General features: G+C 35.6%; 1 protein-coding gene across 1 annotated transcript; it reads right to left on the reverse strand.

Annotated features, from left to right (window-relative positions):
- Positions 1-220: 220 nt before the first annotated feature.
- Positions 221-38,460, reverse strand: LOC149800244 (transmembrane protein 184C-like). Its single transcript, XM_089959820.1, has 9 exons — positions 38,079-38,460; positions 35,087-35,123; positions 34,214-34,419; positions 29,771-29,845; positions 27,560-27,659; positions 18,269-18,381; positions 12,797-12,908; positions 7,410-7,584; positions 221-3,443 (listed from the first exon to the last, which is right to left on the reverse strand). The coding sequence occupies exons 1-9, from the start codon at positions 38,321-38,323 to the stop codon at positions 2,845-2,847; spliced, it is 1,662 nt and encodes a 553-aa protein (XP_089815946.1). The 5' UTR covers positions 38,324-38,460; the 3' UTR covers positions 221-2,844.
- Between the last annotated feature and the right edge of the window lie 33,629 nt (positions 38,461-72,089).

Below are 72,089 nucleotides of genomic sequence, written 5' to 3' on the forward strand. Positions count from 1 at the left end.
CACTCAAAATAGTTGCCCAGCATCATTTCTTTGTTCTCATGCGCAATTAGTTTTATCTACCCTCGCTCATATATTAGAACATGTAGATTGACTCTGACCCTGCTACCTCACTGCTATCTTCTGCCTTATCCCTCAAATTATCTTATGAATATATATATATATATATATATATATATATATATATATATATATATATATATCTGGAAATTTAGTTTAATACAGTTATTTAGCTGATCACACTTTACACGTGTTTTTAATTGACCACAGAATATCAACAGATCTGGCAACATGGTTTTACAATACATTTATTCTACATCAATTTAAATGGGGAAAAATGTTTCTGATTTGAACAAAGTAAAAAACAAAACTAAAAAAATAATATCCCTTCATGTACTTTGAGCCTAGGATTCAGTATTTAGTTTTTCAAATGATCAGAGTTTCATTACATATAGAAATATGCATCCCATTATGACAATCAGTTGCTCAATAATGATTTCCAATGGTTATTTTTGTGATGAAAATACTGTTTCAATTGGTCCAAAGATCCCTCACCTGGATTATATCACAATAACGATTTCCAATGATTCTTTTTTATGATCAAAATACTGTTTTGATTGGTCTTAGATCCCTCACCTGGATGACATCACAATAATGATTTCCAAAGATTTTTTTTATGATCAAAATACTGTTTTGATTGGTCCCTAGATCCCTCAATTGGTTGACATCAGTATAATATCAAAGTGTAGGAGGAGCCTGCAAAGAAATCTGGGTCACTGGGATGGCTTTCTGTTGAAATTACTTACTTAAGTTCTGTTGATTCCATATGTTATCAAAACAAATGTTTCAAGGTTTCTCTAATTTTGAATCTTCATTCAAATTTGATTGCGCATCAGCATCATTTGTTCAATATTGGAAAGCTGCTACACCAGGATACTTTGCACCATAGTTATATTCTATTCAACATTTTTTGAAATACAGTTGTGTAAGCATTTTAACACTTTTAATAATGGCGCCATAAATTGGATGGTGGAACCTCATTTTTTGAATATATTTGAAAAGCATGCAAGCTAAGATACTTTCTATCTAATTTATATCAAATTCTGTCAAGCAGTCTTTTTGGAAGAAGTTATTTATGGGTTTTCTATTTCTAGTAACAGCAGCCATATCTGATGTTAGATTGGTATACTCTGTATATACTTCAAAAGTCTTCATAGCAAGGTTGGCATACTTTTTGAATATACTTCAAGTCTTGATAACAAGGTTGGCATACTTTGTATATACTTCAAGTCTTGATAACAAGGTTGGCATACTTTGTATATACTTCAAAAGTCTTCATAGCAATATTGGCATACTTTGTATATACTTCAAAAGTCTTCATAGCAATATTGGCATACTTTGAATATACTTCAAGTCTTGATAACAAGGTTGGCATACTTTGTATATACTTCAAAAGTCTTCATAGCAATATTGGCATACTTTGTATATACTTCAAAAGTCTTCATAGCAATATTGGCATAGTTTGTATATACTTCAAAAATCTTCATAGTAATACTGGCATACTTTGCATATACTTCATAAGTCTTCATAGCAATAAGCAATACTGACATACTTTGTATATACTTCATAAGTCTTCATAGCAAGGTTGGCATACTTTTGTATATACTTCAAAAGTCTTGATGGCAATATTGGCATACTTTGTATATACTTCATAAGTCTTCATAGCAAGGTTCGCATACTTTGTACATACTTCATAAGGCTTCATAGCAAGGTTGGCATACTTTGTACATACTTCATAAGTCTTCTTAGCAAGAGGCTTTCTATCAAGTTTGGTCAAATTTAATTTAGTGAGTTTTAGAAAAGTTCTTTTAAAGGCTTTTTGGCAACAGCAGTCACATTTTATTGTGTATTGACATCATTGGTAAAAAAAAGTGAAATGTCTTCAATCCAGTATGCTTTCTGTTACATTTTAGTTAAATTCTACCCAGTTGTTTTAAAGAAGCTTTTGAAGTTTTTTCTATTTATTGTAACAGTGTCCAAATTTGATGGAGGACCAGCATCATTTGTACCAACTTAAATGGTCCTCATCCCAGAATACTTTCTGCTAAGTTTGGTTAGATTTTATTCAGTGGTTTTAGAGAAGTCATTTAAAGGCTTTTAATATTTTTTGTAATTGCAGTTTTATTTTGATAACCGATTTGCATTTTGTATAAATCTTAATCATCTTCATGCCATTACGTTTCCTAAAAATGATGTTTTGCAGTTTCTTTAGAAGAAATTGTTTAAAGATTGTTCTATTTTTAGTAACAACAGCAGTATTTGATGTAGGATCAACATTTGTTTGGAATAAATTTTAAAGGCCTTCATGTCAAATTTGGTAAATTTCTGTTTAATGGTTTAGAAGATATGATTTAAAGGCTTTTATTTTGTAATGGTGACCATATTTTATGGTAGATCAGCATCATTTGTCAAACTTGAAAGGCCCTTGAGTTGGGATGCTCCATTTCAATTTTGGTTTGAACTTGTCCTAAGATTTCTTAAAAGAAGTTAAATAGCAACTGATAACATATGATGGACTGGTATGTTATTTTTGGTAATGGCAGTTGCAATTAATGGTGGATCAGTGTTATTTGTATAAAATTGAAAGATCTTTATGCCAGAATTTTCTCTGTCAAAAACTTAATCAAAATATGTTTACTGGTTCTGGATAAGATGTTGTTTAAAGGTTATTTTAATTTCATTTATAGAATCCGTATTTAATGTGGACAGAGGAAGATGTCTTGCAACAATGAAGGATCATTCAAAAGGCTAACTTCTACTTAAAGCACTTCCAATCATAAAAATTAATTAGCAAATCACATCCTTGATTGGATTTTGATGACATATCTCTGCTTGCTGATCTCCATTCTCAGATGACCTCACCGACTGGACAACATTTACCTCTGCATTATGTGAATTCTCATCTGGTTTAACTTCCATATTTGTGACCGCTGAATGGTCCCCCAATTCATCTGGGAGAATGAAGTTTAGCTTGGTGGGACTTTGCGCCATGTTTTCCTCTGAAATCTCAGATATACTTCCTCTATCCAGACCATGCTCTGGAAAAAGCCTTTTTTTTTCAGAATGTCTTTGCACATGATCCTCTTCTAGTTCGCTGACAAATGTGTCAACACTGGATGAACCATCAAAATAATTATTCATACTGATAGAACGACCCTGATATGAGGTTACACAATCTATGGAGCTACTGTCCCAGTCTGCCGAAAGACTTCCTGTATCCATCTGCGGGTCATAATGAACATCGGCAGTGATAAACTTTTCAGACAAAGGGGTAAAGGTTTTCCCTGAGGTACTGGTAGTGTCTTGCAAAAGTGGTGTTTTTTCTGTATTGTTACCCTTAAATCGTCCTTTCAATGGGGCAGTCACTGTCTTCTTCACAGTTGTACCTGTAAAAAAAATATATATGATCTGTTAAAGAGTACACATTTCAAATGAAATTTACGAAACAAGTCAAAGGATTTCAATTTTTGTGATCCTTGGCATATGATTGAAATTGTTTGACAAATTTGATAAATTTTCATTTGCAATGAGCACAGATATAAAATACTATTTGTCATATGACAGAAAAACTTTATTTTACAAAAACCACAGAACAGTGTGAAATGATTTTTAAATAGATTATGATGCCTTTACTTTGTATGATTTTATGATATCATTTGTAATGTCATGAGATGTCAATAAAAATGCTGCATAATGAGATAGATAAATTAACTTAATCAACAAAAATCATGTGATATGGGTATATTAAGCTAAATAACATATGAGTCATGTGATATGGGTATATTAAGCTAAATAACACATAAGTCATGTGATATGAGTATATTAAGGTAAATAACAAGAGTTAATGATATGGGTATATTAAGCTAAATAACACAAGTGATGTGATATAGGTATATATAGCTTAATAACACATGAGTCATGTGATCTGGGTATATTAAGCTAAATAACACACAAGTCATGTGATCTGGGCATATTAACCTAAAAAAACCCACTAGCCATGTGGAAAAAGGTCTTTATTTTCATTTGTTTGTAGTAGCATTAAGAAAACTGTCCTGAACTTTAATAATCATTTACTAAATTATTTCTAGTTTATATCTAAAACTTTGACATTAAATGTATAACTATGTAACAATCCTGCCAACAAATAGTGCCAGTGTATCAAAACCAGCTGAATATCAGGCTCAAAATCCCAAGATCACAGGTTTAAAACCTACCCTGGCCATCCTGAGTTATCTGCCCCTGTGTATTTTTGGAAAAGTATTTAGCTCCTGTTCTTCTCACCATGAAAAGTCAACCTAAAGTACTATTAAAACTAACCAAACAACCTACAAACATTTTTATAGCCTCTTTAGTCATAACAATGTGTGATTTTCTGAATAAATAATATCAAATGCAATAGTAAAATAATCTGACACATATCCTCTATCATATGAGCTAAATTCTAGAATTGTTATCTTTACTTGCCAGAGACCAGAAAATGGGATGGCCATTTTGTACATTGTCCATCTATCTGTTAACATAACTTTGTTATCACTACTCCTCTTAAACTACTTGGAGGCTTGCCTTGCCATTTTATGCAGAGGTCCAGTTGGTCCAATATGCAAATATGGTGATGCTATTCATCTCCAGCATGTCAACATGGGATTTTCACTAAAAGATTTCTTATGACGCCTAATTAATCTGAAATGACAATAGTGCTGATCTGATAACCAGTATGGTCACCAAAGCAGACATCTTATAAATCTTGTTACTTATACTCCTCTCACAGTGGTGATTATACTGAGATGGGGCTTTTACCAAAAGACTTATGATGTCAAGTTGATCTTCAATGCAAATGGTGATTATACTGAGATGGGGTTTTTACCAAAAGACTTATGATGTCAAGTTGATCTTCAATGCAAATGGTGATTATACTGAGATGGGGCTTTTACCAAAAGACTTATGATGTCAAGTTGATCTTCAGTGCAAATGGTGATTATACTGAGATGGGGCTTTTACCAAAAGAATTATGATGTCAAGTTGATCTTCAATGCAAATGGTGATTATACTGAGATGGGGCTTTTACCAAAAGACTTATGATGTCAAGTTGATCTTCAATGCAAATGGTGATTATACTGAGATGGGGCTTTTACCAAAAGACTTATGATGTCAAGTTGATCTTCAATGCAAATGGTGATTATACTGAGATGGGGCTTTTACCAAAAGACTTATGATGTCAAGTTGATCTTCAATGCAAATGGTGATTATACTGAGATGGGGCTTTTACCAAAAGACTTATGATGTCAAGTTGATCTTCAATGCAAATGGTGATTATACTGAGATGGGGCTTTTACCAAAAGACTTATGATGTCTAGTTGATCTTCAGTGCAAATGGTGATTATACTGAGATGGGGTTTTTACCAAAAGACTTATGATGTCAAGCTGATCTTCAGTGCAAATGGTGATTATACTGAGATGGGGTTTTTACCAAAAGAATTATGATGTCTAGTTATCTTCAATGCAAATGGTGATTATACTGAAATGGGGCTTTTACCAAAAGACTTGTGATGTCTAGTTATCTTGAATGCAAATGGTGATTATACTGAGATGGGATTTTGCCAAAAGTCTTATGATGTCTAATTGATCTTGAATGCAAATGGTGCTGATCTGACTTCCAACATGCCTGCTATAGTAGTTATCTTGAAAATTTTTTTATCATTGCAGTTAAATGGATGGTCATATTTAAACAGGGTTTTCATCAAAAGACTTCTAATGTTGTCTGTCTGGTCCTAAATGACAATGGAGCAAACCTTAGATTCCAACATGGTCATCATGATAGCCAATTTGAAAATCAAGTTATCGCTGAAAAAATACCTGAGATGGTTTCAGCACCATGCAGTTAAAAATATAATCAAATGGTCTCATGGATTTCTGGAAATTCATTTTTGGCAGTAGAGTGCCAGTCACTTTGAGAGTCTCATTTTCAGAGGCATATTCCTTTACTACTCCAGTGTCCTAAATGGCTAGGGCATCTGTTCAGATGTGGGAGGTTGAGGGTTCAAACCCCAGCCAAGTCATACCAAAGACTTATAAAAATGGGACTAATAGCTGCTTTGCTTGGCATGCAGCATTAAGAGATTAGTGCTAGACATCACAATAAACTGCCACACTGCAGACATCATGGTGATATGACTCAAATTATTAAAGCTAAGTAAAAAATCCCAAAACACACATCCCTATATAAGGAACCACTGGGCTTGTCTCACATAATGATCAAAAGAAATATTTCATTGGGATATTAAACAAAGAACCAAACAGCAAGGGTTTAATTTCAAAACATTACACTTATCACAGTAACAGAGAGGGAGGGCTTCTTTTCATAACATTAAACTTGTCAGAGTACCAAGGAAGGAGGGCTTCATTTCTTAACATCATGCTTATCTCAGTAAAAGGAAGGAGGGCTTCATTTCTTAGCATCAAATTTATCACAGTACCAAGGAAAAAGGATTTCATTTTTTAATATCATTCTTATCACAGTACCAAGAAAGGAGGGCTTAATTTCTTAACATCACGCTTTTTGCAGTACCAAAAAGGGAGGGCTTCATTTCTTAACATCAAGCTTATCACAGTACCAAGGAAGGAGGGCTTCATTTCTTAACAACATGCTATCATGCTTATCACAGAACCAATGAGAGTGGACTTCATTTCACAACATTACACTTAGCACAGTACCAAAGAAGAAGGGCTTCATTTCTTAACATCATGCATATCATAGTACCAAGGAGGGAGGGCTTTATTTCTCAACTTCGTCCTTATTGTAGTACCAAATAGGGAGGGTGTAATTTCTTCACATCATGCTTATCACAGTATCAAAGAAGGAGGGCTTAATTTCAAAACATCATGCTTATCACAGTACCAAGCAGAGAGGGTTTTATTTCTTAACTTCACACTTATCACAGTTACTGAAGACTTTACAGTCAAGAAATGAGTTCAATGATTTATATCTTATTTGATGACCTTCATAATGACCTTCATTTGATGACCTTCATAAATTTCATTTATAAACACACAAATGCAAGATCCTTATTAACACTTAACAAAGCACACAGGTTTCAGGAAAAAATCTTTTCAAAAGTATCATCGTTTAACCAGAAATTCAATCAGGCACTGCTTATGCCATGTCTGCCTATTGTGACATATGATACTATGAATAGAATTGTCATTTTTAGATGTTTCATATGACATTTCAAAAACTTAAATGGATAAAAACATTGTATTGATGACATAATGTTATAACACTGAAAATGAGAAATGAAACAATAACACAAGGCTGCTACAGAGAAAGCAATGCAAGTTGATAATGTCTAACATACCTATCACTTTGACATGCTCTACAACATCATCCTTAACATCGGACACATTCCACATAGAAGCAAATGATTTGCAGCATTCTGCCTGGTCAGCATCAGGGTCAATGAATGGCTTGTGTGAAAAGGCAAAATAATGGGCTGCTGCAGCCAGGAACATCTCTATGCAGATACAAAAGTCCTGAAAAATAAAGACAAAAGTCTTAAAATTAGAAATTAAAACATATAAATCAATAAATGTGATTTTTGAGAAAGCAATTTCTTTTTATTGTTTCTCCACAAATACTTGATCACATTAACATTAGGAATATAAGCCCTCTACCTCCTGAATGCAGCCCTATTAGAAGATGGAAAATTTGTCTGGTATATATATGCCTCTGAAAAGCTAAATATCTGAGATAAAAACGTGAGAAGGTTGACTCTGAGAGCCACCCAACAGTTACGTCTGGGACTGACATAGTGTTTGAACATGAGGCTCACAGAGTTCACTCTAATATCATGATGGGACTGACATAGTGTTTGAACATGAGGCTCACAAAGTTCACTCTAATATCATGCCTGGATATCCTCATGAAATCTTAGAGTACACTAAGCATATGACCCACTTAAACCACAAAGAATGGGCTTGACAGGTGATAGCTGCTTTTCTGTCACTGGGAGAAAGTCATTTGCAATTACCACAACTTGTCTCTGTGTGCTTCAAGTAGTGATTGTGGGTACGTACAGAATTTTGCATGGCCGCTTCATTCAGCTTATCTATTAAGAAGAGGGAGACAACTCTTTGACTGCCCACTGATGGTAACTGGTTATGTTACGAGGATCACCAAACCATCCAAGCTGGACTGAAGATAGCTTGGGTCAACTTCAAGGGCATATAACTTGCTCACCCCCCATGCCAAAGCCAGAACTATCAGGATTTTTTTTTTTCTACGATAGCATTTCAGTGAGGTCCAGGTTAATGGCTCAAATTCATTCCATTTTTGAAACAGGGTGTCTTACCTAGAATGTCTCATAGATCTTTATCATGACCATAATCCCTTCTGCCACAATGCCTGAATGTGTCAGATATCATGGAATTATAATCTTTGATAATAACTGTGGCTGTCTTTTTATCCTCATAGAGCAAGAGAAAAGGTCTGCCAATTGACAGATCAAGATGCTGAATTGGACAATGTTATTAATTTGACACCAGTCTCTGAAAACATGCCATTTTCCCTCAGAAGCCTTCAGAATGGAGAACCTTCTTGCTGCAAGATTCTCTTCGCAATGGAAGCTGTAAATTCTTTCTTTTGTAAGGCAGTCCTGATAAGATCCTGGCATGAAGGAGAAGACAGCATGGGCATGGTTGTTTGAGAAGATTGTTTCAAAAGAATTTTATTAGGTAGGTCTATCACTAGATTGAGCAAGACTGTTGACTTAGGGCTTTTACCAATCTGAAAGTGGCTATCAGTATTGTATTGCATTGTCTTCTGCATTTTCTTGGTACTAAGACCTGGGGGTGATGGCCCATAACCCCTTCCAACTGATTTACAGTGCATCCAGAGCCCAAGCTTCTGCAAAAAGGTTGATCATTGGCCCCCCACCAAAGTGTACAAATTTGATGAAAAAATTGTGGATGAAGGGGCAATTCAGCATGAACAACATTACCCATTCTTGAAAGAATGTTGGCCAGGACAAGAAGTCTGCCAGGAAGGTGTCTGACTTGTATGTTGATCTGAAGTTGGAAGCACTAATATAAACACTGCTAAACCAGCATGTAAAGGTCAGGTGGTTTAGTACTATTTATGTTTGACAAGTTAAGTCACCACTAGGGTGTTGTCATAATCTTAACTGATTTCCTGCAAAGGTAGCCCATCCAGAAAAGTGTTTATGATAGCATTGATTTCAAAAAGGCAGTTTCCTGTCCCCCACTTGCCACTGACCATAGTCTAGCAACAAGTGGGCTCCTCTACGATACATGCTTGATGTTTGTACATACTGTCACTTCCTGTTGTGAGCCTACTGTGGCTGCACCACTGGCACAGTAAATACTGTATCTTGTTCATGATAATGAACTTTTGGTCAAGTGGATTGAAAAAGTGGTGCCACTGATCCAGTAACATCATTTGTAATGGTTTATATAAAGACAACCGAGTGGGATCAAATCCTCTGCCTCAAAGGGTAACCCCAGGAGTTGCAAGAACTCTCTCAATGAAATCCATGTCCCGATCGAAACAGACAATTTGAAGATCTGTAGGACTCGGACAAGAGGGAGACATACAAGACTGAGATTGGTTATGAACTCCATACCCAGATGGATAATACACTGGTTCACAATAAAACTGAAATTCTTAAAAAATGAGATTGTTTTGGCCATTGAGAATAGAACTTAACACGCTTTTGGATGATACTGTCCAGATAAACCACTGTTGCTGTAGAGGAAGTCAACTGGAACTGGGTGTTAATGCAATCCATAAACCTGGTAACAACCCTGGGCGTGATGACCAAATGGAAGAACTTAAAATTGGTAAACTTTATCTCCATATGCAAACTGAAGACATTTTCATGACACTGGGTGAATAAGGGCATTAAAGTATGCATTGGTGAAATCAAGACTGATGGTATACTTGTCCCTTTGGAAGGAAAGTTGTATTAATCTTGCCATCTCAATCTTGAACATTGGCAGAAGAATGAATTGGTTGAGGCAATTCATGTCTATGATAAGCCTTAACTTTCTGTTGGCCTTTTGGATAAAGAACAATGCAGGTTGTGGTTTTCATGCAAGATCTACTGAACATTTGTTGATGAGTGACCATATTTCCTGCTGAAGAATACTGTCCTTGTCCTAATCTTAGGAAAAGGGAAGAATGTGGGGTTGGAAAAATGAAATCTAAAGTTCCTCTGAAATGACATGGATCATTCATTTGTTTTGCAGAAATAGGTTGATCCAATGTGATCAAAGCTATAGGAGTCTGATGTCCACCAATAGACTGCATGGTAGGGGTGGTAAGTCTGCATTGGAAGACAGGAGTCTTGGGGGTAGAGAAATGTGGTTTCTTACCTTTTAAACTGGTTCAGCTGATGTCACCTGGCATTCCCATTTCCACTGTGGCAGGAACAGCTGGGTTTTAAATGAAGATGCATATGGGGTGGCAAGTGAATGGGCAATTCTTGAGCTGCCTGTCTCTGAACTTCTGCCAACAAACAGCAATTGAGTCAAATGGAGTATACACCCACTATATATCCTTACCGGCAGCCTTGAAACTAAACTCTGTCCTTTCCATGGTTGGACTGGAGTAGGACTGTTGCTTAGGAATATCTTCACACCACTGTGTGAAGTCTATTGTTCATGGTCTGCTTCCATTTTGGGCTAAACCATTCCCTGAGGCAATGATGACACAGTGCCATCGTCTCTATATAAGCACTGAACATAGGAAAAACCAGCTCCACCTGACAATTTTGTCATACTGGGACTGACAGATGGTTAGCTGGTAGAATGGCCATCAAAGTTGCTGGCAGTGTGGAAGCCAGTCTGGTTGGCTCCAGTACTGGTTGTGCCATGAGCATGACTGGATGGATGGATTTTTCTCTAAAGTCTCCATCATGATGTGCATGTGAAGCAGTTGGCCTGACTGTATGGGTTGATCTGTCACTAAGATCCCCATAATTATAAACAGAAGATGCCATATGCATATCTAGATGGATGGATCTGTCACTAAGATCCCCATAGTTGAGGCTGGGATGGGATGGCTAGGTTGGTTTGACAGTTGGATAGCTCCAGATTACAGTAACAAATTGTATGCAGAATCCACTGAATGCCAAAAATACCCACTGTGCTCAGACTTACAAGCCCAAAGGCCATGTCTGGACATGTGAGGAGATTTGCATCCACTGGGCTGCCTAAAAATGGGGGGACACTCCCACTGTATCCTAAGTACATACAGAAATAAGAGAAGGAACAAGTGGCGGAATTTTGGACAGAAGAAGAAACTGCATCACTGACTACTGTACCAGTCAATGCATGTGTTGTTTGAAAGCTGGTTATCTCATTATGATGGTAACAATATCTGCATTAGGCTCCCAAAATCTGTCAAGGTGATAGTGGCAGAAGATTGGATCCATCTCATTTTCGATGAGCAGGGACCCCAGTAACTTCCTCCACAAGCTCACAAAGGATTCTGTATTTCTGATGGATTCTCAAAACATCATTGCTTGCCTTGCATGATTTTTCCATCCTCTCTTTAGTTGGCTTTTGAAGCACTGCAGACCAGATGGAACATAATGCAGACCAGATGGAACATAATGCACACATGCTGCAAGGGAAAGAAAATGTACATTCAGGCATGACTCATGTGATTCTTCCCTGGCTTTAAACTTCTTGCATTTGTTGCACTTAGTAGACATCTTTTACTGAAATGACAAAATTATAAAAAGAAAACATAAATTAACTCCTCAATGTGTTAATAGTTTGGTAAAACAATACACAGTGAGCAAACAATAGGCAGCATGAAAACTTGAATCACAACATGCATCAATGATAGCATGTTGTACCAGGCAGTCTAAAAAATACCAATCCTGAGAAAGTGACAAAATTCACAAAAATAGCTTGTTTCTGTACAGAAGTTAAGCTTAAATACTGATGATACCAAGTGGTGGCAAGTGAAGGTAATGGGCAAAAGTTATAGTCCTTTATCTATGTGATATAGACAGAAAAGTCAAACTTTTGTCTTTCAGCAAGGCCAGATTCAGGAGGTATAAGGCTTACTTTCCTAATGGTAGTATAACTGGGGAATGCATTCAACAGAGAATACAAAATCATGTACAATTTCATAAAACATACTGCTGATCAGAACTGTTTCTCACTCTGATTTATCTGTATTTCCAGTGGCCACATAAACGATAAATGCTACAATTTACCTGCATTCCAGTAGTCACAGAACTGTTGAACGCTTTAATTTACCTGTATTTCCAAAAGCCGTAGAACACTGCAATTTACAAGTATTTGAGTAGCAACAGAACTGTTTAATATTAATTTATAACTAACCTGTATTTTCCAGTAACCAGAGAACTGTTTAACACTTGTAATTTACCTTTATTCCAGTAGCCATAGAACTGTTTAACACTATAATTTACCTGTATTACAGTTACCACAGAAATCTTTAACACTGGTAACTTACCTGTATTCCAGTAGGCACACGACTGTGTAACACACTTATGCCAAGGTCTAGTTGGTCCTAAATGCAAATATTCCTGTAGCTATAGAAATGTTTAACACTATTATTTACCTGTATTCCTGTAGCCATAGAAATGTTAAAAACACTATTATTTACCTGTATTCCTGTAGCCATAGAACTGTTTAACACTAGTATTTACATGTATTCCTGTAGCTATAGAACTGTTTAACACTGCATTACCTGTATTCCATTAGCAATCTCTGAAGGGTCCTTGTAGAAATCAAAAGGACCATTATCTGGACCACTGGGAATTGCATCTAGTTTGGCCAAAATAGCAATTACAACTGACTGCCTGAAATACAAGTACAACAGAAAAAATTTATCAATATTTGTATATCATGCATATTAAACAAAAGGACATTTTACCAAATACACATGAAAATGTAAATGGTGGGAGAGAAGAAAAAACTGGCTGATCTGATGACCTTTTCTATAAAGCATGTAGCTGCATGTAATAAATGAACAAATAATTTAGTAAGCAACCCTTCCTCTGGTACAATGATGTTGTTCCATTGTTCTGGACAACCTGTTTGTCTTATCTGATCATTTTCACATTGGTCACAAGTGATTCTGCTAATGACTGAACAAGATTTTTAAATAGAGGATAGGTCACTGCAATATCATGATATAAGGCTGTTAAACTGTATGCTGATCATTCATATTTCAATAGGGGATAGGTCACTGCAATATCATGATATAAGGCTGTTAAACTGTATGCTGATCATTCATATTTCATATTTGATTTGTCTTAGTGTAAAATTTATGATCTCTCATAATTATTCACCCAAGGAGATAATTTCTTATATTACAATGGTTCTCCATCTCATGATGCAAAATTCATGTATTCATAAAATACATGTAAGTCACAGAAAGAAGTTTGAAAAAATAAGTCAGACTTGGTGTAAAAGTGATTTACAATAGTCAACACCATGGTGACTAAAAATCTTGCTTGATCTCTGACATTTCCCTAAAGCAATGTCAGCATCCCTGTTCCAGCACATTTTGTAACTACAGTACCATAAGCAGCACATAATATGCTTACCCTCTCTATAACATGTCCATATGTAGAAAACTAAACCTTTTTTGCCATGACCATTTTCCTTCTTTCAAAGCCACTTTGACCATTGATCTCAAATCCAGTAAACTACTTCCTTACCCAAAAATTCATGCCATCCACAAAGTTTGGTCAGGGTAAGTGATGTAGAACTAACATTATGGTGCAGAAACATTTTTCTTCTTTCAGCCACAGTGACATTGACCTTTTGACCCGGAAATTAAGTTGATTCTTCCTTACCACTAGTGCACCCATACACAGTGATTGGTAATTATAGATGGTGGATAACTCAAATTATGAGAAAATCATTTTCTTTCAGTCACAGTGACCTTGACCAATGAGCTTTTGACCACAAATTTGATAGGGTTCTTCTTTAACCCATGTGCAAGCCATTCACAAAGTTCAGTAACTTTTGATGGTGGACAACTCAAGTCAGCGCTGAGGAGATAAAACAGTTGGATGAACATCACAATATAATTTACTCTGCCTTATGGCAGGAATATAAAAAAGGCAGTGATTATGTCAACCTGCCTTCCTATGTCTGTCCATCCATCTATCTGTCTTTCCATAAATAATGTAATGTGTCTTCTACACCATACACAGACTTCAAAATTTGGGGTATCATTTATATGACCACTAGGCTGTGGATAAGGTTAGGGTAATGGTTTTAAACATTCTCAAATAATTTCTCAAGTACTGTTGTTGAAGATCTTAAAGTCAGTGTAGCATTACCAAGGACATGGATATAACTTGTATAAAAGAGGTTTTTGGATTACACCCTCTGGTCTTGCCCCATGGTAGGGAATGTTGTTCCTAAGACAACACTATTGAGATCTCCACTCTATAACTATATATAGGCTTGAAGGACATGTGGAAATGAAATCAGCCATGTATCCAATATGGGCTTCGGGTTATCCCCTATGATAGAGGAGTAATACTAAGGTCATAACTTGAAAGCTATTAATATTCTCCAGCTCCACCATATGTACTCTTAATTGGTATGACAAGATGTACTCTTAATTGGCATGACAAGATGAGTTCAGATTTTCAGAAAAAAATTGGCACCTAGGACCTATTCTGACCCTGGAACTAGACCCAGCGTAACATATTTTGGAAGGTAGGTGGGACAAAGTGGGTAAGAACAGGAATATGTGTTTTACAAAGATTCTACTTTCCTTTGTTCTGCTGTAGTCTACCTTTTTGCTGTTTCAAATTTTTCACTGTGAGTATTCAGGAGTTAGGACAAAATCAACAAGAGTTAGTAATCACTTGACCAACAAGTTTCAAAAGGGTTTCCTAATCCATAAATCCATAAATCCTGATTATCTTGAAGATCCATCTAAAACAACAAGTTATATTTACCTAAACCAAATTAAGAGTTTTAAAAGAAGAATTTTGCTTTTTCTGGAGCCAAACAATAGAATTCGATACCACCTTATATAAAGTCAGGTGACTCATGCCAAGCTTTTAGAAAGCTTCTTTGTCAATATCTACAGAAACAACAATTTGTATGATTTTGTTTAATTCAGTACTAATACTTTTTACAACATTGTTATCATGTATTCACCTGTAATGATTTACACGTTTACTACTACTATGTGTATGAATCCTGTATGTACTCATCCTTGAAGTCTTGTACATATTTTTTTGTAGCAGTAGATCAATTGTAAAGTTTTTAATAGCATTTTTTGTCTAAAAACACCTCAGACTGGTCAGTTGACCAAATGAGCTTCTTTAATTAAAGTCATTATTATTATTATTATTATTATTATTATTATTATTTTCCCTGTGATCATTGAAGAATTAGCGCAAATCAACATGAGACAGTTATCACTTGACCAAATATACCAAGGTTATGTCATCACTCACTTGTGAGAGATGCATAGATGGTATAAATTGACTATAAAAAGTAGCTTGTTGTAGTATTCATAATAATGGTATTCATAATAATGGACCAGTCAGCTTACACGATTAGAATATTACCTATAAAGTATTGTATTTTAATATGTATAAATAAATTCAAGTAATCTAGGCAGTCAAAATACATCTATAATATAGAAATCTTAAAAACATATTTTGCTTATATCCGTAAAGTTGTATGGAATAGTTTGCAGCATGATATTAAATGTTTCAGCTTCTAAGAAATTATACCTCTTCAAATATTTGAATAATTGTTCCTGATTTAATGACTGCATAACATTTGTAAGTGGTAGCTGTGATAACTCTGTGATAACAATATGTTAACCTTGTCGACTTTTGTCTAATTACATATATATTTGTTGTATAACTGTCTAATTGGTGGGCCATAATGTAAACTAGTTACAACAACCTGGACTGAAAATAATTACTGTATTATTATTATTATCTACAGAAGTGCAAAAAGAATGTCAGCTCTCCCTATTTGGAGGTGAATGGTCATCTATGGTATCTGACCTGTTTCATATTTACTGGTACTCCCAGTGGCAAAAGTAAATTTTAATTCTTACCAATTCAGTGCCAACCCCACCCACACCCCTGAGCATATCTTTCCAGTATGACCATACTGGCTTATTTGCACCATTGAGTACTCCTTGAATGGAAAGTATAGAATGATAATATATATATATATATATATATATATATATATATATATATATATATATATATATATATACCACTCCCTCGATAACACATGCCATGATTCCTCACAAACCCACTTATAACATGGGGTCAGGCATGGAGGCATGGATCCCATTTTTTAAACCAGAAAATACCCCAAAAATGATCCCTATTTCTTGAACTTGAAGAACATCATTATCAAAATTGGTGTGTGCGTGATTTGGATTTTTAATGTAGCTTTAAAGATTTCTCAGTCACATCGCTACGACATATGCAGTGTGGTAGTTTATAGTGATGTCTAGCACTGGGGCACCATGCTGCAGGCATGTAGCATGATGTCCCACCCACTCACATTATCATGACACCAGGCCAACCAGTCCTAACACTAACCTCTTAATGCTGAGCGCCAAGTGAGGCATTTGTTGGTACCATTTTTACAAGTCTTTGGTATGACTCGGCCAGGGATCAAACCCATGACCTCCCGTATTTATGAAAATTGGTAACTGAAACATTGATATATTGCTCGTTTTATCGTCAAAAATGGTAGATAGGACCTGGAAATTGTAATCAACATTTTGAAATAATCAACTTTTAATAAGAAGTCATATAATTGGTTACATTTTCTTTCCAAACAACTTTCTTAGTACACCCTAATTGAAGATATTCAAGGGAATTTCGATAATGAAAATGTCACTTATGCCTAGTGTAGGCAGTACATTAATATTTAAATGCCAATTAAATAGTTTGTATTAAGTGAAATTTGTAATTTGATTCTATCTTTTAGTCCTCTGAAGTGTAATCATCATAAATGCAAAGTGTATTTAAATGTAAAATGTGTCAATCTACCGTAACAGCTATCTCTGCAAGTATTTATCTGAGAACGTAATTAAGTGCCATCCATGTTTTGATAAATGACTTGCAGAACTATTTGTTGCACTGAATTAAAAGCTGGCCACCTTTGTACTATCATGTCAGTCTTTTCAACCAAATAAAGGAGGTGGAATAAAAGAAAAATTAAAAGGCATTCAAATGCTACATACTTAAAATCTATCAGCCCCGGTCATATATCAGGTGAACTCACTTCAGTTGATCAATCAAACACTTATAAATGTTATTATGTATGTAACATAAACTACCTTAATTAACCGATTCATTCATAATTGTGACCAAAGAGAACATGGCAACCATGTGAAATGAATACTTAGTAAAATAAAGAGCTTGGTTTCACAAATATGGACCATTATGGGCAAGCGAGTTTCAGAGAATTTCTGAACTGGCACTTAGAGGTATCCTCAAGGATGACAAGAAATTTCACTATTAATTCCAATGAAATCACAACATCAATACTGTACTAACTGAACAATACAAAAATTGGGTTTCAATGTAGACGATTGTCTCACAAAATAATTGTCGCTAGTTTTTTAATAAAAGGAATATTGTTTGGTGGTGTATCAACAGTTAGTCTAGTTCCCTGCTACTTTGACTCTCGACTTGGCACTGTACTATTAAATAACACTCTCAGAACCAGACTAATCAACAAAACAAAAAGCAGTGACATCATACACAGATGTTTCCACGTACATGTGATGGTTGTTGAAATTAGTTGGAACGATCTTTTACATATTGTACATTTACAAAATAAATGTTATTTATACAGAATAATGAACAACTTCACTAGAAAAAGCATGTTATTACCAACTATTGTTGACGTGAGTGTAAAACAAGGATTCAGTCATTAAAAAGACCAGTTTACTACCACACCATGCAGTTTTCTTGATGCCTAAGCAGATTTTTTTATACAATTTTTGGAGGTCTCTCGGTAACTCCCGCCCTCACTTATAGTGCAGTCTATGTTAGTGGACCCTGATGTGCACAAGTTATTGAGGGAGAGGTGTATATAGCTCATAGATCATAAACAGCTGTCAGAGTATGTTCCTTTAGCCCAGCCAAGTTTTGTTATTTAATACAAGTGCAACCATTGGCATACTATCTGTACTTACCAAAATGAGAAGAAAACCACAAATTTGACACAGAGAAATTTTGGCACTGGTTTGACAGGTGTCAGCTCCTCTTTGGTTGCTTTGTAGAAGAGGACTAAACAGTACATGGCCCACTGAAATATAAAGACGAATATTTACCACACAACACATTCATTTAGTATGAAAATATATTTTAAACAATAATGTTGACCAGTTTATTTCACTCCCATCAATCCACTATTTTTCATGGAAGTACCAATTTTCATGGATTTCATGGTAACTACAAAAGCAAATCTAACCCTAACCCTAGCAACCCAATTAACAAAGATGTTCCAGTGGAAAAAGAATGAATTCCTTCAATCCACAAATTTAAGTACCCATGAAAATATCACTTTTGCCACACCATAACAGATATCCACAAAAATAAAAATAACTTACAGTGCTAGAAAGTTGTGTAATTTTTTTTAACCAAAAGACACGGGTTTCTTTTGCAATTTAATTTATTTAAATGACACATTCTATATGGCTTTCATCTTGAGAATGTTGATATGCAACAGACAATCCTGAGTGGACCACACCCAAAGTCATATCTCCTTAGATGGAACCTCATATATGTGGAGACAGTTATAGGATGGTCAAAGTCTTATCTTCCATAAGACAATGGAATTATCTGTAACAGTCAGGTAGTTTGATGTCACCACCATGGAGGTGGTTAGTACATGTGTCATTACTCTGTCTATCAGACATGTGACTGATGTTGAGTCCAAACAGGAGTGCCCTGAACTGGTAAACAGTGTCTTTGTAAGTGAATTGGAGGAACTTCCTGTAAGCTTTGTGAATGAAGATAAGCATCTTGTAAGTCAGAACTGATTGCAAAGTCTACCTCCTAAGGTGATACTCTACAGTTTCATATTTTGCATAGGGTTAGAATTTTAAAGAAAAAGAATTTCTCCGGGTTTCTTCACTGGTTATACTGGTTATTAAAAAAAGACCTTGTATATCTTAGGTATTGTTCAAAGAACTTTTAGTTCCCTTTATTTTGGTATGTGACTGATGGATGACAAATGGGTTATAGAGTATACAGCTTGGCCTTACTCTAGATGAGCACCTTTCAAAAACGTGCTAGCTCCACTTGGTCATTTTCACTTCCTGAACTTCAGAAGTATATTGTATAAAAAAGAGCCAATAACTTTTTTTCACATTTTATATCATTATATATTAATTCATTCATTGCACATTCAGAAGCTGGTATTTTCTATCTGGGAAAAATCCATTTTCCCAATTTTAATAGGTGCTAAAGATAGTGTACTTTCGAATAGTTCAACTAATTCAGGTGATTTTTTTAACACAAGGGAGCAGTCATTTAAGTTAGCAGTGATCTTAGATCATGTACAATTTCCATAAGTACAATATTCAAAGAAATGTCAGCCACATTACATCAAAGTAGCATAGAGGTATGCCAACATTATCTCCACTGTGCATGTTTCAAATGCAAACAACTTAACCTTACATACGTCACTCTCTCAAAAGTACATAATAACTGGTGAGCGCCCCCTAAACAGCAGTTAGAATACATCATGGTGTTTCCATCTCGAACAATGGAATGCAAATGAATTGAATAACGGTGCTTAAGTCTATAACAGGTCAGAGGGTGCCATTGGCCATTGGGAAAAGGAACAGTGTCCAATAAAACTCCAGTGAATTTACATTGTGAATGATTTCGACAGCCCTTTTCTGGAGAAGGTTGTTGATTTCTTGCTGCAAAGTGGTTTCTTTGAATGGGTCATTAGGTCTTTGATAGCTGATTGGGATCTGGACAATGGAAAGGGTGCAATGAAGGTGACACAGAGTCCCCCTGAAACCACCTGCCAGATACATTAATCATCATGGCAAATATATTCCCATTCAGCAGCAAAGAACAGAAGCCTCCTCCACTAGGATGTCTGACAAGGGAAGTGTGAAAAGTCTTTTTTTTTAATCAGGAAACTAGCATGCTGAGAAACACAGGTGAAAACCATCACCTTCTCTATGCATCTTGTTCACATTCATTCCTGAGAACTGTGATCTTCTCCAGTTATAGGGTTGGTAGGACTGTGCTGTGTCCTAAGTCCTTTCCTTTTGCAGATTTCCCTGGAAATCCCTCCACTGTTGCTGAGGCTGTTATTTTCAGGAAATTAATCTCTTTGTTGGTTTGTTTTGGATTTCCTCAAAATGGCCATTGATGAGAAGATTAGACAATAAAGGCAGCACACATAACTTGGTTTTTATGATGATTTTTATGCAAGATGGAGAGGGGGAACACTGCATCTCATTTCACCAGTTGCAAGTAAGTAGCAGCTGTGACAACATGGGCCAGGATGTGTTGGGAAGCTCTGTTCATGATGCAAGCTGTTATAGAAACAGGCTTCCATGCATGTCCTGTGGGATTCAAGTGGGACTGTGCTCAGCTTGTTTAATTAGAGCAATTTATGTCAAGTCCAGCACATAAGCCACTGCCACAACATTCCACTCCTGTTGCTTTGTGTGGTTGAAGGCCTTCCCAGTCCATGTGTAAAGAGTATGGTTCTGTCACCTTCCATGCTGCATTGTATTGGTCAACCACTGGGGTGTCAACAATGTGAAAAACTTGTTTGGGTCTTCTGAATCTAAAGTTTGAGGGAAGGCATCACTGTAAGAAGAAGAGTCAGTTGACACCAAGGTCCTGTAATTGTCAGTGTAGACAGCCCAAAAGGTTAGCAACTCTATCTGACTGTGGAAGCAATCTGAAAAACAGTTTCATCCTTTTTGATCAATAAATCGATACCAGAACTTCTGACCAGGCTATTGAAGGAGCTGGAGGAGGTGGACAATACTCTGATGGTAGCATGTGGAAGACCTCTTCAATTAAAGAATAGATGACAGAATGATGAGATCTAAAAAAGATGAAGGAACTATGTTTTGTCATTTATGTGTGATGGTGGTGATGCTGACATATCCTGCACTATCTGCAAAGGAGCTGGAGAACAATGTCTAGAGAAGCAGCTCACAGAACATCCTGACTGGGATACTGTTACTTATAAATGTAAGTAAATGCTCCCTTTGAGTGGTACAAGCTTCAGAATGAAGTGAACTGACATCCTTTTTGGACTTAGGCACTAAGCTGAGCATCATGTGCATTGAATAACAAGTGGCACTATGCAGGTTAGTCTGATCCATGTGGGAGCAGCAAAATGGACAAAGACCTTCATCTTTTGGTTTACAGTGCATGATCAACTGTGGTGATGACCTGTTGTGATAAGTCATTGGGCAGAGTCTGGTTGTGGCAGAACAGGGCCATCTTAGTTGGCATGACGGTGTCCAGTTAACTAAGCTGAGACAGGATATGGGTCATTTGATCCACATAACTGGTCTGTACATCTGAAGTGTGAGACAGTAACTGGTTATTTGTTTTCAACTTGATCTCACTCAATGGCGAGTGATAAAGGAGACTGGGGTGTTGAACCTAAGTAGTAAGCAGCCTACTGGTTTTGCCAAGAAAGATTTATCATGGAGTGGCAAGGGAGGAATTGGCGCTGCTGCTGGCCATGGTAGCATGGATTGCTTCATGGTTGATCAACCATGTGGAAATGTGTACATCTTGAGAAGCAAGTCAGTTAGTACCATGATGTCAGTGAGTATACTGATTACATCATTGTCCCTAAAGGCATGCTTCTGCCCCTTTTTTTGGTGCTGCCCAGTAATGCAGTCCATTGACTTTTGTTTTACGACGTGCAAAAGTCTGACATGTATTAAAAGATTGGCAAATGGAGCATGCTACACATGTAGCATGCTTGCCAGTCCTGTGTTTTCAATGTTTACAAGGCTTATGTTTGGTCTTGCCCATGGTCAAAAGCTTTAAGACAAAATAGAGCAGACAGGTATAGCCTGGGACATGTCCTGCTGTATTAACTCAAAGAGTATACGAGAAGAGCTACACACTGATAATTTACCTGTTAAAGAGTACATGTGGCAGAGTATTAGAGTGTCACTATTTGCACTTACGAAGTTACCTGTAGGAAAGGCAAACTGAATACCTATACAGGTAAAATCAGATAAGCATAGCTTATAGTAAATACAAAGTGGAAGCTGTGACTATGAATAGAAAACTTACCAGTATGTACCTTACCATGCCGAATCTCTACAGTAATATAATTTTTTATACCACACACAATACCAGCACATAAAAAAATAGCTACAGCAATATGAGGGGATGTAGCAGCAACCCATGCAGGTAGGTACCAAGGGTGCCTAAACGTGTGAGGATAACATAGTTATAATTCTAGTGAAAGATAGAGAAATTGTCATCCAAAGAAATGAAGCAAGAAAAGTTGGAAAATGAGATGGAGTATATTTTTCAAAGAGAACAATCCTCTGACTTGCTTTAAGGTATAAAACTTCCAGGATACTTGAATGTGTAATGAGAGGCCTCTATGTCTGTAGCGAGTGTGCTCCTCAGCACAAATGGAAGTAGTAACTTAAGTATTTATGGGAGTTGGCGCTCATCCCTGTATCAATGGAGATCACCATAACTGTCACATATTACTGGCAAGTAACTTGAAGCTTCTTAACTAAAAAGTATAGTCTGGCAGGGCTGGATTTGCAAAGTAGTTGTAGTTATCTTCAGATATTATGATCATGAAACATATTAAGAGAAATAATCTTGCTCCAGCTTGCAAATCATCTCAGATCTGATTTGTGACATACTGGGTGGTTAAATATCATTCCCAAATTACTATTTAAAAAAAGGAAAGCACCAGCACTACACCTAAAATACAATAAGGATGGGAACTAATTTTAACTTGGACATATAACCAGCATGCAAAAGGATTGAAACAAACTTCAGTATTATTACAGTTGTTGTTGTTGTAGGGTTTAACACCATTTTTCAGCACAAGATAAGCTGTACATGGCAGCCAGTATAAATGGTGGAGGAAGAACCCCGGAAAGAACCACCGACCCACGAGAAGCTACTGGCATGCTTTCTCACATGCCCACATTGGCTGAACCTGAGACTCGAACTCACACAGACAGAGGTGAGATGGCAGTGATCCGTAATGGTGAGTGCTTTAGACCACTCAGCCACTCAAGGCCCCAATATTATTACAGAATAATTATTTTAAGATCAACAACTTCCCAATATTGTAAAAATATTTATTATATTTTTTCTATGTTTGTCCCTACTGTGTACAAAGGAGTTAAATCAGTGTAAAAGTTGTTGAAATCTTAAAAAATCTGCAAATTACATTTTTAAATTATTTTATTTTTACTGGATATTTATCAGTAACATTCACAGAATTAATGAATCATGCATCATTATGTTAATAATGATATTTTGTTAAGATCCAAAGTAGCATGACTAAGATGTGCAAATCATTTATCAAAACAGACTATACTATATCTGGCCACTTGTGCAGATCATTTATCAAAACAGACTACTATATCTGGCCGCTTGTGCAGGTCATTTATCAAAACAGACTATATTATATCTGGCTGTATTTAGGCTGTCGTACATCACTTCATATCAATTTCGATGTAAAATTTATCAAAGAATCGATTGGAGAAGAAATCTGAGATGCTGTGTAAAATGTGCAATATTAACAAAATATCGTTGTGTGTACCTTTTTCCTTGATCTTTGTCTACTAGTAAAAATTCTTGAACACAAGATAACAACAGCTATAGCTCCAATTGAAAGTTCACACTGCGTCACTAACAAATAAAATATTAAAGGAATAAATGTGCTGTTGTTAGATTAACTACATCTTTACATTTTAGGCCATTTGTTATGATCACGTGACAATAAGGCATTGGCATTCGCCTAACTTTGTTTTGCGAAGTGCAACGCAGGGAGCATACAAAGCAGACTAGGCTGTTTGTGCAGGTCATTTGTTGAAACAGACCATACTATATCTAGCCATGTGATTGGGTTATACATCTTGAATAACATGTATGTGTTCTCTATTTTTCAAAGAATAAACATTAAAATTGTTCAGGTAGAATTTTTCCTTTTTTTAGTTTTCACTACATGATGGCAAAATGTGGAAACATAAAAATATAGTGTAAACTTCATTTCTATCATAAATACTAAACAATTTTCTATGTATCTATTTTGAAACATTACGAATCATCACCCGTAAAAGATGCTAATCTACCTCAGCTCATTAATGCTTTAAAGTGTACAAGTTATACATCTTGTGTAAACTCTTTTAAGTGTACAAGTTATGTATGTTGTATACTATTTCAAGTGTACAAAGTTATGCATGTTGTGTACGATTTCAAGTGTACAAGTTATGCATGTTGTGTACTATTTCAAGTGTACAAGTTATGCATGTTGTGTACTATTTCAAGTGTACAAGTTATGCATGTTGAGTACTATTTCAAGTGTACAAGTTATACATCTTGTGTGAACTCTTTTAAGTGTACAAGTTATGTATGTTGTGTACTATTTCAAGTGTACAAGTTATGCATGTTGCGTACTATTTCAAGTGTACAAGTTATGCATGTTGTGTACTATTTCAAGTGTACAAGTTATGTATGTTGTATACTATTTCAAGTGTAAATGTTATGTATGTTGTGTACAATTTCAAGTGTACAAGTTATGCATGTTGTGAACTATTTCAAGTGTACAAGTTATACATCTTGTGTAAACTCTTTTAAGTGTACAAGTTATGTATGTTGTATACTATTTCAAGTGTAAATGTTATGCATGTTGTGTACTGTTTCAAGTGTACAAGTTATGCATGTTGTGTACTATTTCAAGTGTAAAAGTTATGTATGTTGTATACTATTTCAAGTGTAAATGTTATGTATGTTGTGTATGATTTCAAGTGTACAAGTTATGTATGTTGTGTACTATTTCAAGTGTACAAGTTTTGTATGCTGTGTACTATTTCAAGTGTAAATGTTATGTATGTTGTGTATGATTTCAAGTGTACAAGTTATGTATGTTGTGTACGATTTCAAGTGTACAAGTTATGTATGCTGTGTACTATTTCAAGTGTACAAGTTATGCATGTTGTGTACTATTTCAAGTGTACAAGTTATACATCTTGTGTAAACTCTTTTAAGTGTACAAGTTATGTATGTTGTATACTATTTCAAGTGTAAATGTTATGCATGTTGTGTACTGTTTCAAGTGTACAAGTTATGCATGTTGTGTACTATTTCAAGTGTAAAAGTTATGTATGTTGTATACTATTTCAAGTGTAAATGTTATGTATGTTGTGTATGATTTCAAGTGTACAAGTTATGTATGTTGTGTACTATTTCAAGTGTACAAGTTTTGTATGTTGTGTACTATTTCAGGTTATGTATGTTGTGTACTATTTCAAGTGTACAAGTTATGTATGAAGTGTAAACTCTTTCAAATATACAAAGTATGTAAGCTTTTCATCTTCTGGAATACTTGTATTAAGTAAATTCCCACTGTAAGAAAAAATCTTGAAAAAAATCACCTGTTATATCTTACAGTGTGAAGAAAAATCTTAATGAATTTCTAAACATTTCAGTCTCACTCCTTCATTTCATTTCTCACAGAATAAATTTCTTAAGTTAAAATTTCTACTGGCGATATTTGGAACCAAAGGCATACTCCTTGCAAGAATTTTCATAAAACTTAAAGCTGCATGTTCAAGTAAATCTGTAGATAGAAGGTAATAAGAAATTCAGTCATGATTACTTGCATTTTCCTTAATATCATGACTGGCCATTTTCAATGTTATCATGAGTGTATACAATATCAATATTATCATGAGTTTTTACATTATCATGATTGTATACATTATCATGAGCTTCTACATTATCATGAGTGTATACATTATCCACATTATCTTGAGTTTATTCATTATCATGAGTGTATATATTATCATGAGTGTGTACATTATTAAGAGTATACATTATCATGAGTGTATATATTATCATAAGTTTATACATTATCATGAGTCTATGCATTATCATGAGTTTATACATTATCCACATTATCATGAGTTTATACATTATTCACATTATCATGAGTGTATACATTATCATGAGAGTATACATCATCATTAGTGTATACAATATGCACATTATTATGAGTGTATACATTATGCACAGTATCATGAGTGTATACATTATCATTAGTGTATACATTATCATCAGTTTATACATTATCATGAGTTTATACATTATCCACATTATCGTGAGTGTATACATTATCATGAGTGTATACATTATCCACATTATCATGAGTGTATACATTATCATGACTTTATACATTATTGTGAGCTTATACATTATCCACATTAGCACGAGTGTACACATTATCATGAGTTTATACATTATGATGAGTGTATACATTATGCACAATATCATGAGCTTATACAGCATCATGAGTGTATATATTAGCATGATTTTATATATTATCATGAGCTTATACATTATCATGAGCTTATACATTATCCACATTATCATGAGTTTATATATTATCATGTGTATACATTATCATGAGTGTATACATTTATCATGAGCATACATTATCCACATTATGAGTGTATAAATTATCAACATTATGACTTTTTACATTATCCACATTATCATTAGTGTATATATTATCATGAGTGTATACATTATCATGAGTTTATACATTATCCACATTATCATGAGTGTATATATTATCAAAATTGCCTCTATCATTCTATAAGTGTATACAGTATCATGAGTTTATACATTATCATGAGTGTATACATTATCCACATTATCATGAGTGTATACATTATCCACATAATCATGATTGCAAACATTATCAACATTTTCACCAGTGGGTGCATTTTCTACATTATGAGTGCAGAAATTTCCTACATTATCCTGATTGTGTACATTTTCCACATTATCATGACTGTATACATTTTCCACCTTATCATGAGTTTGTGCATTTTCCACAATATCACAAGTTGAAGTGTATGCATTTTCCACATTATGATGTACACATTTCCCACCATATCATGAGTTGGTACATTTTCTATATTATCATGAGGTGTTTCATGAATATAGAATGATGGAGGCAATTTTGAGTTTGATTGCACACTCAAGTTGAGGTGTTCCATGAATATAGAATAATGGAGGCAACTGAGTTGACTGCACACTTAAGCTGATGAGTTTCATGAGTACAGGGTTAAACCTAACTGAATTGACTCAAATCAAATAGAATATTTTTCCAGTCTCACAGCATTGTCCTCTGTAAGTATTACAGGTACCGGGGTATATGCAGCTATGTTGCAGAATTCTAGAAACAGATGTAATAATGAAAATGAACTTACAACTTGAGAAATGTTATTTACAATGACCAGGTATGACCATGCTGACCTGAAGTTGAAATCACCATCTCCATAATGGTCACTTCCACTCAACTCACAGATTCTGAAAATTAGAAAATATATTTTGGATATGGAGCTGGTGAAAATTGTTTGAAACAATTCAATATAATAATAAAAAGTTAACTTTGCGAGAAAAATAATCTATCAACAGATGAGGAATCTTAGTGATGGTCTTTAAGAGAAAAATGTATTAAAATTTTATGAAAGATTATGAGCTGTTACAGTGTGCTCAAAATACCTTGGTGTCAGACAAGTTTAACAGTGAATGAACAATTCTGAAGAAATTTTATAAAATGTTTAGTCTGTGATCTGGTAGAATTTCAAATATGGAAGGATTATCTAACCACTGCAACAAACCAATCATGTTTGTGGATTGATGCAAAGATGGTGATTACACCATTTTAAAAGTTGGCACTCAGTTAACAATGATTGACTATGTATGTATGTATGTATGTATGTATGTATGTATGTATTTATGTCTGTACAGTATGTATATATGTATGTATTGTTACATATACTGGATTTAATTTATATTTAATTTATTTGCTTGTAAGTTTTAAAAAAAATTACTTTCTTTACATGTCAATGTAATGTAATTTTGTTTACAATGAATTTGATATTTTCCAGAAAAATTCAGTTTGACCTGACTCTTTTTGTGGACCCCTAATAATAGAAACACTTGTTTCTATTTTTGATCTAGTTCCTGGCCTTGATTGAGGGTCAAGTAAACAACTTCTTTTTTTAAATTCATTTTGGTATGTAAATGGTGGTGGTGAAATTAAGGCTGTACTGTGCCATGTGCCATTAGACTTGTAGATATTTTCTAAATCTCTCTAGAATGTGATAGCGTGACCCTCATCCAGGAATCTGTTTTGTGTCTCAAGTTACTGTATAATCTTTGTTTAAAGAGATTTTTCAGTTTGGGCTTAAAACACTTGATGTCAAGGTGTTCATTTGTTTATGACCAGTTTGGGAATTACATTTTAATGTTTATTCAAATTATTTGGATTCTAAAGGATAATTCTTTTTCCTGGAACAATTTCAGTGCTCATACAGAATTCTTGGGCAAAAACATTTCATTAATTCAAACACCAGATTACACCGCCACAAAGGATACAGTATACATCGTTGCCTTCCATCCTGGATTTTTTGTCGGGACTCGAACTTGAATTCATTAGAACATTTGATTATTTGGACTTCTAAAATTTAATTCGTGGATTATTTTTGGATTTGATTCTTAAAACTGTAAGTTCTTATTTTTTCATTTTTACAGTATTTTTCCAGGGAAATAAATTATTTGTTAAATTTTTCAAAGCTTGCTATTTTCACTCTTTCTTTTGTTACTGTTAATTCAAGCCTAAACACATAGCATAAGAGTATGGTTGTATGTATCTAAGTATGTATCTATGATTGTATCATTACGTTTTTTAAAGAACATGTGTTTCTTTACTCTTGGTAATTAAATCTGGAGGTGTTTATGGAGAAAAGCACATTGCGGTATTTTGTTAGCTAAAAAGACAAAATGTAAGTTTCAAAAAATGAGAAAGAAATGCCATTTAATAATACACAATACATGTAATAACTTGCAAATACCATTAAATAATGTGCAGTACATGTGATATCATAAAAATGACAAATCTTTCAGCCATTTTAGGGAAGATAATGACTGTTCGGATGTGGAAGCAATCTCTCCCATCTGCTGGGCTGACCTAGTCACACTCTGTCCCTGACCGGTTTCATTACTTTTGTAACTCATCAAAGGGATCACCGCCATCTCACCTCTGTCAGCATGGGTTCAAGTCTTGGATTTGGCCAATGTGGGTATGTGAGAAAGCTTTCCAGTAGCGTCTCATGGTTCGGTGGTTCTTTCTGGGGGTTTCCTGGGTTCTTCCTGCACCATTTATATGTGCCACCATGTATAGCCTATTTTGTGCTGAAAGATGGCATTAAACCCTACAACAACAACAAGAAGATCTTGATCATATGAATGTACACATTCTAAGTCTGATCAAAGTCAGATCATAAATACATCCTATGTATAATACACACAATATCATCACATCTCTGTGATTCGTTTAAGATGAGATATATTCAGTAGTGAAAAAAATAGTTAAAATCACCGTGAAAGACAAGGTGGATTGTTGAAGTACTTACAGAGAAATTACTGTGGTAACTGGTCGTACAACTGTATACTGCAGAACACCATGTTTGCAATTCATAATAAACTTGCTGCAATAAAGAATAAAAACCTGACATGAATCACAACTGTTTGGCAAATGATAATAATGCCATGTATTCAAAACTTGAGGTAAAGAATATGAATTACAAAGACAGACCAGATTAAGAAGGTAGTGTGGTGCCTTTATATACATGTGGAATATTTAAACAATGGTTACTTGTCACTTATTACAATAACAATGGAATATCTGGGTTGCAACAGAAAACAGAACAATCATGCCTACTGGCATATTTACCATTACAATGGAAATTTTAGCTTCAGCCTACAACTACTGCAATTCCAAGTAACAAATGTTCATATCTCCTTCATATATTCTTCTTAATAAGACATCATCGTTCTTTTGGGTCGTCCTATTTGAAAGTTGACACCATGCAGGACCATAATGATGTCATGTTTTGGAGACTTATTCTCATCTTACAGTATCTGATATTGCCATAATGATCTAGTAAATAAAGAATCTTGCTAATATTACCATGTTTACAACTTACTGGGCTATAGAAGTATGCATTTACAACTTACTGGGCTATAGAAGTATGCATTTGCAACTTAATGGGCTATAGAAGTATGCATTTACAACTTACCTGGCTATAGAAGTATGCATTTACAACTTACTGGGCTATAGAAGTATGCATTTACAACTTACCTGGCTATAGAAGTATGCATTTACAACTTACCTGGCTATAGAAGTATGCATTTACAACTCACTGGGCTATAGAAGTATGCATTTACAACTTACTGGGCTATAGAAGTATGCATTTACAACTCACTGGGCTATAGAAGTATGCATTTACAACTTACTGGGCTATAGAAGTATGCATTTACAACTTACCTGGCTATAGAAGTATGCATTTACAACTTACCTGGCTATAGAAGTATGCATTTACAACTTATTGGGCTATAGAAGTATGCATTTACAACTTACTGGGCTACAGAAGTATGCATTTACAACTTACTGGGCTATAGAAGTATGCATTTACAACTTACTGGGATATAGAAGTATGCATTTACAACTTACTGGGCTACAGAAGTATGCATTTACAACTTACTGGGCTACAGAAGTATGCATTTACAACTTATTGGGCTATAGAAGTATGCATTTACAACTTACTGTGCTACAGAAGTATGCATTTACAACTTACTGGGCTATAGAAGTATGCATTTACAACTTATTGGGCTATAGAAGTATGCATTTACAACTTACCTGGCTATAGAAGTATGCATTTACAACTCACTGGGCTACAGAAGTATGCATTTACAACTCACTGGGCTATATTAGTATGCATTTACAACTTACTGGGATATAGAAGTATGCATTTACAACTTACTGGGCTATAGAAGTATGCATTTACAACTTACTGGGCTACAGAAGTATGCATTTACAACTTACTGGGCTATAGAAGTATGCATTTACAACTTACTGGGCTATAGAAGTATGCATTTACAACTTATTGGGATATAGAAGTATGCATTTACAACTCACTGGGCTATAGAAGTATGCATTTACAACTTACTGGGATATAGAAGTATGCATTTACAACTCACTGGGCTATAGAAGTATGCATTTACAACTTATTGGGATATAGAAGTATGCATTTACAACTCACTGGGCTATAGAAGTATGCATTTACAACTTACTGGGATATAGAAGTATGCATTTACAACTCACTGGGCTATAGAAGTATGCATTTACAACTTACTGGGATATAGAAGTATGCATTTACAACTCACTGGGCTATAGAAGTATGCATTTACAACTTACTGGGCTATAGAAGTATGCATTTACAACTTACTGGGATATAGAAGTATGCATTTACAACTAACTGGGCTATAGAAGTATGCATTAGAACTCACTGGGCTATAGAAGTATTATGTAATTTATGAGTTACTGGACAATATAAGTATTATGCAATTTAAAACTTACTGGGCTATAGAAGCATTATGCAATTTACAACTTACTGGGCGATAGAAGTATTATGCAATTTACAACTTACTGGGCTATAGAAGTATTATGCAATTTATAACTTACTGGGCTATAGACGTATTATGCAATTTATGACTTACTGAACAATTTAAGTATTATGCAATTTATGACTTACTGGGCTATAGACGTATTATGCAATTTATGACTTACTGGGCTATAGAAGTATTATGCAATTTACAACTTACTGGGCTATAGAAGTATTATGCAATTTATAACTTACCTGTACTGGGCTATAGAAGTATTATGCAATTTACAACTTACTGGACTATAGAAGAATTATGCAATTTACAACTTACTGGGCGATAGAAGTATTGTGGCAATTTATGACTTACTGGGCTATAGACGTATTATGCAATTTATGACTTACTGAACTACATAAGTATTACACAATTTACTACTTACTGACATAAAAGTATTATACTTACTGGGCTACAGAAGTATTATACGGTCTGCAGGTACTATTATAATTATCTACATATTCACAAGTTTATAGCTTTCATCATAAATACAGATAACTTTTAAGATAGGTTTTAACACAATAAACAGAAAGGAAAAAAGCAGGAGAGAAAATTAATGAATGAAAAAAGTTAAGAGTTATAGAAAGAGGACACGTCCTATTGTTGATTTTTTTTAAGTGTAGTATTATTTTGTTTAAACCTGATCAAAACAGCAATGCCACAAAAAATGGTCAAGGCAACATTTGCACAAATAATGGTCAAGGCAACAGTAACAAAAAATGGTCAAGGCAACAGTTACACAAAAAATGGTCATGGCAACAGTTACACAAAAAATGATCAAGGCAACAGTTACACAAAAAATGGTCATGGCAACAGTTACACAAAAAATGGTCAAGGCAACAGTTACACAAAAAATGGTCAAGGCAACAGCTTTACAAAAAAATATTTGGAAAATAAAATGTGGCTAAGCTTTATTGGATGGAAATTAACGTATTTTTCTCACACTAGTAGACTTTGTGAAAATAAAATGACTAAATCATTTCTTTGTAAGATAATCATTTCTTTTTCCCATTCATAATTTCTGAATGCAATGTAATTTGCAACACTGAGATTTGGGTAGCTTAAAACTGAACAGAATGAAAACTCGGACATAGAAAATCTTGATGACATGTAGCAACGGTATTTCATCGACCAAACCTATTTAAATCAACATCACAATAAGGTAAACAACGAAACTATCTTTATAATATCTACATTCATATTCCCTTGAATATTACTTTTTATGAGGAATATATCAAAGGATAGTGTGCAAATAATTTATTTGTATAAAAACAAGTTTCAAATGTTGGAAATTATGTGTAAATTAAAAAATATGTTAATTTCAAATATGAAGCAAAGACTTGTATTTCTGACTCATTCTATTCAGTTCTACAGAAGCAACTTCAACTCTTTTAATGGTAGTCTTTGTGGCAGATTTATATTCCTGGCTCATTCTACCTATTTATAAAGCAGGACTATAATTCTAAATGCACTGTCTTTGTGACAGATATGTTACTAGAACAAAATCAAAGAAAACAAATTTGGTCATTGTAGCATGAGTTGATTTGTATGTTTGTGACAGATATGTTACTAGAACAAAATCAAAGAAAACAAATTTGGTCATTGTAGCATGAGTTGATTTGTATGTTTGTGACAGATATGTTACTAGAACAAAATCAAAGAAAACAAATTTGGTCATTGTAGCATGAGTTGATTTGTATGTTTGTGACAGATATGTTACTAGAACAAAATCAAAGAAAACAAATTTGGTCATTGTAGCATGAGTTGATTTGTATGTTTGTGACAGATATGTTACTAGAACAAAATCAAAGAAAACAAACTTGATCATTGTAGCATGAGTTGATTTGTATGTTTGTGACAGATATGTTACTAGAACAAAATCAAAGAAAACAAATTTGGTCATTGTAGCATGAGTTGATTTGTATGTTTGTGACAGATATGTTACTAGAACAAAATCAAAGAAAACAAATTTGGTCATTGTAGCATGAGTTGATTTGTATGTTTGTGACAGATATGTTACTAGAACAAAATCAAAGAAAACAAATTTGGTCATTGTAGCATGAGTTGATTTGTATGTTTGTGACAAATATGTTACTAGAACAAAATCAAAGAAAACAAACTTGGTCATTGTAGCATGAGTTGATTTGTATGTTTGTGACTGATATGTTACTAGAACAAAATCAAAGAAAACAAATTTTGGTCATTGTAGCATGAGCTGATTTGTATGTAAATAAAGCTCTAGCTGACTAATTCATCCTTAAAATTTGGAGACAATCACTCATTTTTCTTATCATAAGATCACACTTATTCTAACTTTTTTCTTCATATAATTTCCTAACCTCTTGATATCAATACTGTACCTGCCCATTTTCCAGGGCGGCAGACAACAAAGGGGACAGATGAATTTCTTCTGTGGTTTTTCCTCCAGGTGTGTGGCAAAATCTGGGTATGCTGTGTTCAGGTAACTCAGTAGGTACGCCATGAAGTTGTAGATGACATACGCTTCATAACACTCTCTCAGGGTGTCTAGGTAAATTGCTGCGCTTGGGAAACGTAAAGCCAGCCACTGTTTGTAAAAAAAATACCACCTGCTTGTTCAAAATTTGAAAAGAATAAGGACTTTTTCCACTTTAACACAACGAAATGTAAAGATCCATTATGAAGCACTAAATGAATAATCCACACTTAATATGCTGGCAGATCGGAGTCTAATGTTCTTTGTTCTACTTATTACACCATCAAAAACACGTTTCTGTCATGCATTATGCAACAGCAAATCTGGGTTTGTGCACTTTACAGTTGGATTTGACTTATCAGTGTGGTTTTGGAACTTGGAAGTTAATACAGATTCAAATGATTACAAATTTCAATTTAAATAATTGTTACATTTTGTATTTAAAAATATGAAAAAGAATTCATTAGTACAAACTGTTCAATAAACTAACTAACAATACTTAAATAAAATGTAAATACCATCAAAAGTATGAAATCGAAATACAAAATTTTAATTTATCATTCTGAGTGAAGGTCACTTGCTAGTGATCTTCACCTAATGACATCATCCAGGCCTCCTGATTCAACACTGACAACGGAGATGTGGTCTTGTATATTTTTTGCAAAAGAAGTGGATGCTGGATGTATTATGGACACTGTGACCATTATAGCTCCTATTCTGTAACGTTGTCCAAGAAAAAATACAAATGACAGTCTCAAAATACACTGGTAATACTTACAGCGTTCATAGCATATATTGGCACCATCCATAGAATTCTGAAATTTCAGAAAGGGATTTATTTTTTACATGTTATGATGCAGATTACTGAAAATGTTTATTCGTTTCTTTAATACTGTAATCCCTTTTATCTTGCAAGTTTGTGGTATTAAAATAATGCATGCACACTACATGTAGATATAACTTTGTAGCATAAAATTTTACCCTTTCTTCAGACCCAGTCAGAAAGTAATAGAAAATTGTATATAAAAAAATGAATTATAAACATTCTCCTTGTGTATGTATTATTTATGCAATACCAAACAATTGATTTCCCAAACTTTACTTTGAGGATAATTCTGAACTTCTTGTTTCCTACTCAAATTTTAATTCTGTCATCAACATAGTTTGAGAGTGGACTGCTCCTGTGGCCTACTGGTTACAGCATCTGCCTCCGATACAGGAGATCATGAGTTTGAACCCAGACTGAGTCATACCAAAGACTTATAAAAATGGTACTAACAGATGCCTCAGTCAGCATTAAGAGGTTAGTGTTAGGACTGGTCAGCCTGGTGTCAGGATAATGTGACTGGATGGGACATCATGCTACATGTCTGCGGCATGATGCCCCAGTGCTAGACATCACTATAAACTGCCACATTGCAGACATTGTAGTGATATGACTGAAAAATTGTTGCATTGAAGGCGGATGATGTAACCACTTTGGCCACAGAAGCAGTTGACCAATGCAATAATTAAGGCAGTTACCTTGCAGAAAGAAAAGTTGCTGGGTCTAACAATCTCGATCTATAACTCCGCTATGTGATGACACACAAAATGATGACAATCACACTTTGCCAGGGTACAATTAAAATCAAGCTGTATACAAAGTTTGGTTGAAATCCAAAAGTAACTATTTAAGAGAGACAGTGTGTGGAAATGGAAATTAAACTGGTGCATCTGACAACATAGGTTGTCCCATCCAGTACTGAAAATGATATTGGTCATTTCAATATTTGTAAGGTTAGTATAATATGACAAATATACAGAATCAGTACAACTTTTGTGTTTCATAAATTTAAGAAATTAAATTATTATCAATAAATCAATTTTATTTTTCCACAACCATCTGAAAATCACAAACTTGTAGGTGCTAAAAAAAACTAGTCTATTCACACAGCCCCTGTACAACTGGAAAAGACTATTCACACAGCCCCTGTACAACTGGAAAAGACTATTCACACAGCCACAGTATACCTCACTTCAAAAGACCGTTTGCACAACCACTGTATGTAAAATTTATCTATGATTTACAAAAAGTTATTCATGTAGTTATTGCATGCCTGATCTGAGAAATATAATCTGATTACCTTTAATTCCATGTACAAGTCACTGTTGTTAAAACCTGTACAATATTTGCTATATTCCTTCACCTCTGACAGAAACAGAAATTTTCAAATGCTGAATGAATCTCGTTGGTGAGAAAGCAAACTTTTTGTTCACTTAAAACAAACAAAGTTTCTTTTTATGCCAGTCAAATGAGTTGGCTAACTAAAGTGTATTAAGAGTCTGAAAGAAGCAGCCTGCCAGATTTTTAAATGTCAGCTGTTTACCATTTATGTTCTGCAGTGGGTTTTTTTGTACATTCGCACAGTAAATCTGTGTAACATAATTCTTTCATAACTCAAGGTAACAAAGCAAACACTTAAAATTAACAGTCAATGTAAGTAACACAAGTCTTTCTTAATTTATGATAACAAAGCTTAAACTGAAACTAAAAGTGCATGGAGTGGGATTCAATCGTGGGTCTTTTGTATGACATGTCAACATTTGTCCACTCAACTACAGTAATGTTGAATGCTGACATTTCTTTGCTTATACTATGGCAGTCTATTGAAAATAACATTCTGGACTTTTAAAGTACAATTTTAAATATATGTACATTTTTTCTCAAGGGGAAAACCACTAATTGACGGGCTAGCTTCTAATTGTTTGCACACATATCATAATTATTATTTAAATCTAAACTGTGAAAAGTATTCCAAAATTTGGTACACAGACCACATACAAAATTGATACTATGGAACAGTTTACATGTATACAGTGTTTGAAGTCCAATAAATAGAATACCAAGCCTTTAATGATCCTGAACTCATCCCTAATGCACTGACCTGTTGCAATGCAAACTGTCTTTCTGTTGAGGACACATGGCAGCCATGTAAATAGTCTTTCCAAAAGTTGGTACATGGCAGCTGTGCTAACAGACACTTCTGTATTAAAAATATGTCTAGAAGTACAATAAATTTATGCAAGATGTCAGGCAATCTTTTGAGTTCAAGGTTTAAGTCTGGAACACACAAATTTCTAACCATGAGGCCGGGTATATAGTAATCTGTCAGTTAATTTGTTGTCAACCTAACAATGAATCAAGTTGTGGTTAGTGACACACGCTGATGTATGCTTACATGTGCAAGTTTTGCTCATCAATATTTCAATATTGAGCAATATGTCAATCATGTATAACAGATTACAGACAACCTGACAAGTATAAAACAGTTCTTGATATATTTGGAAATAAAATAATTTTGGTACCATGTTGAAGCATACAATAATGGATTCGAAGGAAAATATGCCATGGAAAATAAATATAAATACGTTTGAAAGTTCAACAGTGCTTGGATAGACAAATTCAAATGTGAAATGTAGTGAAATTTACAAGAAAATTAAGAAAGTGAAGTAACTATTATTCATGATAATTAATTTATTTAGTTTGGACATGATATGCAACGCTTAAATTTATGATAAAATTGTCATTACGCTAATCTCCCTGAATTGGACCCAATCATCAATCTTCAGGATTGTGAATACTGATTTCCCTGATTTAATCCCAGAAAATCTAGCATGTATGTCACACTGACATAAATATTAAGTTAGGTGCCTTGTATTGTAGGACCAGACACTGGAAATCGTTATGCCGCGTTTGCTTGCATTTGATACCAAAATTTAAGAAATACCTGATGATATATCTCTGCAAATGAGGTTGTGTATAGTGAATCAGATGTTGTATAATTTCCCACAGTGATATGGGTACGGCCAACAACGTAAAAATTCCGCCAATGAAGAAGGCTTTCACGTGTCTTGGTGGCTCCTTTCTAGTCAGCTCAATAACACACAGTGGCAGTGCAATACATAAAGCGATGAAGTAGAGGATCATGGACAAAGGTCGTATCCAGTTTTTCCAGTGAGCTAACAAATTCATTCTTAGGTTATCCGAGTTCAATTCTTTACACTTAAGTAACGGGTGAAATGAATTGTTACTTCCTTAATTGAATGATAATTATGGAGATGGTTCTCTCGATTTTTTATACGTAGCGTAACATTCTGGCAGTCACCATTTTCATGTCATGTGATTGTGAAATTACTGGGTCGTTTCAGCCTTTCTTTGGTAGCGCTCTACAGTTTCGTATTTTGCATTAGGATTTTAAAGAAAAAGAATTTCCGCGGCTTTCCTCACTGGTTATACTGGCTATTTAAAAAAACACTTTGTATATCTTAGGTATAATTCAAAGAACCTTTAATTCCCTTTATTTTGGTGTATGATTGATGGGTGTACTATGGGTTATAGAGTATACAGCTTGGTCTTACTTCAGATGTGCATCTTTCAAATAATGCTAGCTCTACATGGTCATTTTCACTTCCTAAACTTCAGAGGTAAATTGTATAAAAAAAAGAGCCGATAGCTTTTTTTTTACATTTATATATTTGGTAATTCATTCATTGCACTTTCAGAAGCTGGTATTGTCTAGTCTGGCAAAATTCATTTTCCCTATTTTAATAGCTGCTATGTATAGTGTACTTTAGCAGCAGGGAGGGCGAATCCTACAAGTTTTCAGGCAAAAAGAGGGCGAATCTTAAGGTTCCAAATGCCGAAATAAGCCCTTTATAAAATCGCGAATCCTAAAGTTCCAAATGCCGAAATAAAACCGCGAGTAAACGCAATTGTCGCCGTCGTTGCTGCCCTTTGTTGTCCTTGCCCTCCCTGCTGCTTGCTGCGTCCCTTTTCGAAAACTAGGGTCTTTATCGACGTGCGAAAAATTATCTAAAAATCGTATCTAACCCGACCCGATACCGTGTTCGAGGATCATGCAAATTTATTGTTATAAATCCGAGTGGTGTTGACTGAGCCTGACTAAATAAATTTCTAAACTTGTTTATATCCATATCGCCACTGCACCAAGTCTGATGAATATTTTGTAACGTGTGTGTATCAACTCCGTTAAACACAGCAAGAATATTACAATTATCCCTGATCACTTTAGGAATTTGTGTATATCGCTGGGTTACATAAATCACATCAGTGTTTTTGTGTCTTCCTCTGGAAAATATCCTGGCAGGATTTGATTGTTTATCCAACATCACATCGTCATACACGACTAAATTGTTAATAAATCTATCAATATCATTAATACTTGGTGCTTCATCAATGTCAGTGATAAATTCAACAATATTGTCTCCGTTATCATTTAACGATCTTGCGTTTTCGTTAAAATCTTTTAACACTTCGTAACACCGCTGTCATCTACAGACGGAGCTACCAAATACAACTTATCCCACTTGAGCCATCTCATTATTAAATTAAGTAACAATTGTGTCTTACCACTCCCAGATGGTCCAATTATGATCATACGAACAGAATTTGGTAGCGCTGCGTGATGTTTAACTGGTTCTTGTTTTCGTGTTGCAGAAAAATCAATTGCATTCATGATATATATAAAAAGAATATGGATTTATATTGTGTGAAATGTACAGCACGTACCCCAACAAGTGATCTAACAACTGTTACAACAAAAAAAAAAAAACAGATCTGCGGTTTCGGGCAAGTGTGAACAATGCGGTACAAAAAAGTTCAAATTTATCTCTCAGGTGGTAAGTCAGTGCCAAAACCAAAGTCAGCGCCAAAACCAAAGTCAACGCCAAAACCAAAGTCAAGTAAAAAAAAACAAAAAAAACGAGGACATGATATTGCCGCCAAGTTAGGAAAACTTCCAGGAGCTCCGTGGGCTAAATACCCAGGAGAAAAACACCTACCAGGATATAATTATTGTGGTCCTGGAACCCGACTTGATATCAGACTTGACGACCAGGATCAACCAAAACCTGGAGAAGAACCAATAAATGCTATAGATAAAGCATGTCATGTCCATGATGTAGCTTATAAAAGTAAAAATCTACAAGATAGGCATCTCGCGGATGTGAAATTAATTCACGCGCTAAATTCCATCACTGATAAATCTCTCAAAGAATGGTTAGACAGTTGGTTAATAAAGTCCGCGATGAAATCTAAGCTTGTATTAGGCGCTGGTAATTAATTATAATGGAGTCGATTTATTATTCCCCAAGAGGATACTGGAGGGGTAGCGCAGCGATTAGTAAACTCGCTGAAGCAGCAAAAGTCGCACATGATACTCCTAAAAATTAATTATCCAAACAGGCAATGTGGCAAATTTATCTACCGCGTCCTAAGAAAATTAATTTTGCACATTTCAATTTTTAGTGTTCCTAATGAAGTTCATCAAGCTGATATATTATTTCTACCACATGATACCGTTAAAATCCGAAAACGTCAAAATTACATACAAGTACGCGTTAACTGTAGTTGATGTTGCAAGTAGATACAAAGATGCAGAACCGTTAACGACTGAAACAGCATCTGAGGTTGCTTCTGCTTTTGAACGAATTTATCGACGAGGTGGTCTACGATGGCCAAATCTATTACAAGTTGATCCTGGCAAAGAATTTCAGGGTGCAGTATCATCGCTGATGAAGCAACATAATGTCACCATCAGACGAGACCATACTGAGATTCACCGTGATCAGGCAATTGTTGAGCGATTTAATCGAACACTTGCTGAGCGGTTATTTGGATATCAGTATGCGAAGGAATTCATTCAGGACAAGAGATCTCGCGAATGGGTTGCAAGATTACCAAGTGTGATAACTGCATTAAATAATGAAATTACTCGAACAACCAACATGAAACCTATTAATGCAATTACCAAAAAAAAAATATACCCGTACAATGACGTGATTTTTCAGCACAACCAATACTGGGTGATGCCACTGTAAGATATTTATATGAACCAGGTGAACTTGAAGGTGGTAAAAAAAGAGCCACTGATCCTATCTGGAGCATCACGACACACAAGATATCTAACATAACTAGATCCGCTGGTAGACCAGCAATCTACAGACTGGATTCAACTGCTCCTCAACGTGGATTCACACGTGAACAATTACAAGTAATTCCCAAGGACACACAATTACCGCCCAGATCACTTAACTAGCACCAAGGGTGCCAGCACCACGACTTCGATTACATTCAAGACAGGTCATCATCACATTTTGTCGTGTATGACCGCGACTATTATCTTTTCTGTCTACGGTAAATTGTTTTGGATTATTACTCGAATACTGCCACAACATTATACAATTACAGCTCGCACAGTGATTATTCTGTTGTTGTTTCAGTGTCATAATAAATTCAACATCGAGATCAAAATCGCGATTTTTTTTTGTCACTCTGTTTGTAACCAGCTAATCTTTTTCTTATTATATCACTGTTGTTTTCATTATTAATTTCATCAGTCATTGAATCATCCAAAACAATCCTTCGCAGTTGAGATATTCTTCTGACTCTGGAAACAGCTAAGTAAACTAAATTTGACCACTCGATGCGATCATCAACGATGCAAACAACTGTATCAGAAATAGTCAGTCCTTGAGACGAATGAATCGTCATTGCGTATCCTTTGCGTCCACGGGGATTTGTTCACTTTTAGTGCATCTTCAACAACATTGACATCAACTGTGACAATATCATTTAATACTAAATTCTGTTTTCTTGACTGTCCTGGTATATCAACGTCAATATTTTGTAACCGCGTATCAGCTGGTCTATAACACAATGGCACTGGCAACATTGGAAACTTTTCTCGTTGTAATTGAAATAACTGCTGTTGAAGTGTGTCTCTGACTATCTTTCTACTTGCCACTATCAAATCGTCTTGTTTCCACGTTTGCAGAAAGTCGCTCATTGAAGTCTCTGAAATTATTTTACGCATAATTTCACATTGAATTTTATTCGGTTGTAGTCTGATTAATGTTTTAAATTCCTTCAACGTTGCATCAAGAGATATATAATCATCAGAAGCAGCAGAGAGGGCGAACAGACCATAGAATTCCGACAAAAAAAATAAACAAAAATAAAATCATCTCGTAGAAAGGTCCAGATTTTTACAAATAAAAGCTTCCTGGGAGGTTTTTATTTTTTGTTGAAACCAACCCTATCAATAAAACCTTAGTTCGAAAAGGTAGCTGAAAAATTAAAGTACTCTACGTGTTTATTTACTTTTTGTTTATTTACTGGACGACCAACATTGGTAGGCGCCCTCTCTGCTGCTATTAATTAAAAAATCAGAAACGTTAAAAGATTTTATCAAGACCCACACGATATCTTGTTCTAGGATCATGTAGATTTATTATTATAAATCCATGCGGAGTAGCTTGCGCTCGTGAGAAGAAATTTCTGAATTTAATTATATCCATGTCACCGCTGCACCAAGTTTGATGAATATTTCTAAGTGTGTGTGTGTCTACACCATTAAACACAACTAAAATATTGCAGTTGTCTCTGATCACTTTTGGTATTTGTGTATATCGTTGAGTAACATAGATCACATCTGTATTTTTATGTCTGCCGCGAGAAAATATTCTGGCTGGATTTGATTGTTTATCTAGCATCACATCGTCGTATACAACTAAATTATTAATAAATCCGTCTAAAACATCTACGGATGGTGCTTCATCAATATCGGTTATAAACTCTATAACATCATTACCTTCATCCAGTAATCTTGCGTTTTCATTGAAATCTTTAAGTACATCATAACATCTTTGATCATCAGCGGATGGTGCTACTAAATATAATTTATCCCATTTCAACCATCTCATTATCAGATTAAGTAATAACTGCGTCTTACCCGATCCAGATGGTCCTATGATAATCATTCTGATGGAATTGGGTAACGCAGGATGATGTTTAACAGGTTCTCGTTTTCTTGTCGCTGAGAAATCAATTATATCCATATACAAATAATATGAATTTATTTTGCTTACGCTGTCGAGTTAAAACTCCAACTACTGATTTAGCTACGGTTACAACAAAAAATAAAAAAATAGCGTATGGTGGAAAATGTTCTGTGTGCGGTAGGAAGAAATTTTCGTTTTTACCTAATAAGCGCGGTGGTGATATTGCTAATTTGATGTCAAAGTTTCCAGGTACTCCATGGGCTAAATACAGCGGAGAAAAACATCTACCAGGATATAATTACTGCGGTCCTGGTACCAGACTTGATATCAGGCTCGATAATCAAGATCAACCAAAACCAGGCGAGGAACCAATAAACGCTATTGGTCAAGCTTGTCATGTTCATGATGTTGCTTATAAGAGTAAAAATCTACAAGATAGACATATTGCAGATGTGAAATTAATTCATGCGTTAGATTCTATAAAAAATAAAAAATCTCAAAGAAAAATTAGCTAATTGGTTAGTAAGATCCACGATGAAAAGTAAACTCGTATTAGGGTCTGGTAATATATAATGGAATTTGTTTATTATTCACCAAGAGGATACTGGAGAGGCAAAGCAGCAATTAGTAAACTTGCTAATGCAGCAGCGGTTAAACATTCTACTGCTAAAACGTGGTTATCTAAACAAGCAATATGGCAAATTTACCTACCACCACCGAAACGAATTCAGTACGCTTATTTCGATGTCAGTGTTCCTAATGAAGTTCATCAAGCTGATATTCTGTTTTTACCGCATGATACTGTACGTAGAAAAACATACAAGTACGCATTAACTGTAGTTGATGTTGCAAGTAGGTATAAAGAAGCAGAACCTCTATCAACGAAAACATCATCGGAAGTAGCCAATGCGTTTGAACGAATTTATCAACGAGGTGGTCTGCGATGGCCAAATCTATTACAGGTTGATCCTGGTAAGGAATTTCTTGGTCCAGTATCATCGTTGATGAAACGACATAATACCAAAATACGATGAGGTCATACTGCAATTCACCGTGATCAGGCAATTGTTGAGCGATTTAATCGAACACTCGCTGAGCGGTTATTTGGATACCAATACGCGAGGGAATTTATTCAAGATAAAAGATCTCGCGAATGGGTTGCAAGATTACCAAGCGTGATAGCTGCATTAAATAATGAGATTACACGAACAACCAACATGAAACCCATTAATGCAATTACAAAAAAAAATATACCAACACAGCGAAAAGATACTGAAAAACAAAAAATATTGGGTGATGTTACAGTTAGATATTTATATGAACCGGGTGAACTTGAAGGTGGTAGCGCGAGAGCGACTGATCCTACTTGGAGTGTTACCACACACAAAATATCCACCGTGACAAGATCCTCAGGTAGACCTGCAATCTACAGACTAGATTCGGCTGCTCCTCAACGTGGATTTACACGTGAACAACTACAAATAATTCCCGAGGATACACAGCTACCACCGCGATCACTTAACTAGCACCCCGACGTCGATTACACTCGAGACAGGTCAACATGGTATTTTCTCGTATATGACCGCGACTATTATCTTTTCTATCTACGGTAAATTGTCTTGAATCATTACTTGAATACCGCCATAACATTATACAATTGCAACTTACGCAATGATTACTCTGCTGCTGTTTTAACTCAATAATAAATTCAACATCAAGATCAAAGTCACGTTTATTTTTTTATCAGATTGTTTGTATCCGATTAATTTTTTTCTTATTGTATCATCATCGACGATGTTAAATTTATCAGCGATTACAGGAATTATAATTCTACGTAATTGAGATATTTTTCTGACCCTCGATACCGCTAAATAGACTAAATTTGACCAATCGATGCGATCGTCTGCAATCCAGACTCGTGTATCAGAAATAGTTAATCCCTGAGACGAGTGGATCGTCATAGCGTATCCCAACACCCATGGAGATTTGTCAGCGTGTAATGCATCTTCGACTACACTGATATGAACGGCGACAATATCATTTAATATGAGATTCTGTTTCTGAGTCTGCCCTGGAATATCAACATTAATATTCTGTTTTCGTGTATCTGATGGTCTATAACACAACGGTACGGGTAATTCTGAATATTTTTCTTTATGTAGTTGAAATAACTGCTGCTGCAAAGCGTCTCTGATTATTTTTCTGCTTGCTACTATCAAATCGTTGGGTCTCCATAATTTCAAAAAATCACTCATTGAGGTCTCTGAGATCACTCCGCGTATTATTTCACACTGAATTTTGTTTGATTGTAATCTGATTAATTTTTTTAATTCCTTTAAATTTGCATCGAGAGCTCTATGATCATCATCTATTTCTTCGTAATAATCAACGAAATTTTTTAACCAATCATGTGGAGATGGTCCAACAAAAGGCGGCGGTTGACCATGATCGCCACACATTATTACAGCGGTGTTTTTCGTCAACAACCAATCAAGAAACATTTTTAATGTATCCAATGACACCGTGCATATCTCGTCCCAAATAATTATTTTAGGTATGTATTTTTCTCCCATTCGTTCAGGAGTCCATGTATCCCCGCGCCACCGAAATAAACTATGATACGTGCACGATTGTACTTGCCGTTGTTTCATCTCGCGTGCAAGTCTATGTGTGGGTGTCAGCACGATCATATCTGAATTTCTAAAAACTTTAATTGCTCGAGTCGTTTTGCCGCATCCACCAGGTCCATTGAGATATATTGTCTTATATCTAGTTATTGGATCACTCACCGGCGGCGCTTTCGATATTTCTGATATTTTATTACCCTTACGATAAAAATCTCTCATTGGAACATCTGCTGATTCTGTATAATTGTGTAATGATTCCTTTTTTATTCTCCACGAACCCCATCGTTCATCATTACTTGTAAATTTCATAACAGATTCTAAATATTTACTCGAAATATAAAACGAATCTGTTGCGACTCTGACTGCGGTCTCAGGAAATCTATTAATCATCGATAATAAATTTATAGAAACATAAGCCAGCATGGAAGATCTTAGATGAGTATACTGTGGGGATACGTCATTTATGTAACTAATGATCGTACCTAATTTTGTTCCGTCTGACAAATAAACACCTTCTCGATTTACAAATATATTTCTCGCTGTTGTATCAGCGATAATAAAATCGTACTCGGCATCATCTAGAATTAACCGTGCGTGATGTCTTTTATGATCATATGCACCACCTTGAGTAAATTTACCTATAATTTTTCTACCTAGATCTTTTGCGGTTTTGAGTTTAATCTCGAGAATTTTAGGAGCTTCTTTGATAATATTATCTTCGGAAACATCAGGACATTTTTCCTTAAATTCCTTAATAACTTCATCGAGATTGATATAATCTGGCATGGGCAACCAAACTTCGGTCTGCGCGTGATATGATATAATCGCCTCACTAACCACCAACGATGTCAGTATCGCACAATCTAGCATATATCGTAATAAAACTATAGGCGCCCAACGTTTTTCACAAGAATGTCTGCCAAACCAAACATAACAAATCTTGTGAAGATTTTCGTTAAACTTGAATGATTCAATACAGGCGAATCCAGTCAGATCAAAATCAGGTAATGGTCCATTAATTGCCACTCGCGTCATCTCGTTTGGAGGGTGACCAAATCTTTTAAAGTACACAGAACAATCTCCGTGTCCTAGAAAACTTCCTGGATAACATGCAACCATATCAACCGAAATAACATCATTGTAATTATGCTTGGTATTCCATAATCCACCGTGTCCGTATTCGACGCAACTTGCGCGTACGTCCTCGAGTAAATCAAATCGTGTTGGTTTCCATGAATTTCTTTCTCTAGCAAAATGAGCCGCAACAGATGGAACGGTAAAACAATTAGTTAGTAATTTGTCAGTATTTTCCGTCGAGTGCTTGCACTCCAAAAACTTCTCCGCGAGATTTTTCATCTCGTCATGGAGGGATTCTGTTCGATATATTTCACCATTTGGTCTGACAAACTGATCAAATCCACCTTCTTCATTACTTTTAAATAACCATACTGATACAGGATCGTTTTTACTTATTTCGTTAATAAAATCAAACATATCTGCCCCAGAATTATCTGTGGGATAAAATCTAACAGTTCGATCACGTGGAAATATTGTTACTGCGCTGGTCCATGCATGCGCGTTATGATCAATAATATTTATTGAAGCTCCTTTCGATTTATATTTAGATTCGTACAATAGTTCAGCAACATCTTTTATTGTAGCACCGGTATCTTTAACTGAATCAGCCCATGAGTTTATTTTTTTACGTCTTAAATCAGTTAATCCGTTTCCACGCATCGCGTTTGTAAAGTGTTCTATTACTCGTTCGGCTACACAATTTAACCTTGAAAATTTCATTGGTGCCAGTTTATCAACGTTGAGTTTTTTATTTCTCTCATAGATTCCATAAATAACTGCTGTTACAGGATACGCTCGCTCATAATACGGTTTGTCAATACCCGTCAATAGACCCGGTCTAGAATTTTTACTTAATATGACAGTTTTCTTATTACCAAGGACAGGATCATATTTGTCACGGATAATCCAACTACCTGTTTCTGTTAATACAATAAATTTTACTCTGAAGAAATATTTTTGATTGCCCTCGTATTCAGTGATGTAGTTAATGATAGTTGCCGCTCGCTTGTCATTCATTGTAGCGTCCTTGACAGTATTGCGAATAATCTTGAACGTTGACCATACATGAGATGCACCATCCGTGTAAAATTCTTTCTTGGCGTCGTGAATTTTCGAGATCAAACTTTTATTTTTCGGATCAACCAGATCTCGTAATGGTAAGTCAGAAGATAATCTGTCGAGGTTGAATTTATATTTAACAGGCCTAGTTTGGGATAATTTCTCAAACTCGTTCATATAATTAAAACAAATATTTAAATAAAAAATATTATATATACAATGTCTCAATGTAGATGGCTCATGATCGGTTCAGTAAATCGCTGCAACAAATCCTGTAGAGGTGAATTTTTTTGGATGCACTTGCAAAGTATACGACGAGGAAGTCTAGGACCAATACCATGTCTGCGATGTGGTGTTGGAGTGCGAGGAAAAACAGAATTATGTGGAAAGTGCGGTGGAAAACGGTTCAGAGAACTTAAAAGATATTATGACAAAAAAATAATAATAGTGAAAACGCTATAAAATCCGTGGAGGATTATATATCAAGATTTCACACAAACAATGATTTAAACAAATAATATTATTGTATAAATGGAGCAAAATATATTTGTCCCACATCCTGTCATTAAGGATTACGAATCAGATCGTAATGGCATGATTAGAAATTGCATGTTGAAGAGACCGGTTGGTCATATCATTAATTCTGATTATCTAGCATTCACATTCACATACGAGGGAGGAAAGAAACATTATCTTTGTCATAGATTTACGTACGAGTGTTTCTTCGGAGTGATCAAAGATGATCTTGTTATTGATCATATTGACGGGGATCCTCAGAACAACTCCTTATCCAATTTACAAGGTATCTCACAGAGTGAGAATAATACACGTGGTAATACTGGAAGATGTAAGACAGTTTCTAGAAGGGCGATCAAGGCCACAAACACAGAAACTGGTGAAGAAATTATATTTCGTTCGATATGTTCTGCTGAGAAATATTTTGATATTCACCCACATTCAGTACAAAAAGTAGCAGAAAATATATATAAAACCGCTTTCTCAAAAAAATATAAACAGAAAATCACCTTCCGATATCAATAATTATCATCACCACATTGATTTCTTTTTTGGTCAGAAATTACTACTAACCTGAAGGGTGATAACTCCGTTGAGCATATTCATGTAACTGAGTTACTTCCCCTTGACCATGTTAATTGTGTAATAGTAGATCCGTTGCAGGGGAAATACCCAGAAAAAATCCCCCAATTATGGGTTTTTCAAGGTTTCTCCACTATATATACTGGCCTCATACGCTGTGTTTTGCCCCTAAACTTTCTAGTGTGCGTTGGCAGACTAGGAGTTATGGGACCGCCTCTAAACTTGCTAGGCTGCGGTGGCAGACTAGGAGTTATGGGGTTGTACTGTCTTTATATGTATCCTTGAACTTGCTAGGCTGCGGAGGCAGACTAGGAGTTATGGGATTTATATGCCCGTTGAACTTGGTAGAATGCGGTGGCAAGCTACTAGTTCTGGGTTGTAAATATATGTTGTGTTCTGTGTGTCCTCTAAACTTAGTAGAATGTGGTGGCAATCTGCGAGTTTAATGAGGATTATCTTTACCCTCTTGGGCCTCTAGACCGTTGTTTGACGGGTTAGGGGCTCTCATAGGGGGTAGTGTTTTGTATGCCCGTTGAACTTGGTAGAATGCGGTGGCAAGCTACGAGGTCTGGGTTGTGTTGTCCTTCATTCATTGTATGTTTGTTCTGTGTATCCTCTAAACTTAGTAGAATGCGGTGGCAATCTGCGAGTTTAATGAGGCTGTAAATATGTATTGTGCCATCCCGACGAACTCGATAGGGGTTCTATTTTTTATTTTAAAGATTTATATATTATATAATGAACCAAGAAAATATCAAAGACATTATTTCTGCTATCAAAAAACTAGAAGAAAACGGAATTAATATATCTGATGAACTAAATCCTGAAAAAATAATATCTGATTTTGAAACGTTAGAAGAGCTTAAGAATGAAAATAAGTATGTTCTATCATCTCAATATAAGTTCATAAAGCGGATTCAGACAGCTATGTTTCAATCACTAGCTATGGTGAACGATGATCAAGTAAATGAATTTGTTCCTCTTTCTGTCGCAGTAGAAATGGTCAGATCGGGATTATCCAGCGAGTACCAAACGAAAAAAACAATCAGTACCCGCATAAGATACTTAAGAAAAATTATGTCAGCAGGTAACGACCAAAGCAACCCTGTATGAATTATTATTTATTTATTCTGAAATATTTTATTTATTCTGAATTATTTTATTTATTCTGGGATTATATTTATTCTGAATTATTTTATTTATTCTGGGATTATATTTATTCTGAATTATTTTATTTATTCTGGGATTATATTTATTCTGAAATATTTTATTTATTCTGAAATATTATATTTTTTCTGAAATATTTTATTTTTTCTGAGATTATATTTATTCTGAGATTATATTTATTCTGAAATGTTATATCTATTTTGAAATATTATATTTATTTTGAAATATTATATTTATTTTTATTCTGAAATATTATATTTATTTTTATTCTGAAATATTATATTTATTTTATTCTGAAATATTATATTCATTCTGAGATTGATGGGCTAGTTGGTACTCAGAATCATGCAAATCAATCAATTTTGTAATTTTGATGGGTTAGTTGGTACTCAGATTTATGTAAAATGATCAAATTCATAACTCTGATGGGTTAGTTGGTACTCAGATTTATGTAAAATGATCAAATTTGCAATTTTGATGGGCTAGTTGGTACTCAGAATCATGCAAATCAATCAATTTTGTAATCTTGATGGGTTAGTTGGTACTCAGATTTATGTAAAATGATCAAATTTATAACTCTGATGGGTTAGTTGGTACTCAGATTTATTCTGAATTATTATATTTATTCTGAATTATTGTATTTATTCTGAATTATTATTTATTTCTGAAATTGATGGGTTAGTTGGTACTTAGATTTATGTAAAATGATCAAATTCATAACTCTGATGGGTTAGTTGGTACTCAGATTTATGTAAAATGATCAAATTTATAAGTCTGATGGGTTAGTTGGTACTCAGATTTATTTATTCTGAATATTTTATTTTATTTTCTGAATTTCAGTGAATTACCTATTAGATCGTCGGGTAAAGTTGCCTGATTCTCTAATTGATTTTAATTGAATAAAATATCAAAATCGATAAATATCGGTAAAAATTACAAAAAAACAGTAAAATTAGCTCAAATATCAGTAAAATTAGCTCAAAAAGTATGCAATTTTTTACTGATTTACTGGTTTTTACTGGTTTTGATATTTTATTCAATTAAAATCAATTAGAGAATCAGGCAAATTTACCCGACAATCTAATAGACAAAATCACCCAAAATGGGTAAAATACCCCTCAAAAACACGAAATTTGTTGATTTTTCACTGAAATTCTGAAAAAAATAAAATATTTCTGATAAAATAAAACAAAATAAAATAAAATATTTCTGATAAAATAAAATAAAATAAAATAAAATAATATTTCTGTTCCACTCCTTATTTTATTTATTCTGGAATATTATTTTTTTTAAGTTGATCGACTTTAATACAGGAATGTGCATAATTTAGAATCTGATCTCTGCTACAAATGATCTCGATAATACGTTTTTGACGGAGCTCATCTAACTGTTCTTGTGTTAATAAGAAATCCTCACTTCCGTATTCATCAATAACTAAATTAACGTTAAATTGTTCTGTATTTTGTGAAAACACTGTTCTGATGGCGTTTTCAAGTACTTCTTTGTCATGTATAAAAACCCTCACGTGCTGGTACATTATATAATATTTACTGTATCTTTAAAATCAAAGATCTATGATTTCACATACAGATTTATTACAAGCTCTTCTCCACGTATGTCAATTAAGCGATTAAGGTGGTCTGTGAGTTTAAAATTTATTCGTGTTAACATATTATTGTGACACCGCAAATACACAGGATTAGTTGGTTCTTGCACGATTAAACTTCCAGGGGAAACTTGTGGTGTAAATGTATATAAAATATATCCTTGTTGAGCCTGATTTGATTTTCCGAGATCTATTTGATAGCTGCCATCGACTACGTCACCAATCAGATTGACCACGATCGTGCTGGTTATATTAACGATTCCCGGAGATACGTGTCTGCCGCCGCCATGTGGATCATTATTATATCTTAAAACAGCCGAAGGTGGTGGCAGTTTTCTCCACACATCGAGTATTTTAGGAACGTTTTCGTTGATAAGATCACTGAGATTTTTTTTTAACTCAGTTGTGTCAAATTCTGGTAATGTAAAATTTAATAATTCCTCGGCGGTTTTTTTGTAATGATTGGTAAATAGATCATTAAAAGAATAATTTAATCTTACACCTGTTAATTTACCTCCAAATGTAATTCTTGTGACCGATCTACCAACAATTACTGCATTAGCATCACGAAAATCTGATATAACTTTATTTAAATGTTGTATTGACTCAATTATTTGTTGTTTTACATCATCACTGTAAAATTGTGTAATACTAGAAAATAAATTCTGTAAAATTTTAAATCGAGCTTGATATTCATCCTTAAATTTTTTATTTATTGATTCAATTACTTCTTTGGTAATTATTTTATTGGAAATTTCATAATTAAAAATAATTCTACCAACGTGATCATTAGCGGAGTTTCCATTAAGATAATTTAATCCGCTTGCATAATTACTCACATTTGTAAGAAAATCATTTAATTTTGGTTCTGGTGGTCCTTCATACACCGGGGGAATTTCAGGCCAACCTAGTACGGATCTTATCGTGGATTGATAAATATCAACGGTATAATCAGGAGAATGTATCTCTACCGTCGAGGACAGCGTCGGCTCATGAACGTTAATTGATATTTTTGCTTCTTTTCCGGTTATTGATTTTATTCTACGCTGAAATTCCTCATTGATATCTTCAATCTCATAACTACCAGTGGATATTCCAACATCTATCCAGTCAGGAGTACCATCTGGTTTGTTCTTGTTAGTAAATACAAACGAATTATTTGCTGGTGTAACATTAAATGATTTTGATCTGATATTTGGCCAGCTGTAATATACCCGTAATTGAGCTAATGCTATTTCTTTTACTGGAATTGCAGTAGGAAAGTTAATACTAAATTCAGGATTAGTTGAACTTACCCAGATCATCGTTATCTTTGGCGGAGTTGTGTTAGTCATGATCTGCTGGAGTAATTCTGTCATTATTAATACTTGTATCTTTAATACCGATACCTTCATGATATATTTTAGTCATCATTGAAAACTCGAAATCAGATATAATTCCATCACTGAGACTCGCTGATAACAACCAGGATAATTTCGAGTATGCTACCGTCGCTGTGTGTAATTTTATTATGTAATCGGATAATTTTTTGTTCGTGCAAGTACATATTTTTTTGCGATGATATTAAGCACACCTGCAATAGTTGTTGCTGCTGAAATACAAATAGTTACGGCTACTGGTGCCATCATTGTCACCGCTGATAATATAACACCGGTTCCAGCAACAACAGCGAATACTGAATAAACAATCACATCAACGATAACTAATCGTCGTCGATATTTTTTTACTTTTGCTGTATATTGTTCGACTTGATCTTTTAGCGCCGCCTGCCATTCACGCGCTTGATTGTATCTGTATTGTACACCATCCATATATTTTTATGCAGTAACCAATTGAGGTGTTTCAGCTACAAATTCCAAACACCACCAGTAAGATGTTGCGGTTAATTTCTTATCATCTGCTTCTAGAATAAATATTTCTTCGGTTCCGCTATTTAATATAACAGATACAACCCCGGAAAACCTATCGGTTGAATGACGCCATGGAAACGTTGTAAATATTTCAAATTTTGCAGCACTGAACACAGACAACCTGTATACGCCAGTGACTGTTGCGGGATATTTGATAGTTTTATTTTGTTGCGACCACGTTGCAAATCCCGACGATACCGTGTATACGATGTTTGTGATATGTCCGGGAGTTATTCCAGCTGAAATTTTAATCAAATTGGTTTTATTAACGATCTCAGGAATCTCCGCTACGATGTCTTGCTGTGTTCGTTTGATCGTGTCCAGGTTAGTTTTGATATCAGAAAGTTTTATGTCGATGACGGGAGGAGTTCCAAAGAACTTATCCGTGGCATCATAGGTTTTTTGAAAGTTTGTTCGAAGTCTTGCAAAAGCGCTTACGTGAACGTCATACTCAGCCCGCAGCGTGGATAATTTATCATCTACGGTGTCGACGTAGTTTTTTGTTGCTGCGTCTTCGTCGGATGTTGGATCTCTTAAAACTACTATTTTATTTCCGTTCATGCTGAGTTCACCCGTCATTGTGTCGCCGGTGTTTCTCACGCGATTAGCGACGCTTCTTGCAATTTCATTTCTGATGGTTGCAAACGACATACTTGAATCTCTGATTCTGCCGCTTTCAGTAAACACGGGAATATTATCCGTAACTGCACCGAGTACTCGTCGAACTATATCATTCCATCTGATGTTGCTCGTTTTTAGTTTACCATATCGATCTTGAAAAATAACAACCTCATCTGGGTCAACTCCAGCCAGGATCATGATATCAACGAGTTCATCTTTAGTTGCGTACTTCGACAGATCAACGTCGCCGGATTTTCTCTTAACGCGTGAGGATCTTCTTCCGTAAATATCAACCATTATAATAAGACCTGTTGTTTAAAACGAATCGGTTACTTGTATAATCATGCACAACTTTATGTGGGGGTTTGGATGATTTTGATATAGCGTTAAGTACATTAATTACCTCACGGCCACATATTGGCGGATCTGTCATTGTTTGTGTGGGTAGCGTTGAATACCAAACTTGCGAGTGAAGTGGTGCGACATGCTTGATAAATTCAACGGGTGGAGCTAACCCGTATGAATCAAAATAAACGATTCCACGTGGATCAACCGGTATAATACCCAATGAGTACCGGGTCCTGAATTCGAGTCTAGATTAATAATACCTGTTTCAAGTTTGTTTGGTCGGTCCGGCAATTGATCTCGCATAAAAACACCTCTAAAGGCTTTTATTTTAAATCGTTTAGCAGCATCAAGTAAATCAAAATTTGATGCTGGAACGTCTAACGAGGAAGCCTCAGACCTCTTCCCCAGCGAGATCCCGGTAATCTTAGACCGCGTCCCTTTTTTTGTATCCATTTCCAGTTGCTTTCTTTAGAGCCATTCCAGTAGCTGTTCCAATAGCATCTAATGCGGCTGCTTTTCCTACGGCTGGAGCAGTAGCAGCTATTAACGCTGAAATAGCCGCAAGAAGTGGAAATATACCACCCGTTTTAACCGTGTCTTTGATGGCGCTCGGAGAAAGATGAAATTGAACTCCGGTTTTTGATTCCAGGGCTTTATTGAAATGTTTAATCTGATTATTTGTCAACGATAATTTGTTTGGACCACCACTAATCTGATCTCGTTTTAGTGATATTTTAGTTCCGCATTTGTTGGCGGTTTTTGATTGAAGCTTTTTTACCTGACCAGGAGTCAGAGTAACATTAACATGACCATACGACATTTTTATATAAAATATATTTTTCTAAATAACACGATTAAATATTTTCCACTGGTGCATCAACGACTCTCATTCGACCACTACCGCCTTCAAGTAACATGGCTTTATTGCTAAGTATGACCGCGATTGCTCTATAATCAACACCACCTGTATTCAATGTTGCTTTAAGATGTATATCAACGACAGATTGTTTTGATAGATCAAGATGCTCCAATGAAAAATAATAAATCGGATATAAAGTTCTGAAATCATGTTGCGATATTTGCAATCCAGTATCAACATTTTGATCACGTCCCATGAATGACATTAAACGATGATATGCACGTCCTATACGATTCTGTTCATAATTTAGTTGTATATTTTCTGTTGGTTCTTGTTGTCCGTTTATCCGTAAAGAAATATCTGTGATACCTAGTCTGTCAAACATCATGTGAGAGTGAGTTTGTGAGTTTAATCGATTAGTTTCCTGAAACGCAACAAAAATATGTCGCAGTGCAGAAACACCCTGTTGCGATGCTATATGCCATGTAAACTGACCGTTAACGTTAGTTTGCATACTATCTGTGCTTGTTGTTAACCATGACAACAAGGATTTACCACCAGTGTCCATGAAAGAAATTAATTTTTGTTCTACTGCGATCGTTGGAGTCATTACCGGCATCCACAGTGAAAGTTTCGATAGTGCTACTTTACCAGCATCAACAGCAGGTCTCCACAGAGCATCGTTATCATTGCCCTTTCTTACAAGAACAACCGTGTGTCTAGCTCCAAAAATAACCTTTCTAAAATTTCTACAAAATCCAAAAATATGCGATAGTGGAATTGCACATGAAAATATTATATTGTCTCCTATCAACATATTTCTACGTGCTGCAAATCCCAAGTTGAAATTTTCACCAGAACCATGAACCACTGGCCACACATCAGCATCCGCGTCATTGGTAAAATTTCTTGGTCGTCTTATATTATACGGATCGCTTTCAGGGTGATTGTAATTATCTTTTACAAACATCATTGTAGGACCTGCTGATCTTGTATAATCATCAGAATATCTTGCTAATCCTATTATTGTTGTAGCAACGTCGACATCTTTCTGAATCGATTCGATATTTTTTCCATCGATCATATAAGTGGCGCTATCAAACAGTGCCATGATCCCGTTGGTGACAAAACCAAATTTTACTGCATTTGCATAATTAGTATCATCCGTTTTTACAACTGTACCTTCTACCTCAAGAAAAGCCTCAGCGGGTAAAAAGTATCTACTTGTGTCATGAACTTGTAGTTCAATTCTTCCACGTTGATCTGGTATTCGTGCTTCATAAGAGTAAAACTGATAATCACTACCGATTCATCTTTAAGGACAGGTGCCTCCATATCAAATGCTGTGTCTGATTCACGTTTGAACATTTTATTATAATTATTTTCGTTTAACATGTTGATTATCGCGTTCGGGAAATTCCACTCCCTGATATCAAACTTGAAATATTATTCCCTGGTTCACTGAGTCTTTGATCTGCTATCAAATTTCTTTCTGCCTCTTCAGATAATTCCGCTAGTTTTTTATTTGCAGCCTGATTTATTATTTTACTGACGTCTGCTGGCATCACCTCAGTACTTGGTAATTTTACTGGTGGTTGTTTTCGTCTTATTAATCGTGCTAGTCTATCTTTGATCGCCGAGAACGCCTTACCAGCAACATTGACAATTGCACTAAGAGCTTTATCACGAACAATATTAATAGCTTTAATTGATAATTGTTTTGCAACGGGTGCTACTTTTGGAGCTATCCTCGTGAATAATCCCTGTATAACATCACCAAGTCCATCTCCGTAAGTTGCTCTATAAATTGGTAATCGTGAGTTTACCGCTCTGACCTGTACGGGTTTACGATGATTATTATGTATGATCATCTTATTTTTATTTGTTATTTATCTAACAACTAGTCATCAACAAGTTCATCGATAAGTTCTCGGTAAACGCCGATATCCATGATATCACCTTGAAATAATCGCCGACAAATATCAGATGCTTCATTAATTATTTCTGGTGAAATATTTCCGGCACGTTTTCCTTCTATGAGAACTTCTAACCGTGATACGTCATAAATGATATTATCAGGACAAATAAAATTATTTTCCAGACTACTCCCCAATACTTCTTTTTCTTTTTCTGATTTTTTAGGTGGTGTCGCTCCAAACACTTCTTTAATTTTCGACATCAGCGGTGAATAAGATTGTTTTTGTTCTGTTTGTTGCAGATGTGGAGGAAGTTGATACTGGAAGAGTTGTTCTTGTTCTAGTTGTTTCAGTCTCTCTTTATAAAGTCTTTTTACTTCTTCATCAATAATTTCATATTTTTGACCTCTAGCTTGTTTTTTGTTGTAATATACGCGATATATATATCTAATAATATTATCATCACTTACCTTTTCATGACGAGGTTTAAAAATATCAGATTTATTAAATATACTATTTAATATTACTTCGGGTAATTGTTCTTTTTAGTATTTCTAATTTCTTCAACAAACCTTTTCCTAAATTTTGCAATCAATTCTACATTTTTTTCTACTAGTTCGGGTTCAGGTGTATATTCTTTTTGCACGTCGGCGACTTCAGCACGAAGTTTTCCAATTTCTTCAAGTATTTCCTCACCAACAGGTGGAGGTTGAGCCGCAGCTATTTCCCTGGCTATGCCAGGTGGAAGATCTCGTAAAATCTTTTTTGTCTGTTCAGTTCTTCTTGCTATTTTTTCGGTTTGTTCTGCTGTTTGTTTTGATACCGGAAGAAGATCCTCTTTGATGACTGTTGTAACTTTCCCAGTAGCTGCAGTGACGGGCTTAAACAGTTTTTTAGTGTATTCTTCGTATTCAACTCGTGCTTCTTGCTGCGCTTGTAGATTTTTTCTAAATGAATCTCGCACGGGAAGAAATTTTTTAATTGCTTCTAGTCTCTCTCGTGCTATTCTTGCAGTATGAGATTCTGGATGTACCATTATTTTTAATATAACAATTTTTTAATTAATAGCAGCAGAGAGGGCGCCTACCAATGTTGGTCGTCCAGTAAATAAACAAAAAGTAAATAAACACGTAGAGTACTTTATTTTTAAGCTACCTTTTCGAACTAAGGTTTTATTGATGGGGTTGGTTTCAACAAAAAATAAAAACCTCCCAGGAAGCTTTTATTTGTAAAAATCTGGACCTTTCTACGAGATGATTTTATTTTTGTTTATTTTTTTTTGTCGGAATTCTATGGTCTGTTCGCCCTCTCTGCTGCTTCAGACACTTCTTCATAATAATCTACAAAATCTTTTAACCATAAATGCGGAGATGGACCAACAAAAGGTGGTGGCTGACCGTGATCACCGCACATTATCACTGCAGTATTTTTTGTCAATAGCCAATCAAGAAATGTTTTTAATGTTTATAACGACACTGTGCCTATTTCATCCCAAATAATAATCCGCGGAATATATTTCTCTCCCATTCGGTCAGGAGTCCACGCACCACCGCTGTATTTGAAAAAACTGTGATGAGTACAAGAATTGACTCCTCGTTGTTTCATCTCCCTGGCGAGTCTGTGTGTAAGTGTTAGCATAATCATATCTGAATTTCGAAATAATTCAATCGCTCGAGTTGTCTTACCAGAACCACCCAATCCGTTCAAATAAACGGTTTTGTGTCTGGTGATTGGATCATTCACAGACGGCGCCAACGACACTTCTGATAATTCTGATTTGCAATAATTATCTTTAATGGCAACATCAGCGGATTTACAATATCCATGTAACACTTTCCTTTTTATTCTCCACGAACTCCATGATTCATCAGTGCTTGTAAAACGAGCCAGTGATTCTGAATATCTTTTATCGATATAAAATGAATCCGTTGCAACTCTAACTGCAGTGTCGGGAAATCTATTTACTTGCGATAACAAATTTATAGAAACATAAGCCAGCATCGAAGATCTTAAATGTGTGTATTGAAGTGATTCTCCATTAATATAATTGACAATTGTGCCCAACCGTGTCCCGTCGGACAAGAAAGCGTCCTCCAGATTTCAAAATATATTTTCCGCAGCGGTATCAGCAATTATTATCGTGAGTGATGTCGTTTATGATCATATGCACCATCTTGAGTAAATTTACCGATTATTCTTCTATCGAGATCTTTTGCTGTTTTTTCACTGTTGTTGAGTTTAATCCTGAAAATATTAGGAGCGTTATTGTTAATGACATCCATGGTCTGATGGGGACACTCTCGTGCATATTCTTCAATGACTTCATCGAGACTGATACGCTCCGGTGTTGGTAACCAAACTGAAGTCTGCGGTCGATATGATATGATTGCTTCACTGACTGTCAACGATACCAGTATTCGGCTGTCAAGCATATATCGCAACAACTCTATTGGTGTCCAACGTTTCTCTGAGAAATGTCTGCCAAACCAAACATAACAAATTGGATGAAGCTCTTCAGCTAGCGCAAACGACGTTATACGAGCAAATCCTGTCAGGTCAAAATCGGGTAAAGGACCGTTTATAGCAACTCGCGTCATCGAGTTCGTGGGATGTCCAAATCTTTTAAAATATCCACTACACTCGCCCATCCCAAGAAAGCTTCCCGGATAACACGCAACCATGTATACGGAAATCATATCCTTGTGGTAATACTTGGTATTCCACAAACCGCCATGCCCATACTCGATACAACTCAATTGTATATCTTCAAGGAACTCACTTCGGGTTGGCTACCATGAATTTCTTTCTCTAGCGGCGTGAGCGGCAACACTCGGAACTGTAAAACAATTAGTTAATAACTGCTCAGTGTTTTCTGAATATCTCTGTTCGAGTTTTTCCATTTCTAATTGCAGAGATTTCGTCAGGTATAATTCACCGTTAGATATTACAAATTGATCATACTCGCCATCTTCGGAACTTTTCAACAACCACACCGACACGGGGTCGTTTTTGCTTATCTGTTTAATAAAATCAAACATATTTTTACCAGACCTCTCACCGGAAAACTCCGGGGGGTAATATTTCACACCACGATCCCCGCGGAAATATCGTAACTGCGTTAGTCCAAGCGTGAGCGTTATGATCAATGATATTTATTGGAGCTCCGTTCCGATTATATTTCGATTTGTATAATACTTTCTCTGTTATCGTTGTTACGGTTATGGGAAATCTTAGTGCTTTTTCTAGCTCGGTAACATCGTTTATTGACGCTCCAGTATCCTTGACTTTTTCAGCCCACGCTGCTATCTTGGAACGTCTTAGATCAGTAAGACCGTTTCCGCGCATCGCATTTTTGAAATCTTCCATTACTCGCTCGGTTACACAATTCAGCCTTGACTTTGTCAAGGATGAAAATCTCATTGGGACAAGTTTATTGATTTTTGATGTTTTTATCGGATAGATTCCATAAACGACCGCGGTCACACGATACGCTCGAGCGTAATATGGTTTATCAATCCCAGTCAACATTCCTGGTTTGGAATCATTACTTAACAGAACGGTTTTTCCATTAGCAAGGACAGGATCATTTTTATCACGGATAATCCACGTGACGGAATCTGCTTTCACAATAAATTTTATTCTGAAAAAATATTTCTGATTATCAAAGAGGTAATCGATAATTGTTCTCGCTCGTGCATCATTCATTGTAGCGTCCTTGACAGAGTCAACATTGACAGAGTCATCCTTGACTTCGTCGACATTGACTTCGTCAATGTTGCGTATAACTTTGAATGTAGACCATACGTGAGATGCTCCATCATTACGAAATTCTTTTTTGGCACCCTTGATAATATCAAACAGATCACTCAGGGCTCGTCTCCGCGAGTCAGGAGTTAGTCTGTCAAGATCGAATCTAGAAGCTTTACAGGGCTTGATTGCAGATAATCTTTCAAACTCGTCCATATTATATTTAAGACAAACATTTAAATAAGAAATATTATATATATATATATATATATATATATATATATATATATATATATATATATATATATATATATATATATATATATATATATATATATATATATATATATATATATATATAATGAATCAGTGCAAGTGGTTTAAAGTTGGATCTATAACTTTTTGTAACAAATCCTGCAGAAAAGAATTCTGCGGGGAACATTCATAAAGCATCCGAAGGGGGAGTTTAGGACCAATACCGTGTCTCCGATGTGGTGTTGGTGTCAGGGGTAAAACACAGTTATGTCCAATTTGCGGGGGAAAGAGACACCGTGAACTTAAAAGATATTTTAACAAAATAAATAATAATGTTGCGCTAAAATGTGAGCGCGATTATATAACTTAAGTTTTCAGACAAATTATAAATTAGACAAATATATATATATATATATATATATATATATATATATATATATATATATATATATATATATATATATATATATATATATATATATATATATATATATATATATATATATATATATAAAATGAATCAAGAATTTGTCCCACATCCTATCATTAAGAATTACGAAGCGAATCGTGAGGGAATAGTCAGACATTGCAGGTTGAAAAAACCAGTTGGTGTTGTTACTAATACTGGTTATCTCCAATTTACTGTTGCTGGGAAAAAGAGGTATCTCTGTCAGCGTTTCGTGTTCGAGGTATTTAACGGAGTGCTCCAAGACGGTCTTGTGATCGATCATATCAACGGTATGAAAACCGACAATAATTTATCCAATCTGAGGGTTGTCACACAAAGCCAAAATTGTAAGTCTGGTAATACTGGCTGTGGTAATAAGAGCGCCAAGAGAGTTGTATCCATAAATTTAAATACGAATGAAGAAATAATATTTCAATCGATGAACACAGCTGGCAAATATTTTGATATTTGCATGCCCTCAGTACGAAAAGTCGCAGAAAAAATATACAAATCTGCCATCTCAAAAAAATATAATAAACAAAAATTGTTTTTTATTATTGTTAGATCCGAGGGATTTAAGGGAGATAACCCCGTTAAGTATATCTCATGCAATTAGTTCCCTCTCCTTGTCAAGGTGACGTCGTCCAACACACATATCATTACCTGAAAGGTAAAATTATCCAGCGAGCAGAACTGTATACAGATGTTTTTTGTTTTTTTATAGCCAATTGTATACACACTGCGCCACAGTCTATAACACTTCCGCGTTTGTCAGTACAGGTAAGTGTTATTTTCACAATTAAAATCCAGTTCAGAATTTAAATTTAGTGTTTAAAATCCAGTTCAGAACTTGTTAACTGTCTGTCAATAGTTACCTATATGATAATTTTTAAATCCTGTATTATCAGATGAGACCGTGGTACAGTTGTAGAGCGTCTGACTTTCGTCCCGACTCTATCAAATGCCAGCGGTTCGAGTCTCGTCACGGACATATTGTCGACGGTGCCCATTCAGGGTTTTATAAAAATTGGGGGGTTCCAGAAGGGGCCCTCGTGTACATATCTCCTCCACGTGGAATCCTGGTGGTATGTTTTTCACCCCTGGGATTTTGATCTTGGGGAGGGGTATGTACACAGACAGTTTCACTTTCGCTTTGAAGCCCCAAAAATAAACAGTAGCCTTGGATACAGAAAGTTCTACGTCACATTGGTCTCATTCAGAAAGAATGCGGCCATTGACTCTGTCATGAGGATGCCGAGAAACCATTAGAAAGGTTCTGTAAGACTGAGATGAAATCGCCTTGATAAAATCAAGGAAGTAAAAAAAGACAAAAGTCTCAAGTCTGAAAGGACCTCTTGAAACACATAGGCCAGACCCATGATTGATAACCGCTCATCATGGTTGCTGTTTATTTTTTTCTTTTAAATATATAATATTTATATATATATGAATTACGAAAATATCAATGATGTGATTGTTGCTATTAAAAAATTAGAAGAGCAAGGATTTAATATATCCGATGAACTAAATCCTGAAACAATCATATCTGATTTTGAAACACTACATGAAGCTAAATGCGCAGGGCGTTATATTTTGCCTGCTCAGTACAGATTTATAAAGAGGATCCAGACGAATTTACATAAATCGCTGGCTACAGTAGAAGAAGTACAAATAAATGAATTTGTTTCGTTGTCTCGTGCAATTGAAAAAATTAGGTTTGAATTAGCCCAAGAATATGAAACAAGGAAGGTGATAAATATTCGTGTAAGAAAGCTAAAATATTGTATTGTTGACTTGTAAATACCTAGAATGAAGTCAAGTACTTGGAAATGAAATAGCCTTGATAAAATCAAGGAAGTAGAAAAAATATATCACTTTTTTTTACTTCCTTGATACTCGGTTAGATAATATTGCCCTTAGTCGATCGGATCTAATGCAAGAGTGCGCATAATTGAGAATTTGATCTCGGTCACATACAACTGAAATAATATGCTCGCGTCTGAGACTATCTAACTGTTGCTTTGTTAGTAAGAAATCATCGTTTCCGTATTCGTCAATAATGAATTTAACGTTAATTTCTTCTTGGGTAAATGCAGCCTTAACTGCTTGCTCGAGCTCTTGTTTGTCATACACGAAAACATTTATGTGGTGGAACATATAGATTTATAAATCTAAGATCTAAATACGCGTACATATTCTAAAATTTGAGGTATACTGCAATGCGCGATCACAATATGATCTTTTTTTAGTTTTTGTAGTTGTGTATCAGTCAGTATAAAATCGTCAGTACCGTATTCGTCAACAATTATTTTTTCCGGGGTAACTTTTCCGGTTTTGACAGCTTCATCAAGAAGTTCTTTGTTATGTATGAAACATTTTACGCGGTGGTACATTATACAATACTCGCTTGATTAATTGTCAGTGTGTGTGTGGATATATTTTTTTACTTCCCCTTGACAAAGTCAAGGCGAATTGAAATTCTTTAAGACTGAAAATCTTACGATTTCTTTGACTTCTAGGATAAAGACTGAAAATCTTACGATTTCACAAGTAAATTAATATGTAGTGTCTCACCTCGAAAATCAAGAAGGTGGCCAGACTGGTCTGTTAGTTTAAAATTTATTCTGGTCAGCCACGGATTATGACATCGTAGATGGACTGGATTGATCGGCTCTTGCACGATTAGAAATCCAGGTGGGTCTTTCGGGGCGAATGAATAAAGAACAAATCCTTGCTGGGCTTGATTTGATACTGTCGTGTCCGTGCTGTAACTGCCATCAATGACATCACACACAAGATTGACCGCGACCACTTCAGTTATGTTTACGATGCCCGGAGATACATGTCGGCCTTCTCCTTGTGAGTTATTGTTGTATCTGAGAATAGTTGGCTCCGGTAGTGTTTTTCTGTACTGTGCAAGTATGTCATCAAAGAACTCATTGATTAGACCGCTGACTGATATCTTTAGCTCGGGAACATTATACCCGGGAAATTTAAAATTCGGCAGCGTGACTTCTGTCAGTGAATATGCAGTTAGAACTCGTTGTTTGTTTCTACCCTCACCGTCAACATAATTGATTGTTTTCTGAATTATTCGCTGGTTAATATATTCCATGTCGGATACAAGTTGATTTAATATTTCTACGTGTTTGATGATTTCGCTGCATGAACTTGACACATCAAAAAGATGTTCTTGGAAACTTTGTCGTAGTCGCTGCAGTTGAGTTTTGTGTTCTTGATTAATGATTTCAAAAAATTCAATAATTTGATCTAATTTAATGGGTTTAGTTGAATCTCCAATAGAATTTTTTTTAGTAAAGAGCCAATTAATATCGTCCTTGGTGGAGAAATGAAATAAAACTTCGACGTCACTCGAGTACTCATCTCTTAAATGTAGTAGATGGCTTTTGTTAACTCCGTGGTATGACTTATTGTCATTGACATAATAAGACTTTTTCGGTTCAGATGGTGGTATTAGTGGTGCCGGTGGTGGATTTTGAGGCCATCCTAACACTGTTCTGATCGAACTATTATATATATCCACGGCGTAGTCTGGAAAGTTTATTTCGATTGCGGACGACAGAGTTGGCTCATGAACAGTTATTGTTATCTTAGATTCTTTTCCTGTGATATTTTTTATTCGACATTGTAATTTCTCATTGATTTCTTCGATTTGATAAGACCCGGTTGGTAACCCAATGACGTTCCAGTCGGGAGTACCATCGGGTTTATTTTTAGTGCAAACACAAACGAATAATTTGCTGGCAATCCACCAAACGATTTTGATCTGATATTGGGCCATCTGTGATATACTCGTAATTGTGCTAACGCGATCTCGTTCACTGGAATCGCAGTTGGAAAATTAATGCTGAATTCTGGTTCAGTCGAGATTGCTGTTATCGAAGAAGTTCGTTTTGGGCTTGTATTTTCGACTATCTGTTGAAGTAATTCCGACATTGTTATTTATCTTTGGTCGCTTCAAATTGTCACGGAATGGTGTAAATGTTGTTAATTAAATACATGTACTCGGGTTTCGTTTCTTTTCTCTGTACAACGATACCCGAGGGTGATTATAATATGGTCTATGTATTTCGAAATCGTGAGTACGATTCGTCCTGTGCCACACGTGCAAGGTGCCTTTGATAAGGAATAACGAAAATTCTAAAGGTATAAATACATTACTACATGTAAAGGACCTTTACAAACTAATGGTTTTGTCAGCAAGCGGCCTGCTAAAAGGATTCGCACAACTCCAGCTGTAGGGGTAGGTAATGTTTTGGGTTTTAAGTGATAACTAGTATATTACCATATTTGCCTTTGCATGTTTGTTATAGTTTTCTTTACATACCATAATGCGTGCATTTTTTATTCTTGTTGCGACGTAGTGCAGGACTTATATTGGTAATGTAAAGCTACATTTTTTAAAAGAATTGTTTACTATTGTCTTATCAAGCAGGGTTAGGTTTACTATTGAACCTCTGTTTTGTAATTGCCATAATAATAATATAATCTTTTTAACTTACCATGTATAACGTCCTTACGTTATGTCTGTAACAAGTGTAGTACACTGTATCGGGTATATTTTCAGCTGAGTGTTTTGATGGTAGGAATATCCTGTGTGTCCGGTGTTGTCAGTGTAGAAACGTCCGTGTGTCCGGAGCGTTTAAGGTGCCGGAGCGTCTAATGTCTAGCGTCCGGAGTGTCCAGAGGGACTAAGGTGACCCAGCTGTAGAGCTGTCAAAGGACTAGGGGGTCCGGAGGGTCTAATATTTCAAGTGTCCGGAGGGTCTAATGTTTCAAGTGATCATAGTATTCCGAGGGTCCGGAGTCTATATTGGTTGTGAAATTGATTCAGAGGAGCTGTGGAGCGGATAAGGTGCAAGGGTGACGGAGTGCATCTCCACACATGTATTTTTAGCTGTATGCTAATTTTGGGTTAGTAAGACCCAGTGTATTATTCAGGACTGGAAGGATAGATTGTATATCCGTTCTTGTTTAGTGACATAATTTCGCTACCTGAGCGAATACACATTTTTTACTATGTGTAAACACTTACATTGTTTACTATTTGAGTGAACTATATTCATCTTTCCATTATTGAATCATTTGGCTTACATTGTTTACTATTTGAGTGAACTATATTCATCTTTCCATTATTGAATCATTTGTGAAATCATTTATCCTGTATTTTAGGGTTACTGAACTAAATTTATTTGTATATTTTTTCCATCTTTGAAACTGTGCGTTTTTATGTTAAATAGATCCATTATTTGGATTATAAATACGCACACATCTTCATAATCCATTATTCATATAAATCGCCACATTAAATCATATATCTGTGTCGTCAAAACGTGTTCTGTTGTTAATCCGAAATATCCCACCCGGTTATCTTGTTACACAAATGACTGGTGTAGTTTTTGTATATCCTAACCATTTGTGCGAATTCGAAATCTGATATTACTGTATCGTCGAGACTTGATGATATCAGCGACGATAATTTCGAGTAGGTGCAAGTGGCCGCATTGTTTAACTTTTCATATTCGTGCAATTTTGTTAGCGCGCATGAGGATATCTTTTTCGCGATAATATTAGCAACGCCTGCAATTGTCGTTGATGTTGAAACTGTAATTGTGACCGCGATTGCAGTTGTCACTGGTGTTAGCGCTGATAATAATACTCCCGTAGATGCGACTAACGCGGATACCGAATACACTACTATTGTGTCTAGGATGATTACACGCAGCTTGTATTTTTTTACTTTTATTGTGTATTCGTTAATGGTATTTTTTAACTCTGATTCCCATTCGCGTACTTGATCGTACCTATATTGTTGCGTATCTGACGCCATTTTATTATTTTACGCAGTAACCAATTGAGGTGTTTCAGCTACAAATTCCAAACACCACCAGTAAGATGTTGCGGTTAATTTCTTGTCGGCGGCTTCCAGTATAAATGTTTCTTCGGTTCCCTTGTTTAATATGATAGTCAGAACCCCGGACAACTTGTCGGTGGAATGTCGCCAGGGATACGTTGTAAATATCTCAAATTTTGCAGCACTGTACACAGACAGCCTGTACACTCCAGTGACTGTTGCTGTATATTTGATAGTATTATTTTGTTTAGACCATGTTGTAAATCCAGATGATACTGTGTATACTATGTTGTTAACATGTCCGGCAGTTACTCCAGATGGGATTTTAATCAAACTGGTTTTGTTAACCATCTCAGGAATCCCATTTACGATATCTTGCTGTGTTTGTTTGATTGTGTCAATGTTGGTCTTGATATCAGAAAGCTTCATATCAGCGTTGAGCGGAGTACCAAAGAATTCCTCTGCAGTTTCATTAATTTTTCGAAAGTTTCTACGCATTTATCGTCAGAGTATCTTGCCAGGCCGATTATTGTCGTGGCAACGTCAACATCGCTCTGAATTGTCTCAATATTTCTGCCATCGATCATGTAAGTAGCGCTGTTAAACAGAGCCATGATAGTAGTGAATGGGGACGATGTAGGGACAATGGGACTTACCATTAAAAACATGAGAGTTGTACCCTGGGGACTATGTAAAATTTAAAATTTATACTACCCATCACTATTCTAAAAAAATTTATTAAACAAATAATATACTATCCACATACTTAAATCAGTTAAATCAAACCCAAATTTACTATTCCCACACTTCAAACAACAAAAAACATTACCATAACCTACTATCCACACAAACGTACGTGAGTGCTTACAATGGCACACACACACTTTCTAAGCAAGATAAATAATTCATGTGCTTATACACGCACTTCTATTTTTTAACTTATTATAGGCAATCGATTGTTATTTCTTTTCGAGAGATTGGGGTAGCCCTGAAAAGGGCTGTTTTTTTGTGTGCGAAGTTGAAGCTAGGGCGATCTTTTATATTCTAAGAATGTGACGTCCTCTGACGATAGACTTTCTGACGATAGGTCTGCTTCTTCGGAAAGAGAAGAACTCTTTGGTGTCGATACGACAATCGACAAAGCCTCTGTCAGGTTCAGGTTCCTGCTGCTGCTGCCGTTGTTGTTGTTGCTGCTCTCTCTCCTGTTTCTGAAGTCTGTACTTCTCTGTCCATTCTTCTTTCTCCCTGTTCACTTCTTCTCTGAAGTGTTCTTCTATTAGGTCTTCAGTGACTTTTAACATTCTCACATTCTCTGTCTCTTCTGGCTTCGGTATCACTGTGTCTGACCCTATGTAAATTCACGTAGGCTTCGTTTAGCTTAGCTAGTTTGGAGCACATCTTCGTAGAAGGATGAGTCGACAATGGATGGTTAGACTGGAGGCTACCCAGGCTTTAAAGTCAAAGCGCGGACGTGAAGGAAAACATCCCTCCACGGTTTTCGAGCCGCAACGTTCAATGAGTGTCATGAGAGGGATAGTAAGAAGTCAAAGAGCATGAATCAAGATTCCTATAGCCAAACAAACCACAAAGGCATTTCTTTTCAAAACACAACATTTTTTTAAATTCAATAATCACTTAACACTAACAAACAACTCTAACATTTTTAACAATAATCCAACAATATAACATCAAACATTTTTTTCTTCTTCAAATTACAAACATTTTTTTCAACTAACACATTATTTTGGACAAGGCTGAAAACGTTGTGAATGAAATTGTGATTTCCATTGTTGGAAGTCATTAGGCCATTGATGGACACTACGTTTCCTAACAAGAGACAGAAGATAAGCATAATGGTCACAAAACCATTGATTTACTTTCACATCGTTTCTAGAAGAAGAACGAGGATCAAAATGAGTCACTAAATGTTCTAAGGAATAGCCCAGGCTGCGATGATGCAGAAAATACACACAGTATTGTCCACGCACCAAGGAATCTGTGCCTTGTAATTTCACATTATTGAATCGGGTGGTCTGAGCATTTCTTCTCATAAAGTCGATGATATCGTCTTCCAAAGGAGACAATCCATACGAATCGAAATATTCCACACATCCTTCTTGAGGAAAGTAGACGGCTACCCAGTGGGTTCCTGGGAGATGATTGTCGTCCGTGTTGATCACATAAGCTTGATGGTCTTGAGGTTTGCGATGAGGGAGTTCATCTTTAGCACAGACGAAAGGATTCCAAGAAGCCGTGTACGAGCTGTGGTTCAAAAGGTAATAAAGTTCCCAGGTATCCATGTTTTTCTTCTTCTTCACAGGTAATAATAAATGATAAATTCGATCCTGACCTTTTGCTTGAAAATGTCTGACAAATAACCGTTTCTTCGCTTCGTCTCCCCACTTTGATTCAGGAGAGCTTCGATACGATGGATCTCTTGAGTGGTTAATGGTGGACAAGAATGTTCACGCAAGTCTTTATGCCACTGATGCCACACGACTTCGTCCGAGATGAGACTCCAAGCTTCGTCCAGATACTCGTCCAATTTTTCTTCTTGACTCAGCATCAGGCATTTATCGTGTTGAATTTGACTGGGATGATCGTTTTGACATCCATAGCAATCTTTCCTGATCAATTCCGTCATTTTTTCGACCAAGTGTTTGGCAAAACAGGAGACTAAATGGGCTTCTTGTTCTGGCCATCTCGACTTCATCATGATAACTTCTTCTTTTTCTACGGTCTCCTCACATTCCATGTCCAAAGTTTCTCCACTAGGTAAGAGGGATATCTGTCTTCCATGACTTCTAATAATCTAGAATGACTTTTCTCAAACTGTTGATTTCTATGGTATTATCGAATTCTGCATACAGGATGACGTTCAACGTTACATCAGGGTCTCGGTTTCCAAACTGAATTTCCACACGCATCTGACCGGATTTTATAGGGTGGAAATGTCCCTCGTCGCTGCCTTGGTCTGGAGTGAAATCAAAAGCCCACAAAGCGTAACCTCTAGCATAATCATCGTATGTAATACCGTAACTGGTGTTGGTTTCTAACTGTCCCGTGGCTTCGGACAGGGACAAGTACGATCTCAAATAATTCTTCGCGGCACCAAAGTTAGGCTCAAAGGGTCGGGTACACAAGGCTTTTCCATCGCGACTCACTTCAATCTTGGACACGCCAAAGTGCCGAAACTTGAAAGGATTTTCGTTGTGAAGTCCATTGAAAGCTGAATTCCAGACGATACCAACGATCAATCGTTTGGGTAACTGTCCTTGTAACAGATGATCTTCGATCATGATCGCAGTTCAGCAGGAATGGTGAACGTTTTCACTTCTACGCGTCGGATCGGATACTTGGAGGTGGTTCTGCTCAACGTGTGACTGATGTCGTTTCCCACTTTGGGTAACACTTCCACACGACGCACGTAAAGTCGGGCATCTTGGATGACAGTTTTGTATTCGTTGTTATGGGCCATCAGATGGAATGCGGCACTGCTACGGTTCAGTCTCAGGCGGATATCCACACCGTTGAGCAAATATTTTTCTTGCAGCCACATGTCCAAATGCAAACGATCCATCAGTTCTAAACTTCGCCCTTGCAGAATTTTAGTTCTACGTGTGTTAAACCCCACATTGTGAGGAGTGTCATCTTCTGTTAGGGCTGTGTCGTTAAACCTGGCTACACCTGCCGTGTCAGGTTTCCATACCACGCAAGCATCCAGATGAGTATTCTTGGCTTCTTTTCCGTACGTCAAGAGATTTTCCAGGTAGGCACGATAAGGGTAAGTATCCATGCTGCTGCTGACCAGTTTGTTATTGAAGTACAAGTCCACTTCACTGAACAAGGAATGCATGAAATTGTTGACAGGAGCTACTCTATCATTGGCTACTGGATTGGTGTTGTCCGCCGCTTTGATCACTTTGACCTTCAAATACAGGTAACTGCTATTCAGATCGATGTAATCTTCGGGCTGTCCTTTGATATCAAACTCGATAGGAGCGGAATCCGTCAAAGAGGAGACGGGATGAAATTCCACCCATTGGGATTCTTGCATCGTCATCATGGTGGGGGGCATGGAAAACAGATCCAGATCCGACTTGGAACAGGTGCAAGATTCTCGGTGCATCATTTTTTTCTCTTTCTCAATAATCGAAAACGTCTAAGTCTCGAACGGTTCTTCTTTTCTTTGTCTTTCTAGCTTTAGACGTATGAAGTCTGGTGAAAGGGTGTTTTCTTCGTCGTCTCTTTCTGCCTTGTTCTTGCTGTGTCTTCAAGGAAGTAGAAATGCCTGACTCGGTAGCGTGCAGGGCATTTATAGGTG

This window comes from Sinohyriopsis cumingii, chromosome 5 (assembly GCF_028554795.1).
Source record: "Sinohyriopsis cumingii isolate HCF-2022 chromosome 5, ASM2855479v2, whole genome shotgun sequence".
Taxonomy (NCBI): domain Eukaryota; kingdom Metazoa; phylum Mollusca; class Bivalvia; order Unionida; family Unionidae; genus Sinohyriopsis; species Sinohyriopsis cumingii.

Excerpts from the sequence above, each read along its gene's own strand:
- LOC149800244 (XM_089959820.1), bottom strand. The coding sequence starts at position 38,323 with ATGAATTTGTTAGCTCACTGGAAAAACTGGATACGACCTTTGTCCATG. Across the intron at positions 7,585-12,796 it reads AGATTGCTAATGGAATACAG|GACTTTTGTATCTGCATAGA; the intron begins GTAATGCAGTGT and ends TTTATTTTTCAG. Across the intron at positions 3,444-7,409 it reads AGAGCATGTCAAAGTGATAG|GTACAACTGTGAAGAAGACA; the intron begins GTATGTTAGACA and ends TTTTTTTTACAG.